The 69,119-nt window shown below is 43.2% G+C and overlaps 7 protein-coding genes and 2 long non-coding RNA genes across 11 annotated transcripts; 5 read left to right on the forward strand and 4 right to left on the reverse strand.

Moving 5' to 3' along the window:
* Positions 1-894: 894 nt before the first annotated feature.
* LOC120414879 (uncharacterized) lies at positions 895-6,324 on the forward strand. The gene has a single exon (XM_039576201.1). The coding sequence runs from the start codon at positions 895-897 to the stop codon at positions 6,322-6,324; it is 5,430 nt and encodes a 1,809-aa protein (XP_039432135.1).
* A 925-nt stretch (positions 6,325-7,249) lies between these two features.
* On the reverse strand, positions 7,250-9,044 carry LOC128092676 (uncharacterized; the record flags this gene model as incomplete). The annotated part of the gene is made up of 1 exon (XM_052707016.1): positions 7,250-9,044. A coding segment is annotated over one exon (1,611 nt), but the record flags the coding sequence as incomplete, so codon positions are not given.
* A 5,421-nt stretch (positions 9,045-14,465) lies between these two features.
* On the forward strand, positions 14,466-15,022 carry LOC120414915 (uncharacterized). Its single transcript, XR_005605145.2, has 3 exons — positions 14,466-14,585; positions 14,647-14,705; positions 14,766-15,022. It is a non-coding gene; the product is annotated as an uncharacterized LOC120414915 (long non-coding RNA).
* A 1,288-nt stretch (positions 15,023-16,310) lies between these two features.
* LOC128092718 (uncharacterized) lies at positions 16,311-16,939 on the reverse strand. Its single transcript, XR_008211951.1, has 3 exons — positions 16,750-16,939; positions 16,620-16,689; positions 16,311-16,560 (listed from the first exon to the last, which is right to left on the reverse strand). It is a non-coding gene; the product is annotated as an uncharacterized LOC128092718 (long non-coding RNA).
* A 3,032-nt stretch (positions 16,940-19,971) lies between these two features.
* LOC120414903 (ATP-dependent RNA helicase DDX24) lies at positions 19,972-29,029 on the forward strand. The gene is made up of 4 exons (XM_039576232.2): positions 19,972-20,219; positions 20,277-20,729; positions 20,787-22,441; positions 28,843-29,029. Exons 1-4 carry the CDS (start codon positions 20,010-20,012, stop codon positions 28,976-28,978), a joined length of 2,454 nt encoding a protein of 817 aa, XP_039432166.1. The 5' UTR covers positions 19,972-20,009; the 3' UTR covers positions 28,979-29,029.
* On the reverse strand, positions 28,982-30,523 carry LOC120414904 (sister chromatid cohesion protein DCC1). The gene is made up of 3 exons (XM_039576233.2): positions 30,421-30,523; positions 29,229-30,365; positions 28,982-29,171 (listed from the first exon to the last, which is right to left on the reverse strand). The coding sequence occupies exons 1-3, from the start codon at positions 30,435-30,437 to the stop codon at positions 29,072-29,074; spliced, it is 1,254 nt and encodes a 417-aa protein (XP_039432167.1). The 5' UTR covers positions 30,438-30,523; the 3' UTR covers positions 28,982-29,071.
* A 217-nt stretch (positions 30,524-30,740) lies between these two features.
* LOC120414893 (DNA polymerase interacting tetratricopeptide repeat-containing, protein of 47 kDa) lies at positions 30,741-32,747 on the forward strand. The gene is made up of 4 exons (XM_039576215.2): positions 30,741-30,877; positions 31,194-32,134; positions 32,189-32,353; positions 32,542-32,747. Exons 2-4 carry the CDS (start codon positions 31,230-31,232, stop codon positions 32,648-32,650), a joined length of 1,179 nt encoding a protein of 392 aa, XP_039432149.1. The 5' UTR covers positions 30,741-30,877; positions 31,194-31,229; the 3' UTR covers positions 32,651-32,747.
* Positions 32,748-39,814: 7,067 nt separating this feature from the next.
* LOC120414905 (uncharacterized) lies at positions 39,815-44,831 on the reverse strand. 2 transcript variants are annotated; one of them, XM_039576235.2, is made up of 5 exons: positions 44,233-44,831; positions 43,728-43,813; positions 42,485-43,556; positions 40,737-42,427; positions 39,815-39,996 (listed from the first exon to the last, which is right to left on the reverse strand). In XM_039576235.2, the coding sequence occupies exons 2-5, from the start codon at positions 43,766-43,768 to the stop codon at positions 39,963-39,965; spliced, it is 2,838 nt and encodes a 945-aa protein (XP_039432169.1). In that variant the 5' UTR covers positions 43,769-43,813; positions 44,233-44,831; the 3' UTR covers positions 39,815-39,962. The 2 variants fall into 2 exon arrangements, with proteins under 2 accessions (XP_039432169.1, XP_052564435.1); XM_052708475.1 differs by lacking the exon at positions 43,728-43,813.
* Positions 44,832-53,541: 8,710 nt separating this feature from the next.
* Positions 53,542-65,598, forward strand: LOC120414878 (uncharacterized). 2 transcript variants are annotated; one of them, XM_052708474.1, is made up of 11 exons: positions 53,542-53,676; positions 53,733-54,038; positions 54,099-54,341; positions 54,398-54,442; positions 54,797-55,075; positions 55,133-55,315; positions 55,373-55,555; positions 56,256-58,835; positions 58,893-59,174; positions 59,829-60,087; positions 65,269-65,598. In XM_052708474.1, exons 1-10 carry the CDS (start codon positions 53,625-53,627, stop codon positions 60,080-60,082), a joined length of 4,407 nt encoding a protein of 1,468 aa, XP_052564434.1. In that variant the 5' UTR covers positions 53,542-53,624; the 3' UTR covers positions 60,083-60,087; positions 65,269-65,598. The 2 variants fall into 2 exon arrangements, with proteins under 2 accessions (XP_052564434.1, XP_039432134.1); XM_039576200.2 differs by lacking the exon at positions 65,269-65,598 and having other exon boundaries at positions 59,829-60,622.
* Positions 65,599-69,119: the final 3,521 nt, after the last annotated feature.

The raw sequence follows: 69,119 nt of genomic DNA on the forward strand, positions 1-69,119 counted from the left end.
CGGAACACTTTTGTGGTAATTTGTCAATAGAATGTAAAATGCAACTTTTCTGCCGACCCCGTTATTTTTAGGGCCTTTTTTTGGACATTCTCTTGCTATTTCACTAGTAAAAGTAATACTTTTTAAACAAAAACTTCTGTTGGAGACCTACTGCTGAAGATTGAATTTGTTACCCTAGATATAAGATTTGTTGGACTGTTCTAATGTAATCATGAATTGTTGCGTTCTCTCAATCAATCTCTTATCGCTCTCTGCGATCTTTTGCATTTCCGCCGACGATCGTCAGCACGATCGATCGGGTAGCCGATAGGGAGCTGCGGCTCATCAGTTCAGTTCGTATTCGACAACGTCACAGAGAATACATCGAGGAGGAACCTCTGCCAACTTTACTTTTGCTTTTTCTTTAAATAAATGGCCCAAGACTAAGCCGTAGTTTTCTTCGAAAGTTCGCTTTTTGATTTTGGCAAGTTCCCCACACCGAAACAAACCCCACGGAGAAGACGTCCTGCCGAGTAGCTGCCCAGTTTGCGTACATTTTTTGGTGCCGAAACCCGGGACTGCCTGGTCATCACCATCGTCGGCCGGCCTGAGGAGAACATCGTGGGAATCTTGGACTCCGGCAACAATCGTCGTCTGTCGGAGAGTAGCTGATTTCGTCCTACGAGGGATCTTCGGTCGGAACAATCTGCCCACGGCAGTCTTCTCGACCTGGACATTTGTACGAGGCAAGGACACTTGGACTGTGCACGTGGAAACCGCGTGGACGAGGAAGCAGGTCTAGCCAAGCGAGCAAAGGTAACCTCACAGCAGCAGATAAGGTGAGTTACAAGTGAACCACAATTGCGACAAATAAAGTGTGAATTCACGGGGTTTGAGGATTTCGCGCTCATCACTATGTCGAAGCAACTGAAGCAGCATTTGATTCGTCGGAACAACATTTTGGGTTCCCTAAAGTTGATTCACCATTACGACGATAATTTTGTGTTCGATAGGGATTTCCCCCAACTCAAATTTCGCCTCGAGAAACTGGATCATCTTTGGGATGAATTCAACGAGGTGCAAGCTGAAATTGAGTTTAGCCAACCCTTGACCGACGAGCCTGACGCTGTTAGGACTCAATTTGAAAACGACTACTTTGAGCTGAAGGGAGCTCTTTCGTCGAAATTGGAAATCGCCACCCAGAACACTCACGCGCCTCCCTCCCCCATTGCTCCACCTGCATTTCATTCCTCCGTCCGGCTCCCCGAATTGAAAATCCCTGATTTCCACGGGGATTATGATGAGTGGTTGAACTTTCACGATCTGTTCAACTCACTTATTCATTCGAACCACCATTTGTCGTCGGTGCAGAAGTTTCAATATTTGAAATCTGTGCTAAAAGGGGATGCTGCGCGGCGCATCCAGAATTTGGATGTGAACACGGCTAACTACACGCTCGCGTGGAACATTGTGAAGAAAAAGTACGATGATAAGAATCTGCTCCTGAAACAGCACTACATGGCGCTGTTATCTATTCCTTCTGTTCACAAAGAGTCGTCGACAGCGCTCTCGGAACTCGCTGACGAATTTGAGAAGCGCGTTGGCGTGCTTAACAAGCTTGAAGAGTCCAAAGATCACTGGAACTCGTTCCTCGTCACCCTTCTCAGCATCAAGCTTGATCCTGGAACTAAGACGGCGTGGGAGCACAGCTTGGAGGACGACCAGAAATCTACTTACCCTGATCTGATTGCATACATCCTCAAGCGCTCTCGCACGTTACAATCTCTAAAGCTCTCCCAAACTTCGCAACACGGCACAAAACCCGAACCCAAGGTCGAACACAAATCCACTCGCTCGAAGACCTCAGCGTACCACTCTACCAACACTAGTGATACGCTATCCCAGTGCAAGCTGTGCAAGCAAGAGCACATGCTGCACCAGTGCGATGAATTTAAGAAGCTTTCGCCACAAAACCGCTTCGACGTTGCCAAAAAGCACGGTCTCTGCTTGAACTGCTTAAAGGCAAACCATATGATGAAAGCATGCACTGCGGGTTCGTGCCGAACGTGTAACAAACGCCACCACACCCTGTTACACCTGAACACAGCTACCGCCGACAAACCAACGGCCTCAGCTGTACAAGTTGCCCACTGTCAACAATCCTCACGATTGGCTTCGGTCGTCGAGTCTCCGTCGTCGGTTACGTACACTGCCGAGCAGTGTCACGTGGTCCCTCGGGAAATGGGATCGGCCCCGTCGCCGTCGGTTGGGCAATGTCTTTCGCGTTCGTTCGTTCCGTCGTCGGTCTCGCACGCAGTACCGTCAGGGTCTCACAACTCGCAAGTGACTCAAAGCCAAGCAGTCACTCAAACCCACTCGTTCGTCTCGAAGGCTGGTCAAGCTGTCGTCTTTATGCTGACCGCCTACGTCAGGGTGATGTGTGCAGATGGCACACACATCCATGCTCGAGCTCTGTTGGATTGCGCCTCTGAAGCAAATTTCGTAACCGAATCTCTCGCGCAGGCTCTGCGGTCTAAACGCAAACCCGCAAACGTCGATGTGTACGGTATCAGTCAAACTGTCAAGAAAGTGAAGCACCAAACCACAATCACTGTTTCGTCTCGTGTGGGCCCGTACACTACAAGCATGGACTTTCTGATTCTGCCCTCCCTAACCAGAATCCTTCCCACTACCAACGTGGATGTTTCGAAGTGGGTCATTCCTCGCCACCTCCCACTTGCCGATCCAAAATTCAACATCGCTCATGACGTCGACATGATCATTGGCGTCAAGCACTTTTTCGCCATCCTGCAGGGTGAACAACTATCGATTGGATCTGGCCTACCAACACTACGCAACACTGTCTTTGGATACGTCGTCGCTGGCGACACGGATGCACCTGCACAACAATCCGTAACTTGCAACGTTACTGCTGTCGAACGGCTGGAAGCTGCAGTTCGCAAGTTCTGGGAGGTGGAGAGCTTTGAGACAGGGAAGGCCCTGTCCCTCGAGGAACGGTATTGCGAGAATCATTTTGTAAAGACCCACACTAGAGCCCCTGACGGTCGGTACGTGGTTCGTCTGCCAATTCGTGAGGAGTTGCGATCTAGTTTGGGAGAGTCGATTGCGGTCGCTCAACGCAGATTCTTTAGTACTGAGAGGAAGTTCACGTCGAACCCGGAGCTGAACAAGGAGTACTCAAAGTTCATGGCGGAGTACGAACAGCTCGGGCATATGGAAGAGGTCACCCCAGATCTCAGCAAGCCTCACTTCTACCTTCCTCACCACGCGATCCAGCGACCAGAGAGCACAACAACAAAAACCAGAGTGGTCTTTGATGCTTCGTGTAGATCGTCAAACAACATCTCGCTGAACGATCTATGCTACATTGGACCTACGGTGCAACCACCACTCTTGGACACCATTCTGCGATTTCGTCTGCCAAAGTACGTCGTCACTGCCGACGCGGAGAAAATGTACAGGCAGGTACTCGTCCATCCAGACGATCGGCCGTTGCAGCAGATTCTATGGCGATCTACCCCGAACGAGGACCTGAAGACGTATCAGTTGAACACTGTTACCTACGGTACCGCCCCCGCGCCGTACCTCGCAACCCGCGTCCTGAACCAGCTGGCCGACGACGAGGCAGAAAACTACCCCCTCGCTGCTCCTCAAGTCAACCGATCGTTTTACGTGGACGACTACCTATCGGGTGACAACGACGAGAACTGCTTGATGGAAACTAATCGTCAACTCATCGGACTTCTTGGATCTGGCGGTTTCACCATGCGCAAGTGGTGCAGCAACAGTTCTCGCGTTCTGTCTCACATTCCCGAGGAACTCCGAGATCCCCGAACCGAGTTGGAGCTCAGCGAATCCGGATCGATCAAGACGCTCGGCCTTCTGTGGCAGCCGGTGCCTGACCACCTCAGCTGCAAGGTTCCCGAATACAACTCGACGGAGCCAATCACGAAGGCACTCATTCTCTCGGAATTGTCGCAGTTGTTCGACCCAACTGGTATGGTAGGACCAGTCATTGTTCGAGCAAAAATGTTTCTCCAATCGCTGTGGGAAAAGAACTTCGGGTGGACCCAAGAGCTGCCAGAGGAGTATCAAGACTGGTGGAAGCAGTACAGAATCGAAATTCGCGTCCTCAGCATGCTCAAAATCCCTCGCCGAGTTCTAATCGATCACTCAGTGGTCATCGAGCTACATTGTTTCTCGGACGCGTCCGACAAGGCGTACGGCGCGTGTGTCTACGTGAAGTCAACCAACTCGTACGGCAGGTCGAAGGTCAACCTGCTCATTTCGAAATCTCGCGTCTGCCCTAGGCGCAGATTAACGATCCCCCGTCTCGAGCTGTGCGCAGCTCTGCTGGGGGCCCAACTGACCGCAGCTGTCCTGGAAGCCACCAACCTGAGCTGTCCAGTGGTCTATTGGTCCGATTCTGCGATCGTCTTGCATTGGATTGCGTCGTGCTCATCAACCTGGAAGGTGTTCGTCTCGAACCGGATCGCAGAAATCCAACGCCTCACGCAGGGCATGCCCTGGCGTCACATCCCAACCCACCTGAATCCAGCAGATCTGATTTCTCGGGGACTTCTTCCTTCAGAGCTGGTCGGATGTGTATTGTGGGAGCACGGACCAGAGGTCATCGAGCTGCCCTCTTCGCATTGGCCCCAAAACTGCATTGAACTCTCACCATTACACATGCAGGCTCGTGACGACGAAGTACGCCAAACTGTGTCGGTGCTCACAACAAGCTCTCTCGAAGATCGCATCCAAATCGAAGATCATTCCGCACTCTTGCCCCTGCTCCGCTCAGTCTCTTGGATTCGAAGATTCACGGACAACTGTCGCAGCCGTCCCGAAGAACGACGAAATGGTTTTCTAAAGTTTCGAGAAATTGACGACACACTCAAGCTGCTCATCACACTGACGCAGCGCACCCACTTCGCTCAGGAGATCAAGCATCTTCTCAAAAACCCTGGCCCAGTCCGTAAAGACTTCGATTTCAAATCCCAAATCAAGACCTTGAATCCCTTCATCGACCCGAAGGGTCTGCTCAGAGTGCACGGCCGGTTGGAAAACAGCAGCTTACCGTTCGACACCAAGTACCCCATAATTTTGCCCGCCAAAGCACATCTGACACATCTGATCGCCAAAAACACCCACTGGGATACTCTACACTCGGGTCCACAACTGCTGCTATCGATGCTACGTCAGCGCTACTGGCCGGTCAGGGGGCGAGATGTTGCGAGGAGAGTCGTCAACGAGTGTCTGGACTGCTTCCACTGCAAGCCAAGAAGCATTGACCAGATGATGGGGCCTTTGCCAGCAGCTCGTCTCGTTCCGTCGCGCGCGTTCGCGAGCAGTGGTGTCGACTACTGCGGGCCGTTCGCCGTAAGGCCACCGAATCGTCGCGGCGCGTCCGTCAAAGTATTCGTCGCGATCGTCGTCTGTATGTGGTCGAAAGCGGTACACATCGACATGGTGTACGACCTCACGTCCGCGTCGTTCATAAACGTCCTAAAGCGCCTCGTTGGACGTCGCGGCCGCGTGACCGACCTCTACTGCGATAACGCCCGAACGTTCGTCGGGGCTAATCGCCACCTGGAGGAACTGCGCCGAGCATTCGATGCGATGCACTCGTCGGATGCAGTCGCCGCTCACTGCGCAGAGAAGGGGATCACCTTCCACTTCAACCCTGCCCGGTCGCCGCACCACGGAGGGCTGTGGGAGGCCGCTGTTAAAAGCTTCAAACATCACCTCTACCGCGTGATGAAGGATACGCTGCTCACCATTGACGATTTCAACACCCTGATCGTCCAAATCGAAGGCGTCCTTAATTCCCGACCCCTTACTCCTCTTTCCTCCGATCCCACTGACGTGGTTGCCCTCACTCCTGGGCACTTCCTCGTCGGAGAACCGCTGTTCTCCATCCCTGAGCCCGATCTGTGCGACATTTCTATTAATCGGCTCAACTCTTTCCAGAAGATGCAACAAAAGCTCCAGCATTTCTGGAGAGCATGGTCGCGCGACTACATCGGCCACCTCCAAAACCGCAAGAAATGGCCCGTGGTCCGCCCAAACATCGAAGTCGGCACGATGGTTCTCCTAAAGCAGGACAACGCTCCTCCAATGCGCTGGAAGCTGGGCCGGATCGAGGCGGTGTTCCCCGGCAAAGATGGGCTCGTTCGTGTGGTGGATGTCCGCACGGCGCACGGCACGTATCGGCGTGCAATCACGGAGGTCTGTCCGCTGCCCATCGAGCAATCCAGCGAGGAACCATCCGAGCAGCCATCCGACCTACCAACCGACGCAGCTGTCCAACCATCCCACTGAGCCTGGAGGCGCTTGGTGGTTTCTTGAAAGTGCCTTTCAACGGGGCCGGCATGTTGGAGACCTACTGCTGAAGATTGAATTTGTTACCCTAGATATAAGATTTTTTGGACTGTTCTAATGTAATCATGAATTGTTGCGTTCTCTCAATCAATCTCTTATCGCTCTCTGCGATCTTTTGCATTTCCGCCGACGATCGTCAGCACGATCGATCGGGTAGCCGATAGGGAGCTGCGGCTCATCAGTTCAGTTCGTATTCGACAACGTCACAGAGAATACATCGAGGAGGAACCTCTGCCAACTTTACTTTTGCTTTTTCTTTAAATAAATGGCCCAAGACTAAGCCGTAGTTTTCTTCGAAAGTTCGCTTTTTGATTTTGGCAAGTTCCCCACACCGAAACAAACCCCACGGAGAAGACGTCCTGCCGAGTAGCTGCCCAGTTTGCGTACAACTTCATTTCCAGGCTGTTTTATCCAGAGCCCCAAAACACTGTCTCCAAATTGCCTGTTCCATAATTGTGGGATGTTATTGTGTCTCCCACAATTGTGGAACACTTGAATTTAACTGATATTTTCACAAAAAAGTTATCAGACCATTCATAAAACATTACTAAGCTTGAGTTTTATTGGTTTCAGAGTGCAAAGTCCTTTTTTTTGAAAATAATATGTACTCCTGGAGAGAAAAAAAAGTTTGTTTACATCGTAAGAAAAAAGTGTTCCGAATTTGTGGATTTCAAGGATCAATGTTTTTCTTTGAAAACTTGATATAAAACGTAAAAATGTACAGGCGGTCTATACACCAATCCAAAGATCGCAAGAAAAGCTTTCACATGAAGGTAAAAGCAAATCATTATGGATCAATCGGACCGCGAGTTAAGTTTTTCGGTATATTTTAGGGTTTTTAAAAAAGGTGTGTTAACTCTTCCACGATACAATCTAGACTAATTTATTCCAAAGTAAAATAATGTGTTTGAGGTCCTCGCGTTGTCCGTTCTGCTGATTGTGCACCTCGCCGGATGTACATCGTCGCTCGTTGCTGGGTGGCTCCAATTACACGATCAGCAGTCCTCAGCTCGTTGCTTGGTGGCTCGAAGTTACACGATCAGCAATCCTCAGTTGGCTCGATCGTTAACTACTCCCGCCTTAGTACTTTTGCTCCGAAAAAGTACCTCGTGTAGCCGCTGGGTCGTCGAATTCGGTTGTTCGGTCCTTGTTGGTATCGTCGATGTCGTAGGCTCACCGTCGTGTGTATGGTGTGCCGGGTGTCTTCTCCTGTAGAGTAGAAAACTGAGGAAAAGCAGGGCGATGATTATGTATGGGGAGATAGCTACTCCTCCAAGCAATGACCAATTCGGCCAGGTCATTGAGTCCGTCTTCAGTTGTAGAGATTCAATCTCTCTTCGCCTCTCAAGATTCAATTCCAGTAGGTGTCTCATGCTGAGATTGACTACTGTGTCATGGAACGTTATCTTGACTCCATCCAGTGGGATTCTCAATCGTTCACCAGATAGAATCTGTGGTTTATTGAGGTATGTCTCGTGATTGATGATCACACCACAATTTTTGAACGTTATGAGAAATGACCCTGATATTTTTCTTTCCGGGTCTCCACAATCTGTGGCGAACGACACGTTGACGCCGGAGTTGATAAGTATGTGTTTGTCGTCAATTCTGACTATCTTTTCCATGGATGGATTTCCGGTCAAGTTGCATCTCGCTGGGCGTCCCCTAAGTAGTTCTGGGATACATGAAGAGTAATCGACAGTGCTTTCCTCGGGGTCGAAGACAACTGGATCTAATGAGCGGACCTTACGTATTTCATCTGAGTGGTAGAGATAGAATTCTTGCTCCAGGTGCAAGACTTGGTGGTTCTGGATCGGGAAGATACGTAATTTCTTGTAGGGGCGGGGGTCAAGTTTCGGCAGCTTTATCAGGAGGGCCAGATTTCCGTGATGAGTTGCTAGGGTTGGCGTGGCGTATGTCAGGGTTTCCGCAATCGTGTGGGTTAACAAATTTTCTTTGTGTACAATTTCGAGTATACAATCAATTTCGGTTTGGCTCAATATTTTTTCATTTAAAATTTTGACTTTTGCCAAAGTTATACTGTCAATTATCTGTTCTAATTTATCGGATAAAAATTTTAGATTCATGAATATATTAATTGAAAACAAATCTGAATTTCTGAAATTTACTAAGTTTATGGCTTCTTTCGTTTTCTCTAAAGCTTCTTTAATTTGTAAGTGGAGGTCTCTATTTATTTTAATTTGAATATTGTTATTGGTTATCAAAGAATTAATTGACGAATTTATCATTCTTAAATCGTCAGCGTCTGGGTTTCCTGCTATCGTTTTCCAAAAAGTGCCTATCCTATCCCAGCGCTTTTGTCTATTGTTGAGCAATATATGTAAGAATTTATCAATTTGATTAAATTTCTCCTGTACCAAAGTGGTGAATTGATTCTGATCTAATAGCGAAAATTTTGTTTTAAGCTCCTCCGTAAATAGTTGATAAGATGTGATATTATATAAGTGGAGTAGATAGTGTCGTCCCGTCCTAAGTCTTCCTATGCCGTAGTCAATGGCCAAAATGGGTTGTCCGTCGAGTCGTTGTAAGGTCACATCTTGTTGTGTCGGAGTACACAGTCTGAAATTAGTGTCAATTTTTGGTCTAAATTTTTCGAATTTTAATGTCGTTTTTATGGACTTTACGTCCGTCGTCGGTCGTTATAGTACTTTTGTTAACATTATTAACTTTTACTTTTTTGAACCTTGGCTTATTTTTGTTACGATTCCGGGCGTTCTCATAGACAGATTGGTTTTCGTCTATGGCAACTTCCTTCTTCGTTTTATTATGAAATTTTAGATCAGCCTTTTGCTTTTTTGTTAAATTTTCAAGAACTTTAAGAAGAATTTCCGGAGATTTATCCGAAGGTGTAATTATTTCAAATGGTGTGAATTTGGTGCAGGAATGAATTGACGAATTGTATTTGTGTGTTATTAGAGGAATAATCTCGTGGAGCGTTTTATCCGGGTTTTCTCTTTCCGTGATCCTGAAGATCTCGAGAAGAGTCGAATGGAGTCTTTCGACTGTTCCATTCATCTCACTACGACCTGTAGCGGTTATGTATGTTTCGATTTGATGGTGCTGATAAAAGTTTATCAGATCACCGGACATGAACGATTTTTCCCCGTCCATGACAAGGATTTTAGGTGTTTTGTGTTTTAGCAGGACTTGTTTTACAGCCGGGACTACGTCGACAGCGGCTCTAGAGGCTATGTGGATGATTTGAGCTAATTTTGAAAATTTATCGATGTATGTTAGAAAATGGTCGTGCTCAAGAAACCAAATATCTATGTGGGCTATCTCGAACGGTTCTGTCGGAATTGGGGTTTTCTGTAGTGGATATTTAATTGGATTTCTGTCATATTTGCTTTCGTTGCAAATGTGACAGTTCACAATAAAATCTCTAATTTTCTGTTTAGTTTTAGGAAAATAAAATTCCCGAAATATTTGCTGATAATTTTCCTCTAGCCCTCTGTGAGCACGTTGATGTGTTCTGCGGATTATAATCCACTGCTCGTCTTCCTCAGGGACATCTTGCAGGATTTTTTGTGTAAAGCGGATTTTTAACGTTTTTTCTTGACCAAAATGTGCTTTATAAACTTCTTGTATTCTACCCATAATTTCTTCCCCAGTTAATAATCCGTTTACCTTGCCGATGTGGAAATGATTTTTTAGTACCTGTAAAAGAGATTGATTGGTTATGTTATTGATAAAGACTTCTACTCTGGTGAATCCTGGGAACGGGTTGGTAACAGTAACTTTATCTGGACCTTTCTTCAGGAGAACTTGATGACGAAAAACATTTATAGGGGCTTCGGTGGATTTAATGTAAAAATCATCGCTTGTGTCAGCGGAATGCTGTGTTCCGGTCATTGAATAAACATTTCTGCTGAGAGCATCGGCAACGACATTCGACCTACCTGGTTTATAGAAAATTTCATGACTGTGCTCATCTAGGTAGGCTTTCCAGTTTTTTAGTTTTGCATTCGTATTTTTTGGTGATAAAGCAAATGTTAATGGTTGATGATCGGTGTAAATTTTAACATGAGTACCGTACAAATAATTTCTAAAAGTTTGGAGAGCCCAGAATATTGCAAGCATCTCTTTCTCTGGTACCGAGTAGTTTTCTTCTGCTCTCGACAATGTTCTGGAAGCAAAATGTATTGGTCTGTCTTTACCCATTTCGCCTTGGGATAGGACAGCTCCGATTGCATAATTGGATGCATCGGTGGTCAGATTAAATGATTTGTTGTAGTCTGGGTATATGAGGATATCCGATGAGGTAAGAATGCGTTTCATTTTTTCAAATGTTTCTCGTTCTGTATTTGTGAAATTAATTTTTTTAACGGAGTTAGGACTCTTCTCTCCCCTCAAGAGATTTGTAAGAGGTTTTGCAATTTTTGCAAAATCTTTTACAAATCTACGATAATAGCCCATCATTCCGAGGAACGATCTCAGTTCTTTAATACTTTTAGGTTCATTAAAACGTTGGATGGCTTCAATTTTCTTTACATTAGGTTTTAGTCCCTCTGATGAAATTATGTAGCCTAAAAATTCGACCTGTGAATGTAAAAACTCGGACTTATCGAGTTGGATTTTTAAATTGGCATTATTTAATGCTTTTAAAACAGTTTCTAAATTGTTCAAGGCGTTATCGAATGTGTCACCAAAAACAATCACATCATCAATGTATACGTAACAAATTTTTCCAATGTGAGGTCTAAGGACGTCGTCAATTGCTCTTTGAAAAATTGCCGGAGCATTTTTCAACCCAAACGGCATTCTGACGTATTCAAATTTGCCATTATTAATAGAAAAAGCAGTTTTTTCAATGTCACTTTCTTTCATCTTGATTTGATGAAATCCCGAGGCTAAGTCAAGGGTTGTAAAATATTTTTGACCTTTGAGTTGGTCTAAGACATAATTTATCTCGGGCATTGGATAGCGGTCGGCTACAGTTTTTTCATTAATTTTGCGGTAGTCAACTACCATGCGAAACTTTTTTTCACCTGATGCGTCCGATTTTTTCGGTACGATCCACACAGGGGATGTCCATGCGGATCTGGATGGCCTTATGATTCCGTCATTCAGTAATTTTTCCATTTGTTTATTCACCTCTTGGGTGTATGCAGCAGGATAAGGGTATACTCGTTGGTGAACTGGGATGTCGTCAGTAGTATTGATACTACACTCGACTTTAGTTGTGCATGTTAGAGTCTTATCAGGCTCATGAAATGCTTCTTGATTGTTTCGCAAAACTTCTTCAAGTTTATCCTTTTCATTTACTGAAAGGTGTGAAATTCTGAACTTCGAATCTGTATTACGATCATTACACAATGTTGTAGGTTTCAAAAGTGGTGAATATTCGCTAAGTGGAATACTCAAATTTCTATTATTTTGAGTTAATGTCAAGGTCTTATCATTCAAATCAATCACGGCTTTAAGGGCCTTCAAAATTCCGGTTCCAATAATTCCATAAAAGAAATCATGGAATTTGTGCAATAAAAATTGTGCTTTGAAATTTAATTTCGGTTGGAAAAAATTTATATCTATTGCTGATGAGGCATTGAAGTCACCGTTTGCGCTTGATATTTTGTCAGAAGCAAAATCATACGGTCTTGCTCCACTGTAAGACCAAGCTAGTTTGGGATTAATTAAATTTATATTGGCACCTGTATCAACGAGAAATGGGAATTCGCCAATATTTGTTTTTAATTTTATGTATGGTAGAGTTGGTTTTACCAACTCGGGTTCCATTCTAAAAAATTTAGTTCGGCGTTTTCCTGGCCAACGGCATTTTCATTTTCTTCAGTTTGTTGAAACTCCTCTTCAATTTGGGCTAAGCCAGGTTGCTCAAATTGGTCTTGGTAGTAATATTCAGGAGAATAGTATTGTTCTTCTTCGGTGTTGTAGCTACATTCACCCTGTTCGACGGGATGAGCTTGTCTTTTGAACGGGGGGTTAGCGCCTTGGTATGAATTTAGCGGTCTTTTGAAGGGAGGCCGGTTCATGTAATCAACTTTCCTGGAGCGTAGACTTTGATCAATGTCCATGGGTTCGGGTGGTGGCAATTTCCTTGGTAATTGATTGCCAAAATTTTGAGGTTGCATGTTTTGTTGGAAGTTGTGTTGAGGTTGGAAGTTTTGCTGAGGTTGGAAGTTTTGCTGAGGTTGGAAATTTTGTTGAACATGGAATGGATTAGTTGTTCTTGTGAAGGGGTTTGAATGATGTCTGGGAACCGATTGGTTTAAAAATGGATTTGGTTGAAATTTTTGAACCGATTGATTGAAAAATGGATTGGTATTAATTTTCCTAGGAGGAACTGGAGGAACAAAATTTTTCATTTGAACTGGATTTCGGAGTTTGCTTGCTCCTTGATCTCGGGTTATAAAATTGTAATAATCTAAGCAAAGATTATATGCTTCTCTTAGGGTTTGTGGTTTGTTGGAAAGAACGAAAAGGCCGGTTTCAAGTTCGAGTCCTCTAACGAAGGCATCGCGAGCCCTTCGTTTATACTGATCAATATGAATCGGTGCACTATGGCATAGTTCTGGGTCAGTTTGAATCTGGGAAATACAGGTTGTTAGAAGTTCCTGCACTCGATTGTAAAATTGAATGAGAGCTTCGTTTTGCCCTCTTTTAATTGAGAACAATTCGTAGTCAAGAGTTAGGATATCACGTTTATCACGATATTCAAATAATAATGCAGCTTTGATTTCTTCCCAATCGTATAAAATATTGTGCTGACTGAGAATATCAGACGCTTTTCCCTGAATGCGGCGTCGGATAGCTCTTTGCAAAATTTGCAGCTGGTGACACGTTGCACCTTCTTCACGATAATCATCAATTACAAGTTGGACATCCGCAATAAAAGTTGGTAAATCTTGCGGTTTTCCGTCAAAGGGGTTAATATCTTTGATGCAATCCGGGATTTTGCCCCTTTCCAGGAAATCCTGAGTGGACATGGCTGGTAATTCCGGTAATTGATGGTCTTGATTTTCCATTTTTATCACTTCTCTCACTGTTTTACTGATTCAGCACTTATTCGCACTGTATTTTTTTTTTGATATTGGCTTTTGTTTGAAGCTGTTTTTTTTCACTGATTTTATAGCACTTATTCACTGACTTAACTAATTGTGAGTCTAGATAATCGAGGTTGGTTACTTACAGTACAACCAGTAGGTTGAGGATCATCAATCTGCAGCGCCTCTGGGTTGGTCCCGTTTTCATCTGGTAGAAGTTACTTGGGTCCCTCGACGCAAATTGTGGCCTCTTCGATGCAGCAAAGATCTCGAGCACACCGTGGCAGATGGATGGGTTTTTCGTATCTCGGGGCAGGCTCGTTTAACCTGTTTTTTGATTGGTTTTTCTTCAATCACTTTTCACGAATTGTCCACGATCACTACTTATACAATTTCCTACAACGCACTACTGGTCCCTATTCGGGCGCCAGTTAAGTTTTTCGGTATATTTTAGGGTTTTTAAAAAAGGTGTGTTAACTCTTCCACGATACAATCTAGACTAATTTATTCCAAAGTAAAATAATGTGTTTGAGGTCCTCGCGTTGTCCGTTCTGCTGATTGTGCACCTCGCCGGATGTACATCGTCGCTCGTTGCTGGGTGGCTCCAATTACACGATCAGCAGTCCTCAGCTCGTTGCTTGGTGGCTCGAAGTTACACGATCAGCAATCCTCAGTTGGCTCGATCGTTAACTCGCGCACTGGACTCACAATCCAGAGGTCGCCGGTTCGAATCCCGCGGCGGGCGCTCTAAAATTCTTTGTGTAAATATGGGTGTTCGGCGCCGTCGCTCCGTGCCATACTTTCATACACTTAGGAGCCCAGGGCGGCGAAGTCCTTGTAGATAAAAAGGAAGACACTAGTGGTTGGTACTAGCAATGGTGGCCGACAGCTATAAAGTCAACTTCGTTTTTTTTTTATGTTCAATTATCGATTTTATATGATTTGTTGAACGTTGGCCGATCTGTAAACTGTTCCGAATATGAGGGATGACTGTAGAGTTAAATTTTCTGTTAAGCTGAAGTGATGTTTTCGATGACAGCTGGGATACACACGCAAAATCCAGATAACACAGTTCTGTGTAAAAAAATACACAGATTTTTGAAGATCCGTTCTTCCAAATCTGTGTAAAAAACAGTTGTCAGTTTTTAGCAGGCGGCATTGGAGGTATTTGAAAACTTTGTGAGTTTAATTTCTTTTTTAATACTTATTTGCTTTATTCATCATTAGTATACTTTTTCAGACTTTGGCCAACTTCCAAACTTCTCCAGTACCCGATGACACGATTGTTTGTGGAACCTGGTAAGAGTTTATCTAGAAGATCTGAAAACCTAACCTAACTTTGTTTTTTTCGTTTGTTAGTGGTCCGGCAAGGTTCTCTTGGAACGATATTCTCCATTGGTACAGGTTCCGGAAGCCGGCTTGGTGTGGCACTTTACGACGTCATCCCAGTTTAATGGTTTTCATGTTGTTTGCCGTCGACATCGGGAGAACCCCAAAATTACGATGATTGCTAGGTGGAAGAACCGGCAGTGCAAAAACCACATAAAAATATCAAATATAGCCAACAATTACTTTAAGCATATTTATTAGATTAATAAACGTAAATTAATCTTGTTTTCTTTCCAAAATCGATTTAAAATCGTGCTATTGGTTCTCTAACAAACAAAAAAAAATCTGGGGAAAATATTACCCAGATCTGTGTAAAATTTTACACAGATTGTTGGTTGGAAATTTACACAGATTTGACAGACAACGCCTGAACACAGATCTGTGTACAAGGCTTTTACACAGATTCTGTGTATTCCAGGTTTTGGGCGATCTGTGTCAAATTTTACACAGATCTGTGTTACACAGATCTGTGTAAAAAAATTACACAGATTGTAGAACATGTTCTGGCTGTCAAAACTGTGTAGTTTTATAACACAGATCTGTGTAAAAAGTTACACAGATTTCCGATCAGCTTTCCTTTCAAATCTGGGTAAAAAAGGAAAAGCTAAGATGGCGTCGCTCTTGCAGCAAACTTTTGTAAGTTTTTCCTCGTGATCAAAATATTGGAAAATTATTAAAATACTTCAATGTTTTTAGACTTATCAACAAACTGATCATCATATGCACCGTAAACCCATGGGGAGCAGTGCTCGTATTTGGATTCAAGGTAATGTATCTCATAAATATTTGGTTGGTAATCCTAACCTAACTCAATTTTTGTTCAAGTTGTCTCACACACACTGAATTCCTCCGACGTGGTGCTTTTGCGGAACCTCGAAAGTCCAGAGCCCCGGAACTCGAGCCCGCGCTAACCATTTTCCCAGTTCCGGTTCCGAGCGGAGAGTTCCATAGACAGCACTAGTAAACGGACACTGTCAGCTTTTCCGGGCCGGGGTAGTACGCTGAGTGGTCAAATATTTAGTTTATGCTGTCTTATGTATAAAACCCAAAACAAAGATTAATAAATGATATTATATTTTTTAATTGTATTTATTGGCCTGAAAAATCAAAATTAGATTCTGATTTTTTTTTTTAAATTTTTACCCGGATTCTGTGCAAAATTTTACCCAGAATCTGTGTAAATTTTTACACAGATTTGACAGACAACGGTTGTACACAGTTCTGTGTACAAAGCTTTTACACAGATTCTGTGTATTCCAGGTTTTGAGCGATCTGTGTTAAATTTTACACAGATCTGTGTTATTTGGATTTTCGGTGCAGATCGCTCAAAACCTGGAATACACAGAATCTGTGTAAAAGCTTTGTACACAGAACTGTGTACAACCGTTGTCTGTCAAATCTGTGTAAAAATTTACACAGATTCTGGGTAAAATTTTGCACAGAATCCGGGTAAAAATTTAAAAAAAAATCAGAATCTAATTTTGATTTTTCAGGCCAATAAATACAATTAAAAAATATAATATCATTTATTAATCTTTGTTTTGGGTTTTATACATAAGACAACATAAACTAAATATTTGACCACTCAGCGTACTACCCCGGCCCGGAAAAGCTGACAGTGTCCGTTTACTAGTGCTGTCTATGGAACTCTCCGCTCGGAACCGGAACTGGGAAAATGGTTAGCGCGGGCTCGAGTTCCGGGGCTCTGGACTTTCGAGGTTCCGCAAAAGCACCACGTCGGAGGAATTCAGTGTGTGTGAGACAACTTGAACAAAAATTGAGTTAGGTTAGGATTACCAACCAAATATTTATGAGATACATTACCTTGAATCCAAATACGAGCACTGCTCCCCATGGGTTTACGGTGCATATGATGATCAGTTTGTTGATAAGTCTAAAAACATTGAAGTATTTTAATAATTTTCCAATATTTTGATCACGAGGAAAAACTTACAAAAGTTTGCTGCAAGAGCGACGCCATCTTAGCTTTTCCTTTTTTACCCAGATTTGAAAGGAAAGCTGATCGGAAATCTGTGTAACTTTTTACACAGATCTGTGTTATAAAACTACACAGTTTTGACATCCAGAACATGTTCTACAATCTGTGTAATTTTTTTACACAGATCTGTGTTATCTGGAATTTGCGTGTGTGTTAAATTTTACACAGATCTGTGTTATTTGGATTTTCGGTGTGTTGCGCCACAGGCTGATGTACACGCTTACGACAAACCACTCCATTTTTGTACGGCGCAACAGATTTTTTTCGCGCTACAGAAGAGCAGAGACGCATCGAGCTCTACAGGCTCAATAAAAACTCCTTACCTGCTCTGTACGGTAGAACAGAGCTAAGCTCTGTATGCAGCGAACAGAGCCAGCTCTGTATGGGGAAAAATAATATTGATTTGCATATATCTCAAAAACGATAAGTTTTAGAAAGTTGACATGTTCTAGAAAGTTGCTGGTACCAAAAGGTTCTATATTATTGTCTCAGACGTCATTACAATTTGATTGATTTTAGTTGTGCAAAACAAGAAAAAACTATTTATTTTCTAAGATACAAGGTATAGAATATTTTTGTTTTCGACAAAGTTGCTCAGCTACCAAAAATGAACAACTCTCTCGAAGACACCAAAGCTCTATCTTCAATAGATACCGAAATAAAAAATAAAAACTATTTTTATAATAAATACTGCTTGCGACAAACACAAAGCGACCGCGTCGTAGGCACAGGTAATATGAGGCATGTTTGGTAGAAATCGTCTGAAGTGAAAACTAGTATAGCAGAGTGTTCATAGAGAGTTTTTATGTTAAATGCTCTCGTCTGGATGGTTGAAAGAAATTTCAGATAAAATTATACAAATTTATAAAATTATATTCTTTTTATTGTACTGGTAAGTAATTATGATTAGAAACAATAAAATTATTTTACAGCTATTTTTATGTTTGTCTTGACAAAACAAATGTTTAACAAAATTACAAGTTTCGTACAACAAATTAAGATAAAAAAAACAATTTCAAATACGCAAGTTAAAAAAATTAAAACTAAATCTTCTAACAATTATTTTAATTTTATAAAAAGAAAATCAGTTAACATATGTTTAACCTTATAAAGATTTCAGGAAACTTTGCCGTTTTATTTAATTCAACAGAAAATAAACTATAATATTCAAGCAAGATAACCATTAGAAAGTTTTAAGCTCTAAATATTTCTCAAGCAAGGAAATCAGTGAAGAGTTTTAAGCTCTAAATGCTCTCTATGGAAATTTACCATTTTATTACCTGTATTTTAAATATTTATTTTTTCAAACAGTGAACGCAGTGAAGAGTTTTCAGCTCTAAATGCTCTCTATGGAAATTTTCCATTTTATTACCTGTATTCTAAATAAAATTTATTATTTTTCAAACATAGGAAAGCTGTGAAGAGTTTTAAGCTCTAAATGCTCTCTATGGAAATTTAGCAAAAACATAATCGACAATCAAATATATTAATGATTTATTTTGTCCAACTTAAATTTAATTACATAATTCAACTCAATTGATTTTGAGATCTTGTAGCGGGTAAAATTAAATTTCATTCAACGAACATAGCAAACTTAAATTTATTTTCCAAATAATTGCAACAGAAAAAACTTTTTCGAGTGCTTCAATTACACGAGTCTGTCAAGCTATTTCCATAGAGAGCATTTAGAGCTAAAATCTCTTCACTGCGTTCCTTTGTTTGGAAAATAAAAAAAATATTTAGAATACAGGTAATAAAATGGAAAATTTCCATAGAGAGCATTTAGAGCTGAAAACTCTTCACTGCGTTCACTGTTTGAAAAAATAAATATTTAAAATACAGGTAATAAAATGGTAAATTTCCATAGAGAGCATTTAGAGCTTAAAACTCTTCACTGATTTCCTTGCTTGAGAAATAAAGAAAAAATGGTTTTTGCTATTTAATTTCAATTTCTTATTTTGTTTAAAAAAGGTGACAAAATTTAAAAAAAAAATCATAGAGCTTATTTAGAGCTTCAAACTTTCTAATGGTTATCTTGCTTGAATATTATAGTTTATTTTCTGTTGAAATAAATAAAATGGCAAAGTTTCCTGAAATCTTTCTAAGGTTAAACATATGTTAACTGATTTTCTTTTTATAAAATTAAAATAATTGTTAGAAGATTTAGTTTTAATTTTTCACTTGCGTATTTGAAATTGTTTTTTTTATCTTAATTTGTTGTACGAAACTTGTAATTTTGTTAAACATTTGTTTTGTCAAGACAAACATAAAAATAGCTGTAAAATAATTTTATTGTTTCTAATCATAATTACTTACCAGTACAATAAAAAGAATATAATTTTATAAATTTGTATAATTTTATCTGAAATTTCTTTCAACCATCCAGACGAGAGCATTTAACATAAAAACTCTCTATGAACACTCTGCTATACTAGTTTTCACTTCAGACGATTTCTACCAAACATGCCTCATATTACCTGTGCCTACGACGCGGTTGCTTTGTGTTTGTCGCAAGCAGTATTTATTATAAAAATAGTTTTTATTTTTTATTTCGGTATCTATTGAAGATAGAGCTTTGGTGTCTTCGAGAGAGTTGTTCATTTTTGGTAGCTGAGCAACTTTGTCGAAAACAAAAATATTCTATACCTTGTATCTTAGAAAATAAATAGTTTTTTCTTGTTTTGCACAACTAAAATCAATCAAATTGTAATGACGTCTGAGACAATAATATAGAACCTTTTGGTACCAGCAACTTTCTAGAACATGTCAACTTTCTAAAACTTATCGTTTTTGAGATATATGCAAATCAATATTATTTTTCCCCATACAGAGCTGGCTCTGTTCGCTGCATACAGAGCTTAGCTCTGTTCTACCATACAGAGCAGGTAAGGAGTTTTTATTGAGCCTGTAGAGCTCGATGCGTCTCTGCAGAAGAGATGCGCACTTCGGTTTGGTGGTGAGCGCATAATAATTTGGTTGAAAATTTGTGATTTTGATGAGCGTGTAGTTGTAAGGACTGTTTCACTTTTTACAGACTTTCCAACAGAATCTGGCAACTCTGCCAGACCTCCTACTGGTATAAAAAATGACAGCGCTTTGTTTTGAGCTCAGCACAGTTCAAACGTAAACACGTGCAGTTTTAAAATCGACTTGGTGGAACCAACTTTACACGAAAAGCACGTTTATTGAATAAAATTAGACTTTCCAGCTTCAAAATGGTCCAAAAAGCGGCCAAATTCCGGGGCAAGTACCGCAAGGTAGCCCCTGCGCCAAAAGGACCGAAAACGCTGCCGGAGGCCTCGTGGAAGAACGTTAAACTCAGTGGACCGGTGATCTCGGACGATGGAGCGGATCTGGCCGGCTTTATCGGGTTGGAGGTGCTGGAGTGCTACGACCGGTCGCTGGTGCAGAAGGAGAAGAAGAAGGTGGGTTGGGTTTCGTTGGGTTTAGTTTCAAAGCTTAAAAATTAATTATTTTTGTAGAAATTGAAGAAGGACCCAATCCTGGAGGATGCCGAAGAATCCATGGAAGAACCAAAACTCAAACGGAACATTTCCGAGGTGTCCGAGGACAGTGACGAAGAAGAGGAGGAGCGTCCAAAGAAGCAGAAAAAGGTAGCTAAAAAGGCCAAGCCACAGCCACCTTCAGACGACTCCGAATCGGATGACTTCTCCGATGACGATTCCGGAATTGATGCCAAACCCGTTCCAAAGACGAAGAAGGGAAAGGCCAAAGTTGAGGTTCGCGTTGAAGATTCCGAAGAGTCGGAGGAGGAGTGCACCGCGGGAAGGTTTGTCCGGCTGATGAAACCGGAAGTGGAGGAGGATGACGGCCAGAAAAAGAAGAAGAGAAAACGAAAGAGTAAAAGTAAGCAGTGCAACGGTCAAGTAGAAACCAGTCAAGAAGGTGGGACCTACTCCAGTGCAGATTATTTTGTAAGGTTGCTTAAATTTAAATTAGAATTTTACTTTAATCGAATTTAAACTTTTCAGAAATGGACCGAACTGGGCGTCTCGGAGCCGATCGTGCGAGCCCTCGCCGACAAGGGCTTCCGGCAGCCTACAGAAATCCAGACGCTTTCCCTCCCGGCGGCCATTCTCGGCAAGCGAGATCTGCTCGGCGCAGCCGAAACCGGAAGTGGTAAAACGTTGGCGTTTGGAATTCCACTGCTGGAGGGAATTATGAAGTTGAAGGCGAACGGTGGTATGAAGACCGTTAAGAAATCGGATGCTGAGGAAAGCCGCGAAGGTCACGAGTTGACGCCGGAGCCGGATGAGCTGGAGTTTTACCCTTCGCCGGACGGGGACGATTCGATTCTTGCGGCGCAGGATCTTGAGCGGGACAAAAAGAAGGATTTGAACAAGCCACTTTACGCGTTGATTTTGACTCCTACTCGTGAGTTGGCGGTGCAGATCAATGACCACTTGAAGGCCGTTACCAAGTACACGGACATCCAGATTGCGACGGTGTTTGGCGGGTTGGCGGTGGTCAAGCAGGAGCGCATGCTGAAACGGTGTCCGGAGATTGTAATTGCTACGCCCGGGCGGTTGTGGGAACTGATGCAGGCCGGGAATCACCACCTGGCCAAGATGGACCAGATTCGGTTCCTGGTCATCGACGAAACCGATCGGATGTTGGAAAAGGGTCACTTTGACGAACTGAAGCAGCTGCTAGAGATGCTGAACCAGAACGAGGAGGCCACCAAGTTGCGCAGGAATTACATCTTCTCCGCAACGCTCACGCTGGACCACGATCTGCCGGAGCATTTGAAGGCCAAGTCCAAGAAGAACAAGAAGCTCAAAATCACGAAGGAAACGACCGGCCAGCGGCTCAACAACCTGGTCCAAACCATCGGAATGACCGACCCCAAGGTCGTGGACATCACCCAGCAGCACGGAACCGCCCAAACCCTAACCGAGTCGCGCATTCTCTGCAAAGCCGAACACAAGGACTACTATCTGTACTACTTCCTGCTCCGTCACCCAGGTCGAACCCTCGTCTTCTGCAACTCGATAGACTGCGTCAAACGGCTCGTGTCCCTGTTCACCTACCTCAACTGCGACCCGCTCAGTCTCTTCGGCAGCATGCAACAGCGCCAACGACTCAAGAACCTCGAACGCTTCACGCAAAACCCAGCCGCCCTCCTCATCGCCACCGACGTCGCCGCCCGCGGTCTCGACATCCCCAACGTAGACCACGTCATCCACTACCAAGTCCCCAAAACAACCGAAAATTACGTGCACCGTTCCGGCCGCACAGCTCGCGCCACCCGCGAAGGCATCGCCATCCTCCTGACCGGTGCCGACGAGGTCAAAGACTATGTCAAGCTCAACCAAGCGCTTGGACGCAAGGAGGACCTCCCAATGTACCCGACCTCCGACCGGATGATGAAGCAGGTTCGCGAGCGTGTCAACCTGGCGCGTGAAATCGAAAAGACGGAACTGCGCCAGCGCCGGAGCAACGAAAGTCGCAGCTGGGAGGACAAGGTGGCGAAGGAGTTTGAGGCGAGTGATTCCGAGCTGGACAGCGAGCAGGAGGAGATGAAGCAGCTGGAGAAGAGCAGGGAGAAGCGCGCGATGAAGGGAAGGAGGTTGGAGTTGAGCCGGCTGTTGGCGGCGCCGATCGTGATGGACCGGGTGGAGATGAAGTGAGTATAGTTGGGGATTGTTTCGACAATGTCGTTTTTAACCCAGATTCAACAGAATTTGGCTTTTATCAGTCATAATTACTAGGATGTAATAAGGGAGCGGCCGTGGCTGACTGGTTACGGTGTTCGCTTTGTAAGCGAATGGTTCTGGGTTCGATTCCCATCTGCTCCCAACGAGAAAGTTTAGAACACAGAAATTTGAAATGATGAATATATGAACGAAAAATCAAAGAATTAGAAATACTGTTACAGAGAGCGAGTTGTGGCGCTATAACCACGGTAAATAGTGTCCAGGGCATTCGTGGAAATACAATGTCCCATCCCAGAGGGTCCCGGAGTACCAAACCTTCTTAGCATGGTGCTCCCAACGAATACAACCAAAAACATCTCGGAGCGTATAGTGGTGTGTCTCCACGCTTCTTCCTCCCCTGTCTATTCAGAATTGTGTTGTTGTTCGAACACTCAGTGCTCAAACTCAACCCAATTACGAGTCATCTCTGCGATACGGCTTTACGCAGTAGGCCTGGCCGGTTTAACGCTTGTGATGTTTCAATGCATTCTAATGCAATGGCGCACTACAAATGTTAATAAATGACAAAAAGAGTGCTAGGCGTCATCTGACCTAAGGCACTCTCCAGGATCCCTTCGAAAGATTGGCTGCGCTAGGGTCTGATTAGATTAGATTAGATTAGATCATAATTACTAGGATGTAATCAAAAATATCTTTTTTGTGTGCATTCAAGCGATTATTTCGGTGAGCATACTGAGCCGAGATCCCAAATATGAGCTTGTAACATACGTTCACCCTTCAATTTTAAATGAGCTCGTAAAAAGTTTTTTTTAAATAACGATTTTTTAGGCTATTTTTGCCACTAGTGCGTTTATTTTAATCATCGCGTGTAGGCCGAATCCCTGCGCTAATTTTAATATGTGTTACGTTGAACGTTATTCACTATATGATTATTATTTAAGTAATTTAAAAACTTGCTTCAATGGCAGACTAGTTCCAAAATCCGAAAATTAATAATACATTAACTGAAACTGTTAAAACTGATTGACTTTTCTGAAAGTGTTTCGATAGTAACACCAAACATTGTAAAAAAAACGCAAGAAATCATTTTCGAATGTTTGAAATTACATAGAATTCAAGCTTTTGGATTAATTTTCAAATTGACGGCTTATAGGTATATTTTTTTAAGTTTTTACTGTATCAAATTTATGAATAAATTGTCAAACTATTCGATGCCCGTTTTTTTAATTTATTTTTTTTTTCATTTTTGAATCTTGAGAACAAATTGTATCTTTTTTAAATATCGCAATTCAACAAAAAATATTTTTAAATTTTAGGATTTATAGGTTATGTTTTTTTCCCATTTTGAAATCCAACAAAAATCTCTTAATTTTCAGAATTCTCCTTTTTTTCTTGCATTTTTAATATTTTTTTTACAATTTCTGATACAAAAACTGAAATCTTTAATTCAAAAATACAAAAATTTTAAAATAAAAATAAAATTTAGGTTTAAAAAAAAATCTATAGTTCTTTAATCTAACAATTTTAGAAGAAATCTGAAAATTAACAGTTTATTATTCGATTAAAAAATTGGGAAAAAAAACAAAACCTATAAATCTTGAAATTTCAAAATTACTTTTGAAAATTGTAAATCCAGAGTTTTTTAAAAGGTCTTATAACCCAATAGGTTTCATATGTTCTATATTAAAAAAAAACTCTAGAAATTAGAGGTGGGCAAAAAAAGAGCGAGCCGCTCAAAGAGCCGGTTCACTGAAAAGAGCGAACGAACCATGGCTCACAAAAAAAGAACCGCGGTTCTTTTTTAAACTCCGGTCTTTTGAAAGAACCGTTCCTAGATTGAACGATTTTTAAACTTGTTATAAATATAATTTATTAAATCTCGAACAAATTGTAGCATAACATTTGTTATTGAGAATTGAAAATGCAATTCTAAATTGAAGTATAATTGCTTATAAAAATTAATCCCATAATAGCATTGCTGCCAAACACCACTTAAATGTTTTCAAACTAATTTTCAGTTTCCTAATTTTCTTTGAAATTCCAAAAGTAGGGGAAATATACCCATTTTAACCACTCTAAGCCGTTCGACCAATTCTCATCACTTTTGCCGTTTTCCGCTATTAAAACAACATTTTCAGATGTATCTAAAATGGTGAGTTGCTTGCTCACTTTTATTTGAGCTATTTATTACTTTGGAACAGTCAAACACAATTTATGCAAGCTGAAATTTATGATCAAAGTGCTGATAGGCCGATAATAGAAATAGGCTGAGAAAGGGTATAATTCCCCTAAATGATTTTCTAAACAAAATGAATAAACTTTTCATTATACAACTGATCGTACATTAAAGTTTTACCAGAATACAAATTTGAGCATTTAAAATTCCTTAACTTGATTAGATCAGAATGTAGAAAAGAGTTCGCAGAATATTTTCTCCAAATAAAATGTCAGCATTAGTTCAATTTTGGCAAAAATAAACGCAATTTTGAAACTGATAGCAACTTCTCCAAAACCCTAGATTTAAGTTTGGATGCCATTCAATTATTTGAACGTTTAGGTTCAAGTAGAAATCTTGACATAGAGACCGGACATCTTCTTGGTTTTAGATTTTTTTTTTTCAAATGATTTCCAATTTAAAATAACTTTAAAAATAACACCATTCGTAAAAATAACCTTTTTATAATTTTTTTTAAAAAAGAGCGAAAGAGCCGTTCAAAAGAGCGGCTCTTTTTAAATATTGAACGAAAAAGAGCGGCTCCTCAAAAAGAGCGGTTTTGCCCACCTCTACTAGAAATAAAAAAAACAATTTGCTTGAAGTTCTCAAAATTCAATTTAAATGTAAAAAAAAATATCTATGAATTTAATTTTTGTTAATATCCAAATTACTATTATTTTTGAATTTTAAATACATTTTCTGATTTTCAAACCTTCTTATTTCAAAATTAGGTATAAAACTTCCAGGCAGGGATGGAATAATCGCAAATAAATCAATTTCGCTAGCGAACTTTCTTCACCCGCGAAAGACAGAGGAGGCGAATCACACAAAAGAAAATCGCTCCCGAAATTCTTCAAGAAAATCAATCTGCTGATGATTTTTTGTGAATTTCTTTGTCAGCACCACTTAATAATATGTATTTCACTTTGTTTACACACATTGCTCATCTACAAAATGTGACAGGTCATTTTTCGACTTGTGACGTTACACCTGCTAGTGTAGTAGTGAATAAGATGTTCCGCCGAATAATCAAGATGATGATTTTTTTAGATATCTTTTACCGATATTTCGTGCGCGAGAGAGGAGAGCCATGCTCCCTTCGGATTTTTTCTCTTGATGAACGTCCAATGATTTTCTTTTGATGATGATTATTCCATCGCTGCTTCCAGGTTTATTTTTTTTAATTATTTAAAATTAGTTTTTTTTTATGCAAGTAATTGTTTGTATTTCAAACAAAAAAAAATGATTTCCATTTTTTTGATTTTCAAAATTTAATATTGAACTCTCCAATCAATTTTCGTTTCGTTGTGTTTTCGAGTTTTGAAATATATTTTTTAAATTTGCTTTTTTTATTTCTTGGGATCATTTTTTAGAAAAAAAAATTGAAAATCGTCATTATTTTCTTATTATTTTTAATATATTTTTTAACTCAAAAATTTGAAAACTTTTTCATTTCATAACTTGAATTCGTAGATATTTTTTTTCTCAATACATTTTTTCTATCAACAGTCTAATTTTTTATATTTGATTTTTTTCACATTTTCATAATTAAGAGTTTTCATGTTTAAAATTTCTGTACATTTTTACTTACTGTACTGTTTAAATTGTAGTTTGTTCTTTGATTTTTTGTGTGAATTTGTTAACTTTAAATTGTGTATATATTTTGCAAATACTTTTTTTTTGTTTTATCTTAATTTTTTGTCTTTCGACTCGAGATGAGTTCAACTGATTTTGTTTTCGTCTGAAAAATGTCGATCGATTAGGCAGGCCAAGGATTGATACCTAAGAGCATGCAATGGCACTGACCTTGCTCTTCGGTTGACGTCCACGTAAGGAACATCCTGGAAGGAGCGCAACTAACTACATCCGTAGTTCTGTTAGATCATCCGAATTATTTTGATCAGAACAGTATAGCTCTGGTTCCTTGCGAGTGTCCTTTTTTCTTACCTCCACGTTGGCTTGGTTTTCATGATGACCTAGCTGGTGGCCTGTGGAAACGGATCGTAAACCTTTGACCACCGCGGGTCAGAGTCGAGACGGCTAAAAGAAAGGGGCGCAACAATGTGGGAAAGGGAAGTAATTTGTGATTGTAGACGGTATTGTTTCGATTCGCAGTATGTTGAGTCAACTGCTGTGGATGTACCTGAAGCATCGCACAACGGGGTTTCTCTTCTTTTCATTCTCAGCTACCACCTATCTCCTATTTTTATTTTGCTCTACTGATTCTCACTTCTTCATTCATTCTTCTATATAAATCATTTGATTTTGATTTTACTAACTTTTGATTCTCTTATCTCTCAAAGCTTTTCCACTCTTTTTTACCAATTGATACTGCTATAACAAACTTTGTTTTTTCCTTAAAATATACTTTTCCTTAATGTACTAGTAATATCAAGTCTATTTATCATTCGGCTAATCTTTTTTGATTTTATTGCGTATTTATTTATTTGAATAATTCTTTATCTGTCCTTTAAATTATCATTACTATAATCTTAGCTTGTTTTGTATCTCTTTTTATTAACTATTGTCTAATTTTACATCTAATACATCTAGCTTCTAATTTTTATTCTTTAAAATACGATCATCATTCTCTTACAATTGATTCTTGATTTTTATAAAATAAATTCTATTTTACTGTCTATTGTTTTCAATCTTCACCCTTTTTTTCAAACAAGTAAGGTTTGAGCCCTTACTCAATTTATGGAATGGTTAAAGGATTAACACAAATATTACTATTGTATTTTTGGTAAACTTTTATAACATGCTTAGGACCAAAAATTGTAACAAAACACCGCGACAAAAGAAATAGCAACATATAAACACGACTTAACACTAGGAAAGATTTCAGGAGAAAACAATACACAGTAAAATAACAAATAGTTTTTGAATTCAAACTAAAAATTAAACAGTTTTTTGCTTTATTGAAAATTGATAGGCACACTATAAATGGTTAGGCGCTTATACTTACATCAAACCCTACGTAATGTACCACCCCCGGCCGAGTTAAAATGCGTAACCGGAAAAGAAGGTGTGCATGCCTGGCACGAACACTCAAAGCGTGTTCTAGCGTGTTGCTCGTACTGACTCAGAGCAAGGGTGAGATGTAGGTGTAAGGGCAGTGCGTGTTCGTCGGGAACCTGGTGCATAAGATCGGTCAAGGCCCGTTCTTACACTGAAAATTGCGAATTGCGAAAAATGTCGATCGATTAGGAATTGGAAATAACAATTAGAAACTGTCAACGCATTTGAATACGATTTGTTTGAAAATCGTTAAAATTTTATAAGGCCGATGCAAATATTTTTCAAAGTTTTTTTTCTCTCAGCTCTGGCCGGGAGCCCCCCCCTCGGTAATACAAGCTTTTTTTAGAATCAATGAGGAAAGGCTATAAAATCACTCGAAAAATAAACTTCTTTATTTGACCTCGTAGACCCACCTTCACGTATACCTATCGACTCAGAATCAAATTCTGAACAAATGTCTGTGCGTGTGTCTGGATGTGAGTCCGTGCACCGAAAAATATGCACACGATTATCTCCGGACTGGATGGACCGATTTGGACCGTTTTGGTCTCATTCGATTTGTCTTGGGGTCCCACAAGACCCTAGTTAATATTATGAAGTTTACAAAAGTACTTCAAAAGTTATGATAAAAAACGATTTGGCTAGAGTTTGAAATATTATAAAAAGGGTGGTTTTTGTAAGAAAACCCGTCATGCTATATATTGTTAGAAAGGTATTTGAAAGACCTTTCCAACGCGTTCAAAAGATTGAAGATCTGACAACCCCATCAAAAGTTATGAGCACTTAAGTGCTGATTATACACTTTTTTAGGCCGGATCTCAAATATTTCGATGAAAAAGTTGTCCGGATCTATCATGCGACTTATCGTTGGATAGGTGATCAAAAAAACCTTTTAAACGCCTCCAAGACATTGAAGATCTGACAACCCTATCAAAAGTTATAAATACTTTAGTGTTTTTAATAAACTTTTTTTGAGGCTGGATCTCAGATATTTTGATAAAAATATGCGAGGAAGGCACCAACCACATAAAGTCGGATTAAGTAACGTTTTTTAAATCAAATTCCTTCCCAGTCTATTAAAAAATATTATTCTTTCTTGATCAACAACAATTTGCATTATTTTTTTCTCAACAGATTCCCCACGTCCGCGATCGCGGTCAGCCTCCCCGCGGAGAAGGAAGGTTCCGCCATCAAGCTCGTTCGCCAGGTGGTCGAGGAAAACATCCAGCTCAAGAAGCAGCGCAACAAGAAGAAGAAAAAGTTTGAATGATTTTTCCGCAAATAGTTAAAAAATATGATTTATTTTGCTTATAATCTAAAAGGTTGTGATTTGAAGTAGAGCAAAAGAAACGGTCCTTTCTTCTTAGTGCTTGGACACGTAGATTCGCGTTCCGTTGACGACCAGCGAGCGCGTGTGCTTGGCCAGAATCGACGTCACGCCCAGCGTTGGCGTCGTGAAGCACCTGAAAAGGCAACGGGAATTGGTTAAGAGGTAAGTGCGTTGAATTTCATCAACTTACTCAATGTACGGTTCGATCTGCTCCAGATTCCACCGTTCCTTGGTCTTGAACAGGGTGACGAGTCGCACGAGCAGGTTGTTCGGTAAATCTGCCTCGTTGAGTCCGCGCACGCACGGCACGTTCCCTTCCCGGTCGATGATTCCGATTCCGCGCAGGTACTTTTCGTCGACGGTGAACCCATCCGGCAGGGTTTCCTGCCACGTGGTCAGGAAGTCATCAATGTGGAACTTGAGGCCTTGCTGGAGGATCTTTTCGGCGAAAAGGGCGCAAACGAGGTCCTCCCGGTAGCGGAACCGACCCGACTCGGTGGGTTCCGTGTACACGTCGAAGATTTTGTCCACCACATCGTACGGGACGATTCCTTCGAGGGCTTCCACGGTGGTAGCCTTGTCAATCTCGTCCAACCGCCAGGAATTCTCGCCGATAAGGGCCAACATCAGCGTCACAGCCCGGTACTCGTACTCGTTGTCCAGCATCCGAATCCGGTCCTCGATCTCAATCGCGCGATACTTTCGCAACCCTTCCTCGAACTCCTCCTTGCTGCACTGGACCGTATCCAGAAGCTGCTTGAACCGGAACAGCAACGATCGTTCAACCAGATGTTCGTTCTCTGGTCCGGAATACTTGGTCAACCGGAGCAAATCGATGATCTTCCTGTACTTGGGCTTAACCTGACGACACTCGAAGTAATCGTGGAATATCCGCACCACGTCCTTCCGCTCGATCGTATCGATACTGTCCACGGCCTCCTCGCCCATTTCCTCCGTGCTGCTGTCCAACGACGTGTTCACCCCACCCTTGGGACTCTTGATCGGTGACCTGCTCGTAGCCTGTGCCTGCTGCAACTTCGGAACCAGCAGCAAACTGTTGCTGATCTCCGCCTCCTTCACCTCGTACGTCCTGGACTCGGTACAAATGACGACCTTTTCGTTGAGCGCTCCCTTGAACGAGACCGACTTGCCCGCGCGGATCTGCTCCAGGATGTGGTCGTCCGCCTCGAGTAGTTTGAGGTTGCCCATGTTGGCGTGCGTGTCCCCGTCCGGGTAATAGATCGCTTGGGCCGTATTCGTAAGGTTGTTGAAGTCCAGCTTGGCGTGCCTGACGATCGCGTGGACGTCCTCGACGGAGCGCTGGTAGCTGCGGGTAGGGGTTTAGTTATTTTGTACAAGATATTTAGGCAAATGGTACTTACTCTTGACTGAATATCATTTTAATGATTGTTAGAACTCACAACTTCAAAAACTAGTGAAAAGTATTTTGGTGAGAAATTCAAAACACCAAACCGCTTCCGCAGAATCACGAATTGTTTACGAATTTTCGCGCTCGATAAAAGGTTCAGCTTCGTGCACACTGGTATAAAATCTGAAAAGTCTGCAGATCTCTACAAATGACTCTTACCAAAACTTTACACGCTGATGCTTGATTGGTTAATTTCATCGAATATTCCATCGAGCAAAATCAGACAGGAAGCCGCTACTGTAACATGTGACAGACCGAAACACGCTGTGCGCTGTTTTGGTTTGTTGTGGACTCTCACAACAGTTACCTTCGCAACGGTGGCCGATTTTCTAGTTTTCCCTGACTTGGGGATGAAAATTCGTGTTTAGTTAAGTTAAAAAAATAAATAAATTGTGCACAGAAACTTCGCGGTAAGTGGTTGCAAGAAAGTCAAAGTAGTTAGGGCGAAGACATACCGGAATGGCAATTATTTGGACAACTATTTTGTCTTGATACCAGAGTTCGATAGAATCTAAATCTTCTATTTGAAAAATTTGACAAGATTTTGAGTGGGTTTATTCTCGAATTCGGTATCATAAAAGTTCTGTTGAATGTTCCTCTATTTTAAATGCTTAACATATCTGTTTCAATGCAGTTTGAGAAGACCGCAAACATGTACCAAAACCTCGCGTGCAACACGCAACCCACTGCACAGCAATTAAATTTAATGACCTTTCTTCATTCAAGCCTTCGACTTTTACGAACCCCAAAAGCAACCCAACAATGAGTGAGGAAACGAGCAAAAAACCAATGACCGACGAGGAGCGTCTCCAGCTCGCCGCCAAGCTGGACAAGGAACTCGACCAGTTCATAAACTCGCGTGAAAAACGTAGCCACACCGATGGCTGGCCCGAGGACCGCTGGGAGGAGGAGATGGCCAAGCATCCGTTCTTCATGACCAAAGCCCCAGAGCCAGGGGAAGAGCTCAGCCCGCTGATGAAAGGTCTCCAGCAGCTCAAGTACGACCCCGAGGAAAACACCGCCCAAGAACTGGCCGAAGCGTACAAAGAGGACGGCAAATGGCACATGAAGAACAAGCAGTTCCGGCTGGCCGTCTGGAGCTACACGGAAGCGCTCAAGTTCAACGTGACCGAAGCGGAGTACAAATCCGTACTGTACAACAACCGCAGCGCGGCCCACTTCTTCATTAAAAACTACCGATCCTCACTGCTGGACGCCCAAAAAGCACTGGAACTCAAACCAGACTACGAAAAAGCCCGCTGGAGAGCCGCCCAGTGCGCGGATCACCTCAACCGGTACGACCTGTGCGTCGAACTTTGCGACCAAGTCCTCAAAGCCGAACCAACGAACGCGCAAGCGCTGGAGTTGCGCAAGAAGGTCATCGCGCGCAAGACACTCAAAGAGCGCGACGAACGCAAAGCGGAACAGGCCAAGCGCCGGAAGGTGGAGCAGTTTACGCGAACCGTTGAACAGCTCAAGGAGCGTGGGGTTAAATTTGAGGAAAAGGACGCGCTGACCAACGAGGCAAGGTTGAAGCCTCGGCTCGCGCCGCTGGAGGACTTTATCGTGACGGCGGACAGCAACGGCGTGCTGCACTGGCCAACGGTGTTTTGCTACCCGCAGTTTCTGAGTACCGATTTTCAGCAGCAGCTGTCCGAGGAGTTGACGTAGGTTCGCTCAATTTGTTGAGAATCAACTGTTTAACAGAGGTTTCGTTTCAGGATGGAGGAGGTGCTGCTCAACATGTTCGCCGAACCGATGGAACTCGACGAGGACGGCCAGTACGCGGCGCACACGGTGAACGTGTACTACGAGAACCGCATTTCGGCGGTCGTTCGCAAGGTGGACCTCAAGATGAAGATCAAGGATATATTGAAAGAGAAAACGTAAGATTGCTTAACATAGGACATTGATGACTTAGTTTCCGTCCTTTTCTTCTATGACACTAGTTTCCTATCCACCTATCAGTTTCATTATTTTCTTTGAGAGTTTAATTTCACCGAAAAATCCCGATAAGAGCCCGTAATTCCAGGACATTGATCTGTTAGATTTCAACTTTTGCTATCTTTTACAGATTTTACGTGTATGAAGGAACGCTTACATTCTACATCCTAGTCAAGGGATCGCCCTACGAGGCGCTCTACCTAGGGGAGACTCGGACGCCGCTCAAACTGAATAAGTAGCTTCGGTTATAAATACATAACGAACCATAGAGCATATAATCAAAGTTTAGCACTTGAATAGATGGTAACACCTATTTATTACTGCTTCCCAGACGTATTGAATGTTTCTATCTTTTACAATATCACCTCCGTTTATTAAGTTCCAGATCTCAAGAATTGCTCTAGCCTTATGTCGATAGTATCTCGAACGTGGAAACAAGTTCAGTCTTGTTGAAGTTGATTTTATTGGTGGACGCTTACAGTCGACGAGATTCCAAAGGATATTCCAAATCAATTCTGGCGACTTCAAAGCGAAGATAGGCTCTGACAACACAGAAAATGCATCGATGGGAAATATACTTCTGGAGAGGAAGGTGCTGAAGGATTCCTCAGTACACGAAGTCACAAGTGGAAAAGCTGTCTTATTGATCCAAGGAATATGCGCAGCGATTTTGGTTCAAGTACCTCTGGTACAGAGTATGCTACCGTATCCTGCACAGGATAACGTCCTTCTCCCAGAATCTGGCTTCGGATCTGCAAACCCATTATCATCGTCTTGTTAGCTTGGCAACGCTACCAGACAGTCGTCTTGGTTTACTTTTACAGCTTGAACAACCTCCGGGTCATGAGTTGTCTCCAGATATGTTGCCATCTAACACGGTTCTGTTCTGCTTCGATCGGATCGGACGTCGCACCCGTAATCTTCACGCAGCACCGTGCCCCGTCTATCGTTGATTTCACCAGTCTGATCAGCTTCCCAGGAAAGCCGTTATCGTACATGATCTTCCATAGCTCTTCGCGATCGATCGAGTCGTACGCGGCTTTAAAATCAAAAAGATTTGGTCCGTCGTCGATTTCCCCTCCACGAAACCGGCTTGGTACGTCCCAGCAAAATCTTTTGCTCGCTCCGAAAGACGACAGACAATGGTCTGAGAAAGCAATTTGTAGGCCGCGTTGAGAATAGTGATGGCTCGATAGTTCTCACATTCCAATTTGTCCCCCTTCTTGTAGATCTTGCATATTACTCCCTCTTTCCACTCCTCTGGTAGCTGTTCTGTGTCCAAGACCTTGACTATCAGCCGGTGCAAATAGGCCGCCAGCTTGCCCGGGCCACTTGATGAGTTCAGCTCCGATACCATCTTTTTCAGCCGCATTGTTGTTCTTTAGCTTCTTGATGGCATCCTTAACTTCCCTCATCGTGGGTGCTGGCTTGTCCCTGCCGTCCGTCAAGATTCCCCCGTCCTTATCCCGGCACATTTCTGCTCGCGGCATGAAGGCGTTCCGGAATGAAGCACCCGCAGTCGAGTAGTTTTTGACAGTTCGCTCCATAAGAAATTCATTGTAGAAAAAAGCAAAAAACTGCTCGAGTGGAAATGCTTCATTGACTGAGTTTTGCGAGAACTGAGAACTTGCGCGTTTCCTTGGAGCGATACAACGGTTCCATGTCGTGGCACTCCAACTCTTTCAAGCGGCGCTTCTTATCCCGGAAGAGATGGGTTCGCTGTCTTCGCAACTGTTTGTACGACTCCTTGTGCCCACGGGTGTTATGGAGCAGCGACCTGTCCCGCGCTTCTGTCTTCCCGTCCAAATCGCCTGACATTTCTCGTCGAACGAGCCGTTCCGTGGAACTCGGTCCACGTACCCGGTGCCGCAGCGTTGATGGCTGCTTTCACATGGTTCCAGGACTCCAGAGGGTCGATTATGTCCCGATTATGTTGTCTCTCCGTGTCGTTTGATTATCTCCATGTGTACTTGTGAAGAAGGCTGTGCTGAAATAAGGTACTACGTATGGTCATGTTTCGGGAGGTAGCGAAATCGAAGAGTCGGAGGTCGTTCTCGTTCGTCTGCTGGTGGGCGCTGAACCTCCCAATAACCGGTCTGAACTTTTCCTCTTGACCAGTTTGTGCGTTTTAAGTCTCCGATGACAATTTTGACGTCCTGTTTTGGACACTTTCTGTACTCGCGGTCAAGAAGCTCGTAGAAAGCTCCACTTTTTTTTGGTTATGCTAGACAGTCAGCAGTGGAATTTCTTTCAACAAATCAAAACACCACCCATCTTAATTTGCCATTGAACTCGATAGTTTGATTAGTAATTTTTAATATTTTTTTTCTTTATCAAACGGATTACATTCATTTTCCTCCTGTTCTTCTTCTCCTCCGCATCTTCTCTCCTCTAAGCAGTTTCAGTTGCCGTCGGGACGACACCACTGTCTCGCGCGAGTGTTTTTTATGCATTTTTCAAAAAATCATTTTGCTTCTTCTCCCATTGTCTCCATAAACTCTTGTATGTGTGTGGACAGGTGTGTTTATTTGCTGCAACGCATTTGTTTCGCGTTAAACAAATTATTTCTTTTTTTTTCGTAAACGAAAAACTTTTTAAATTAGAAGTCGACACGTTTGTTTTGCCTATCACTTTTGTTTTGCTTTGTAAATAAAACTTGCCTGCTTTTGTTCAGTTTCATTTCTTTCCTAGATTTTGTGTCTCTTTGTTTGTTCTAGAGAGGCGAGCGTTTTTCTTTGTTTCTTCTTGTTTAGTAGTAAAAAATGTGTTTTTCAGTACTTTTCATGGTTTCCATGCGCTTCCTGTCGCGCCGCACGTTTTTAAGCACGCGCGCGCGCCAAGATTCGACTCATCGCACTGAACAGTTTGCTTCAGTAACGACTTTTATTTTTTCATTCGCTAATTACAACAATGTTTTGTTTGTTTTTCAATAGTACAAATTTGATTACCCGATTTGCGTGTTGTGTTGACTTTGTGGGAAATTCGTTGCTTTTTTCCCACAATTCAGTTGCAGTGTTGTTTTCACAGTTTCGAGTTTTCTTGATTTCACCACACTTTTCTTCATTCTCCTAACGATATAACCTGTGTGTTGTTTTCCCTACAAGTTTTTGTTTCTCCTGTCACTTTCGTTTGGACTTGTTTGTGTGTGTTTCTGTATAAAATAGAGTTAATACTGCAGAAATTGAATTCTCTTGCTTCGACGACGACAAGTGACGAAAGTAACTTGGAATTCACCCATAGCTTTTTGCACCGAAAGAAAGTTTGTTGGACAACTTTTTTGTTTTATTGCAATATATTTGTGTTTGTAGTTTTTTGTTAAACGACGTTTCTTTTTTCTTATCCCGGCTTTAGTTGGTCGGTGTGAGCGATTTCGTTTTAATGATTCTAGCTTAAAAGGAACGGAAAAACTAAAGAAATTACCGCGCGGCGTGTGCGATTTGACGCTTTTTTCTTGTTTTGTCTAGGAACAATTTGACGAATTTTAATTTTTCATATTTTTTTCGTTTGTTTTAAACATAAATTTACTTAAAGTGTGTGCTTTCATTTTTCGCTTGTATCAATATGAATACTTTTGGCATACATTTTTGTTTTGCTTTGTGTTTGTCTCTCTCAATTAAATGTATTGGTTTTACTTCCCATTTCTAACTAGTAGATTTAAACAACAATAATCAGTCAGCCAGAGCATAAACAACTCCGTATCACACACGAATGTATTGTTCTCTAGTACTTATTAGCCTTGTAAATAACGAACGAATGAACAGAACAAAAAAAAATATAATAAAGTGGGGATTGTTTCGAGGTGAGAATACAACAAACGAAGGTTGTTGTGTATAATTAATACAACGAAAAAAATGAGTGTTTCTCCTTATTCTTGTGTGTTCTCTTTTTGTTTTACTTCTTCTTACAACAAAAGGTTGATGAGAGAGAAAAAGGAACGAGACGAGATTTGATACGATCACAGTTTCATTAAAGGCAATTTGGTTGGTTTTATGTTTTAATCTTATTTCTGCAACTGGCGTGTGTTTTTCGTTTTCGCCACGTGAAAAATACTGACGCAGCACGTGTTTGTGTGCCTTCCCCGAGGCTTCGAACAAATCTTCGAAACGCTTCTTAGGCCGGCAGCAAATCGCGCGCCCCTCGTGCTTTTTCACTTACAATCTAACCGGTTTTTTTTTATCCGCGCGCTTCTCTAAATTACGTTTCATTCTCTTGAATTTGCTTTAATGCATTGACTGTGGTCACATTCGAACGAAGCTGCTTGCTTCGTTTTTAGTCTCATCTCTTCGTTTTTCTGCTTCCGGTTTGTTTTGTAAAGGCGCGCGCGACAAAAAAAGAAAAGGAACCATTTTCCGGTGGTCGCCGCAGCAGGCCGCGACAATTTGGCTTGTTAGATTTCTTAGTAGCTTTGCTCTCGCTCTATCACAGGATGACGCGATAGTTGCGCGGTTTTTCATAAAAAAATACAAAAATAAAAAAAATCAACAGAGTTATGCTCTTTTGTTTCTCTTTTTGTTTCTTTCTCTTTCTTGGGACTAGATTGGTGTGAAGGAAATCCTCGTTTCGCTCGCGTGATTTTCTTGTTTAACTACTACGTTCCGAAAAGAATAAACTGACGACGGACTGTTGATTACTGTTTGTTTCATAATCATGCCTTACGTTCAAACATCGTTTGTTGTTGGGAGTTTTTGTTTTTTGCAATATCAAGTTTGTTTTCTTCTCAAATTGATGCTTAAATTAAAATTCGTCTTGCTACTATATCATTTAAGATCATCGCATTTTCGCTCGGTTTAATTGCGTGATTTTTTGCTGTTGTCGCCACATTTAAAGGTAGAACAGGTACTGAAGTGAGTCTGTTTTTATTCTTTTATTGTTTCTATGAGTTTCGCTTCGATGCTGGATATGCTTCATCGTTTTGTTGTGTGTTTTTAAAGGAATGTGACCCCCTCTAAAATCTTCACTACAAAGCATTCGCGCGTTTAGAGAGAAAAATTAAATGGGAACGACGACGACAACTTGTGGGTTCTGGAACTTAACACAAAAGCACTTTGTTTTCGCGATAAAACTTTGTGTTAGATCTTTCTAGAGAGTAAACTTAAACGCGACGGCGATCGCGACGACGACGAATAATAAATTGTATTATATCACAAATGTTTAGAAAATAAAACAAAAAAGTTTTCAAGTCTCTTGCCTTCATTGTGTGTTTGTATGTGTGGTTTGTTGTTTCATCGCTTTTCTTGCGTGTGTGTGTGTTTGCTCCTAATTTTTAGCAGCTCAATCATTCACACACTGCGTTTTTCATACTTGCATCTCGCTCTCTCGTTGTTTCTCGTTAGATTTGATTCAATTTCAGCATACCAAGCGCTCGCCACCTCTGTGAGTGTGTATTTGCTTCTTTACACTCCTTCTTCTTCTTAATTTTCTTCATAAATGTTACAATTGCGCGTTTGCTTCCCTTCTTCCTTGTTAACAACTCGCTTTTGGACTTGCTTTTGCAACGCTGCTTCTTTTTGTTTGTGGGCTTGAAGTTTCTGGTTTCTCAATTTTCTTTGAGGGGGCAAAGTTAACCGGTTTTTGCTTGATTCACTGTTGGAAGAGTGGCTACTCGAGTACCATTTTTTGAATTTCTAATTTGAGACTATCCAATTGCCCAAATAATTCATAAAAATCACATCAAAAATCGTTTTATTAAAAAAGAAAATATCAAAAACAACTATATATCTTGGTAGTGTCAACGCCTACCTAGAACCATACATTTGGCCACCAGAAAAAAGCGCTTCCCGAACACGGACGTGAACTTCAGATACCTAGAATGCATGAAATTTGCCACCGAAAAGGCGTTTCCCAAACACGGACGTGAACATCAAGTACCAAGAATGCATACAATTATCCATATTCTTAACACGGACGTGAATTTCAAGTACCTAGAGCGCATACAATTGTCTACCGAAGTGACGTTTCCCTAACACGGACGTGAACATAAAGTACCTAGAATGCATAAAATTGGTCTTCAAAAAAGCGCTTCTCTAACACGGATGTGAACTTCAAGTATCAAGAATGCATAAAATTTGCCACCGAAAAGCGCTTCCCTAACACGGACGTGAATTTCAAGTACCTAAAATGCATGAAATTGACTACCGAAGTAACGTTTACCTAACACGGATGTGAACTTCAAGTATCAAGAATGCATAAAATTTGCCACCGAATAGCGCTTCCCTAACACGGACGTTAATTTCAAGTACCTAGAGTGCACACATTTGTCTACCAAAAAAGAGCTTCCCTAACACGGATGTGAACTTCAAGTACCTAGAATGCATAAAATTGGCCACCGTAAAAGCGCTTTCCTAACACGGATGTGAACTTCAAGTACCTAGAATGCATAAAATTGGCCACCAAAAAAGCGCTTCCCAAACACGGACGTGAACTTCAAGTACCAAGAATGCATAAAATTGGCCACCGTAAAAGCGCTTTCCTAACACGGACGTGAACTTCAAGTACCAAGAATGCATGAAATTGACTACCGAAGTAACGTTTACCTAACACGGATGTGAACTTCAAGTATCAAGAATGCATAAAATTTGCCACCGAAAAGCGCTTCCCTAACACGGACGTGAATTTCAAGTACCTAGAATGCATAAAATTGGCCACCGTAAAAGCGCTTTCCTAACACGGATGTGAACTTCAAGTATCAAGAATGCATAAAATTTGCCACCGAAAAGCGCTTCCCTAACACGGACGTGAATTTCAAGTACCTAGAGTGCACACATTTGTCTACCAAAAAAGAGCTTCCCTAAAACGGATGTGAACTTCAAGTACCTAGAATGCATAGAATTGGCCACAAAAACAACACTTCCTTAGCAACCGTTCCTCAATCTAGTGCAAAAAAAAATTGCTGGTTTTGAGCAGCCACCCAAGCAAACCTTAGCAAACTTACCGGTTTCGCTTCCCTCTTTTGTTAGATTCCACCGTAACAAACTCGTTTCAAGTTTTGTTTTTCTCATGTGTTTCCTTCTTTTTATTTTTAATGCAAAAAATCTACTACATTCGAGTTGTTTGTTTGTTGTTGTTGGTTTCGCTCGCGTTCTCGCGAAGTTTTTTTCACAGTAACAAAATAATTGTTCAACCAAAAGCGAAGAAAAAAAAAATAAACAAAATAGTGTGTTCTTGTGAGTTTTTGTGAATCTTACAATGATTACTTCCACGATCGACACATGTGTTTCTCCCTTCCTCCTGCTTCTTCTGGTTCGGCGCACAGGCCGACACAAAACGGGTTGCTTTCGAGGTGGTGGGGCCGTCGCGCTAATCGCGTTCGCTATCACAGACACGTTAAAAAGAAACTACCTCAGAGAACAATAGTTTTGGAAGCTGTTTGATCGAAAAATTCTAAAGTTAGCGTTTTTTGTTTGTTTAAACTAGGATATAAATCGAACTGCCAGAGCTCGTGGCTCAAACAGGAAAAAAATTGGGGGGGTTTGTGTTTCATTCTCTCTCTCCATCCAATCAAACACAGAAAACAAAAAGAGTGGTTGTTTCGTCCTGTCCGGCTGTCGGACCTTAGTACCCTGCACCACCCGTTGTTGCGTCGACGCTGCACACGAGGAACCGGGAAACGGAGAAGAAAATAACAAAAAATTGTAGAAACGAAGTTTCGCTTGGTTGAGTGAGTGTGTGTTTTGTTTTTTTTGGTGAAATAGAGGAAACAAACGCGAAAAATTCCCTAATGAATATGTTTGGAAAATGCATAGCGTTTCTGCTTAGGATTTTTTTTCATGAATTTTCTCTCGTTCAATAAATATTTATGTGTATGTGTGTGTTTTGTGTGTGTGTGTAGCACTAACCCTAGAATATATATGTAATTTTATGCAATATTCTCATATACTTGTGAGTGTGTAAGGTTGCGTGTAATTTTGTAACTCTTTCAATTACGCTTAAATTCTAACAAACATGCTTATTTTGTGTGTTGTGTTGCTTGATTTAGTGTTACGTTAGCCAAAGAGACCAATAAACGCTTTCAACGTTACGTTACGTTATTCGAACTTCACAATTTCTAACTTGTATCGCGCGGGTGGGTTGGGAAAGTACTTCGGTAATGGAATTACACACACACATTTCTAATATAACTAGAGTAAGGTGAAAAAGGAAGGTAAAAATTAAAAAAAAAAAGCCACACACACACTTGTTGCTTAACCGCTAGTCGGAAGATGCCTTCAAGCTTTTTGGAAGGTCACTTCGTAAAGTGTGTAAAAAAAAGAAAAATAGACGAATCGCGTAACCACGCACATAGCCCTCTGTGTGAGTGTGTGTGTGAGAATGTGGGTTTAAACTTACTGCTGAACCGGTGGCACGACCTGCGGGGTTTGGGTTTGCGGGGGTGGTGGAGGGGCGGCTGCGGCCGGGTACGAGTAGTACGCTGCCGCGGCAGGGATTTGGTACGACGAGGCGAACGTGCCCATCGCGCCCTGCACTCCGGCCAGCGGATCGAACCCGGTGGCGAATCCGGCCGCCGGAATGGTCTGGCCTCCGCCAACGGCCGCAGCAGCAGCGGCAGCCGCCGCCGCAAGCTGAGCCGGGTAGGCCGCGGCCGTACCTGCTGCAGCGTAGCTATTGTTGTACTGCTGCTGCTTGGGTTGGTAGGGGGGACGTCCACCGGCTGATTTGGGGTCGGCGCCGTACTGGTTGTTCGGCTGGTACCGACCTCCGGGGCCACCCGGCTGCGTTTGCTGCAGACCACCTTGGCCCTGGTGCGGCTTACCCTGGTAGAAGCGTGTGCCCTGGTGACCGTTGAAGGCCTGCGGGGCACCGCCCACCATCTGGTTGGAGAAGTCCTCGTACTGGTTCTGGTACATGTTCTTCGGCTGGTAACGCATCTGCTGGTGCGGTTCGTACAGCTGCTGTTGCTGTCCACCGGATTGCGGATTCTGGGCTTGGTACGGCTGCTGCTGTTGGTAGCCTCCGGCGCCGTTCTTGTTCCAGCTGTCAGCTCCGCGGTAGCCACCTCCGGCGCCTCCAAACTTGTTCGGTCCGTTCGGGCCACTGCCGAACCGGTTTCCTCCCATGCCTCCGGGCGGTCCTCCGAAGCGGTTCTCGAACGGCTTCTTCTGGAAGCCACCACCTCCTCGCGGTCCACCGAATCCACCCTGGTCCATGCGACCGTATCCACCCGAGGTCAACGCACCACGCACGTTGTACCGGCTGCGACCTCCCTTTCCTCCGGGCATCGACTTGGCCATGCTGATCAGCTCCGGCGTGGGCTGCTGTCCGGCCTCTTCCAGCACCGACAACAGCTCGCGCGCCTGACGACCGTTTCCGGGCGTGAAGAACGTGTACGCCGTTCCGAACGACGAGCAACGCCCCGTGCGGCCAATACGATGGATGTAATCCTCCGACGAGTTCGGGTAGTCAAAGTTGATCACGTACTTGACATCCTCCACGTCCAAACCACGCGCCGCAACGTCGGTCGCCACCAGAATGGTGCTCTTGCCGTGCCGGAAGTCCTGTAGCACGTAGTCACGCTCCGACTGCGACTTGTCACCGTGGATCGACGTCGCGCCGTACCCATCCCGCACGATGTTCTTCAGCAGATCCTCGACCTTCTTCTTCGTCTCGACAAAGATGATGATCTTGTTGTTGACGTCGCTCGCGATCTCCTTCAGCAGCGACAGCAGCTTGCCCTCCTTCTCGTTCTCCTCGCAAATGTCCACGATCTGGTGGATGTTGTGGTTCGCCGAAAGGTTCAGCGAGCCCACGTTGATCTGGATGTAGTCGTGCAAAAAGTCCTCCGCCAACGCCTGCACCTCCTTCGGCCACGTCGCACTCCACATCAGCACCTGCCGATCCGGCCGGATCTGCTCGATGATCTTGCGAATCTGCGGCTCGAAGCCCATGTCCAGCATCCGGTCGGCCTCGTCGAGCACCAGGTACGTGCAGCGGCGCAGGTTCGTGATGCCACGCTCCAGGAAATCGATCAACCGCCCGGGCGTCGCAATCACCACCTCAACACCGCGCTCCAAGTCGCGAACCTAGGAGAAACAAATGTGTCAACGTTGGCAATTTTAGTGACTTTGGGGGAAACTCACCTGCGGTCCCTTCAGCGCGCCGCCAAAGATGCACGTGTAGCGGATGTTCGGCTTCGAGTGCGTGCCAAAGTCACGCACCACGGTCTGAATCTGCTGGGCGAGCTCGCGGGTTGGGGCCAGCACCAGCACGATCGGACCATCGCCGCGCTGCAGTGGCTTCTGGTGTGCGATGTGCACGATTGCGGGAAGCATGTACGCCAGGGTTTTACCCGAGCCGGTTTGGGCGATGCCGACCATGTCGCGGCCGGACAGCGCAATGGGCCAGCCCTGGGCCTGGATGGCGGTCGGCGAGGGGAAGCCCTGCTTGTTGATTTCGTTAATGACGAACTCGGGGAAGTTGCCCTCGTCGAAGGTCTGCGTGGGGTGGGGCACGGTGTTGCCCATGACGGTGACCTGCATGTTCTCGCGGAACAGCTGAACCTCGTCGACGGAACGGGCCATCACGCTCGGGTGGGGCACGTAAAAGTCCTTCTCGAACGGTTCCAGGTTCTCCCACATGGGCTTCGTCAGCGTCTGGCCGGGGAACTTGGCCTTCAGCGACTGCACCTTGGCGCGGTCCTCCTTCGTCAGGTTGTTGTAGTCCGGCTTGGGGCCGTAACTGTTACGCATGCCGCCTCCGTACGAGTTCGGCATCGGGTTGTACTTCTTCGGACCGCCAAACGAATCCATCGGCTTATCGAAGCGCGGATTGCCGTTGCCCGGGAACGAAGGTCCTCCGTACAGCTTCGGTCCACCAAAGTCCTTCTTCGGGATCATTCCACCGCCCATGCCAACGCCGCCCGGTCCGCCAAAGTTGTTGCTGCGGAACTTGTTGAATCCGCCGCCACCCGGCGCCCCTCCGGCGTTCGCTCCGTTCGGCCCGTTGCCGTACATCGGCTTGGGTCCTCCGAATCCGTTCGGGTTGAAGGGCGGAATCGACGGGGGGCCACCGCCGGGCTTGTTCATGTAGTGCGGCTTGCCTCCGGGGCCACCGGCACCGCCCGCTCCGCCATTGTAAAAGTCTGGCTTGTCAGTGCGGGGCCGGTATCCGCCGGGGTGGGGCTGGCCGTTGCCTTGGAATTGCATCACGATTCTGCGGGGAGGGAGTTGAGATTAGTTCGGAAGAGAAATTCAAAGCAAGGATCGATGGGGTTAAATGCACCAACGAAGCAAATTAGTAAGGTGAGGCAAAATGCACACGCAACGAGAGTTGTTTCATGTTTGGTTAGTAGATTTTTGAGTTCCAATCTGTTTCTTGTCTTACCCCGATGCTGCGGCGGTGCATACTGCCTCGTTGTCATACATTTTCTCGTTCTTTTTTTAGTGTGGTGCGTTTGACCCCGAGTAAATCTGCGAAAAGAAGAGGGGGAGAAATTAACAAAACGTTTTTGAAAGTTTTCTAAATTTTCCTTGAAATTATTAAGATCCAATTATAAGATAACAATCTTTCATGTTAGAAAATGCTATTAACACAACGTAAAAAAATTAAAATTTTCATTCGAAACGTTTTTATTAAACTTGACATTGATTATGTTTACTAAACATTATTTCAACAAGAAAGATTAATCAATCAAGTATTCCTTGAAATTTCTATCAAAAATTACAACTTCACAGCCTGCTTCGTTAATCCGACATTCCGAGAACCACACCAAAATGTCGTCGCTGCGGCAAAAAAATCGATCGAACCCGGCGCCACCCCAGACAAGACAAGAAAAAAAAAGCAAAAAAAGAAAATCCAACCCTCCAACTTCCAACTAAAATATTCTTACCTTCTCTAGCTTTCTCCTCCTGAGCTGGAAAATCGACCCTTGTGTGTGTGTGTGCTCTTTTTTAAGGTGTTGCCGCTCTCTCGCAAAATCGCTGCGTTCCAAGTTGAAGTTTAGTTGCTTGTGCTAACTCTATTTCTGCACTTTATTAGTTCCTCTTTACAGCTGCGCAAGCTGTATCTCTCCCTCTCTCTCGTTCCAACTTCCAACGTTGAAAAGTGCAGCGAAAATCCGACTCGAGTTCGTCGCCTAGCGCTCCGCTTTGGGGCCCCAACACACGGAAGGAAAAAAAAGATGGCCGTCGGTGAGGTGAAAATTTTACCTTTCAACTTCTCGCTTGCTCGACCGATTCCCCAAACTTTCACGGATTTCACTTCGCGGAGCGGTCACACGTTTGAAATTCAACGAAAATTTCAAAACTTTCACGGTTTTCTCACGGCTAAGGGCTTTTTTTCCACTTCGAACAGGGGACGGGTTGTCGCGTTTAAAGTATGTGTGTGTGTGAGTGTGCAGAGCAAAATCAAATACGGGAGCACACGACGAACAGCGCGCGGCACACACCTTGTCTGGTCGAGGAGAGAAAGCCGAGAGACAAGCAACTTTGGACTCGAGGCAGAAGATGGCTGTTTGTCCGCCGTCCGCTGGATGGTTAGGGCGGGGTGACACTGTCACAGATCTGTCAGCTGTTCGGCGCAGCTGTCAGTGGGGCAGTTTATACCAGTGTGAGTGGGGCTGAAGTGTGTGATGGCAGATTAGTTTTCTTTGCAGACTTTTGTTCATAAATATATTGAATTAATATTATGAAAAGGTCCAAAAATCACCAATTGGGTACTAAAGCCCTATGTCAATTTTTATGTACAACGGTAAAAAACACGATTAAAAACCATTTCTGATCACTTTCTTTTCATTTTAGTGCAAAAATGTTTTTTGACAAGCCAACATTTTTTCGATGGATCAACTAATGTCCCCTTGGAACGAGCTGTCAAGTAGGAGCTTTTCTGTCAAGAAGGACCGCGAGGTTAATTTTTCAAAATTGATTTAAAAATCCATTTTAAACTCTTTGTGGTCGAACAAAGGGTCATTGTACTCAGAAAAATAAGCTTTATCGCTGTAAACAATAATATCAGCAATCTAAGCTTCATTTTAGGACCCAATTTACGACTTTTGCAATACATTTAAAAAAAGAAAACAATTCAAATAGAAAGAAAATATTAATCCACAGACACATCCACATCTGTGAATAATCCTTGGTCCATCCTCGTCCAGCCATGACAAAAAATATTTCTGGAGTTTTTTTTTTTTTTGAAAAGGTCTGATAAACCAAATTTCCAGTTTCTGCTTTTTGGGTGTTTTTATACCCCTGACTCAAGGCGGTTTCAAAAACACCCAAAAAGCAAAAACTGGAAATTTGGTTTATTGGACCTTTTCAAAAAAACTCCAGATTTGAAAAGCTGACAAAAACATCTGTAAAATTTTCTTTTTTAGACATTGCTGATCCGGCCTTTGATTCTATATTGAGATATAGAAAGAGTAACATGGTGTTTAACTTCAATTCAAATTCTGTGAAGTTTTCCATGACAACTATGAAAGTTTCACCACAGAGTAAGACAGAATTCCCACTGCCTCTTGATTTTTGGTTCAACTTGGTGGTACATCGCAGGTACATCGCACGCCTGCTACCAGCAAACCTTATGGAGCCAAAAAATGAAATGACATTTCTTCGGACTGGTCACTCTGGGTTACTCTGTGGTTTCACTCTATGTTACCGGCAAACATCTCTATTTTTAATTTTTTGAAAATGAGTATTTCTAAATGCTACCAATTCGGCCTGGAACGGCCCTTTGGTATTGTTTTGCCAGATTTTTCTTTTTCAAAAGGTTGAGCAAACTTCACCCGAGTTTTAGGCCGAATAGGACACTTAGAAATACTTTTAATCGAGAAATTAAAAGTGCAACATGGAGTTAAACTTTCTGTCAAGCTTTTGTGAAGTTTTCCATAACAGCTGTAAAAGTTTCACTCCATGTTACCGGCTCACATCTCTATTTTTAATTTCTCGATTCTTTGCAAGGCTATCGAGAAATTAAAAAGAGAGATGTTTGCCGGTAACATAGATTGAAAGTTTCACAGGTGTCAGCCATTGGCATTGTTTTGCTAGAAATATATTCAGACTTACGTTTCAAAAGGGCTTAAGTCAAATTATCGATTGAAAATTGACAATGCAGTCGATGCCAGCTTGGTCAGAGAATTCAAAATCATCTTAAACACCGAGTTAAACGCAAAAAATATTAAAATTTCGTTTATTGACCCTTTTTAAAAATAACTCCAGAATTGGGTCATAAAATTATGCATAAATTGAGTCCGAAAATTATGAATAAATTTGTAATATTATTGTTAACAATGAAAAAGCTTATTTTTTTAGAGAAGAATGGCTATTTGTATGACCGCAAAGAATTTAAAATAGATATTTAAACTTGTATTTAAATCAATTTGAAAAAAAAAATACTTCGCGGCCCTTCTTGTCAGAAAAGGTCCTACTTTACAGCTTGTTCCAAAGGATTGATCCGAGGATTGATCCATAAAAAAAAATGTTGTCTTATCAATTTATTTTTTTTTGCATGAAAATATAAAGAAAAAGTGATCAGAAATGGTTTTTAATCAGGTTTTTTTTACCGTTGTATGTACATACAAACAAAGAGTATTTCTAGATTACTTTTTCAAAACAACCAATGCGCCATGGGTTTCTTATGGTGTACAAAACGTAAAACGCTTGTGTGTGTGTGTGTGCAACCAACCAAACGGGACCACGCGGCCGCTTCTTACAAATTGAGTTGTTTCCATGTATTTTTTTAGATCTATATTCTATACATGCAAATAACTCACATAGGCATTTGGAAGGTGTTAGCTCTGCCGAGCTTCGGTGACCCATTTCTACGCTGGCTAGCCGAGCGCGAGGTACTTCAGCTTTATCGACAAGCCCCGCCCTGAAGAACGTTTGCACCAATCGGGTTCAAACGTTACACTAAAACCCCCGTTTACGCGCAGGCGTTACGCTTTTTGTTTGGTTGATTTCTCGAAAACAGTGTAATGCTTTTACATTCTTTTGAAAGCAATTTGTAGATCTGCACAAGACGTATAAATCGCTTCAAAAAGTTTGCAAAAATATTGCGTCGTTCCAGAGAAATTGACGAAATACAAAGCGTAACGCCTGAGCGTAAACCGGGGTTTTAGTGTATTTAGAACTTCCGAACCCTTGTCAAATGGACAAGGACCCAGCGCGTATATAGTTGGTAGTAACAGTATTCCTAATTCCAATTATAGTTCACCAAGTCGCGATGGCCTAGTGGTTAGCATTTTTGCTTACCAATCCAAAGGACGGGGGATCGAACCCCGACTCGAGCGACTTTGATTTTTCGTTCATGTTTCAGAGTTTCAACAGAGAGAAGGGAAATGAGAGGGTACACTGGCGATTTATTTTTGACCCCGTAACGCGGTACACAGGTACACAGCCCTTCAGCATAATCTCAGCAATCAGGCGTGACAAATTTTTGTTCAATGGAAACTTTAGGCGTTACATTTTTTTGGTGACATTTTCTACTGTCAAATCGCATTTTTTGTCAATCAGGGGAAATTATACAACCCAAACTTATTCAGCTCTATTTCTAGTTTAACCTTGCCGGTGTTTGCGGCGCTTCAATATAATTGGATATTCCTAATGCTGCTTTATTACTGAAATTATCTTTTGGAAGTTGTCGGCACCGAGATACCCCTTCGTAGCCCAGTCCACACAAGGGAAAAGGCCGGTAGACTGTATGAGAATTGGAAGCAAAACTCTTCCGGATGGTTAGATCGACAGATAATCAATTCTTAGGGCCATGCGTAGATTCAGTGCAAAATGGAGTTCTTAAGAGTTTCAAGCTGATTTCGGCTCCAATGGTGCCTTTTAACCAACATTTTCGTCATTGTTTTCCTTTTTCGAGTATCTTTTTGAATAATTTACATTGGGGGTAGGCGTGGCTGAATGGTTACGCTGTTCGCTTTATTAGCGAAAGGTTCTGGGTTCGATGCACATCTGCTCCTATCGAGAAATTATGGAAAGAAGAAATTCTGAACACTTGAATATGAACGAAAAAATCATTAGCTCGCGGCGGGGTTCGATCCCCCGTCCTTTGGGTCAGCAGACAAAAATGCTAACCACCAGACCATCGAGGCTTAGTTGTCTAAAAGGATTAAGAATGCTGTTCGGGCCGGCACGTTGGCCCCACGGAAAACGGCGGAATACTCACGGGTGGACTGTAACTGATTGTTCGAACTGGCCGTGGGTGTGGTAGAGAAGAAAACGCACTCGGATTTAGCACTACAAACTAGCTTTATTAAGTCTAATTAAAAACTACGTGTTCTCGCTACCGAGGGTGAAAAGAGACTGTACCCGCAAAATGGCGGTTTTTTCGCTCGTCCTCTTCGTCGTCGTCTTTCGTCGTCGTCGTTGTTCGTCGCGCCGTTGTGCGGCTGTAGCGTTGCGCAGGGTTGTCCTTGATCGCAGGAAGCTGTTGCGGCAGGCGATCAGGGTTGCTATCTTGTGGTGAAAAATCGTAGTAGTCGTGGTTGTGAAGTGTTGCCAGTCCAACTGACACTTCGTAGATCCAACATACTCCCCCCGGGCTGGGAAGAAGTTCCAGCCACACCTGCCTTGCTGGATTACGCAGAAATTGCCACTCCAACGTTGACCGGAAATCGCGTTTGTAGATTATCGTCGACGCCACCATGTCCAGCAACGACCCAACCAAGGTGAGTTTTTCGAAGATCCGGTTGATTGCCATCTAATTCAATCTGTCCGTTTTTCAGCAACCGAAAGAACATGGTTACTCCCAGGATCATGTCGATAGAGTCTGGCTTGTGGAACGTTGGATCAGCAAGCTGGGTGCCAACGGGAATTGGCCACTCTGTGATGTCGACCGGCGAGGGTGGCACCGTTCCGGTCACCTTCGGAATAATCAAGCACTCCACGTTTGCATTGAAGCTGCTGATTCGGGAATGGAGTTTCACAGAGACCAACTGTTTCGAAACAGTCTTTGATGCTCCGATGCCGCAAATGGGAACGCTTACGGCCGTAGTTTGCAGTTTGAGACGATCTGCCATGGCTTCAGAAATAAAATTTACCTGTGATCCGCTGTCCATGAGTATGCGACACGGCACAGGTTGGTTCTCGTTGTCGCTCAGGTTGACCAACGCTGTGGGCAGTATAGCGTTGAACGCCCGTGGGTTTTCACAGGATGCTGGTGAGGACTGAGGTTGCGTTTGACCGTTAATTCGAGAGACTCGTGGTTGCCGGTGTAGCAATGTGTTGTGCCTTCGTTGACATTTGCGGCACGAGTGTTGGGATCCACACTCCTTCCAGTGATGTCCACTCCTCAGGCAATTTTGGCACAGGTTCCTCTCTCTGACCGCTGCCATGCGCTGGTACACCGGAAGGCCATTGAAGACAGTGCACTTGAAGGTGAGGTGATGTTCGTTACAGAAATCGCACCGGAATTTCGGATGCGACATGACGGCTGTGTTGGCGATATGGTAAGGCTGCTCGGATACGGAAGTCAGATGACTTGATCGTTCTCGTTGTTTTGGTTCTGCCAGCTTGGTAGTTTCCCATCGCTCAAGCACGGAGACGCGGCTTTTCAGGAACTTGATGGCCTCGTCGTATTTGGGGAGTTCTCCACGCTTGATGGTCGCCTCCCAGAGTTTATATGTATCTTCGTCCAGCGCGTGTGCCAGGATGTAGACGGCGATCTGTTCCGACACTCCGGTAAACTCCTGGCCCAGGAATTTGAGGTTTTCGACGTGACCGTGGAAGTTCTGCACTAGGGACCTCAACTCCTCGTGGCTCTCTTTGACCAGCTTCTGGACTCGTAGCAAACCACCGATGTGCAGATCGATCATCCGTCGCTTGTCCCCGTACTGCTCCTCCAAAATCTCCCAGGCATGAGCGTAATTGCCGTCCTGGATCGTTTTTTCGTCAATCGCACCCTGAGCGCTTCCAATCAAGGCCTTCTCAAGGTGATAGAGCTTGATTCTGGGAAGTTCGTTTGACCGGTCCACAACGTCCTTGAACATGATCTTGAATCTGTCCCAAGACTCATACTTGCCGTCGAACGTTGGGATGATTTTGGGCAGAGGCTGGTTGATGACCACCGGTTGAGGGCCAGCTGGCGCGAGGGCGCTGGACGTTCCTGCTGCGACGGCGGGTTTGAGGTCATCGGTCCACTGCTCAAGGGTCATGATGAGCTCATCGTACATGGCTTCGAACTCTCGCTGCTTGGCATCATGCTGACCTCGAGACTTTGCATCCGCCAGGAGGATGATCCGCTGATGGACGCTGTCGAACTCACTGTTAACCAACTCAAGCTTCTTCTGGTTTCCTCTTATCGTCGCGGCTGTGCGCCCTCCTCTGGGCACACTGGTGATCGCTTCTTTCATCCGGGTGATCCTGTCCACCTTCTGCTCTCTGATGTGGACCAGGCCATCCAGCTCTTCTTGGCGGATGTCTTCCTCCGTCTTCTTCAACGGAGTACGTGGGATTTTTGGCGGCATTTTGAACACTGTTCACTGTTTGTTTCTTTTAGGTTAGGTTCTCTTCTTCTTCTTTGCTCTTTGGACACTCGCGACCGGGATTGGGCCGGTTTGCCTCCGTCGTGATTGTTTGCGAATGTTCCGGAAACGCACTTTTGCACTCGCGGCTACGTGTCTCTCACCGGAGCGACTTTTCGCGGGAACTGTCCGCTTGTTCTCTGAGGCACGTTTACCTCGCACTTTTCACCGGGCTTCTTTACCACATCCACGCCGGATGTCCAAATTCGGGTCGATTGGACCAATGTTCGGGCCGGCACGTTGGCCCCACGGAAAACGGCGGAATACTCACGGGTGGACTGTAACTGATTGTTCGAACTGGCCGTGGGTGTGGTAGAGAAGAAAACGCACTCGGATTTAGCACTACAAACTAGCTTTATTAAGTCTAATTAAAAACTACGTGTTCTCGCTACCGAGGGTGAAAAGAGACTGTACCCGCAAAATGGCGGTTTTTTCGCTCGTCCTCTTCGTCGTCGTCTTTCGTCGTCGTCGTTGTTCGTCGCGCCGTTGTGCGGCTGTAGCGTTGCGCAGGGTTGTCCTTGATCGCAGGAAGCTGTTGCGGCAGGCGATCAGGGTTGCTATCTTGTGGTGAAAAATCGTAGTAGTCGTGGTTGTGAAGTGTTGCCAGTCCAACTGACACTTCGTAGATCCAACAAATGCTATAAGAATCCAAGAAACTTGATTGGAATCTGTGTGAACCAAAGAACAGGAAAATGCAATATTGAATGCAAGTTGAATTTAAGGACACTTACTGGTTGCATAATTGTTAGGCGAATATTGAACTTTCAACACGACCAGAATTCACCACAAAAAGCTTGGTGAACCGAATTGGAAAGCTTTCAAAATGAATCCAAGAACATACGAAGAATTAAAGACTATAAATAGAATTGACCAGCCGCATCACTTACCACGGTGAATCCTGGCTTCACACCCATCTTACTAACAGCCTCAAACCTCACGTGATACTTTGTCGAAGACGCAGCTGATTTAGCGGTCTTCACCACTCAAGTATCGGACTAAAATTCCCATCCACTTCCCCGTGTCTTACCACTGGTCGTGGCCGGCGCTGTGATTGGCTAGCATGATAGGGTCATTTGAAAGTTGCGAAGTGGTGATGATTGGTTCCTACTCTTCATCTGTGGTCCACGGAGCAATTCTTGGAGGTCCTGGTCAATAACAGAGTAGCAACTACGGGTAGACACCAATGCTAATGCAATGCTATCTTTTTGAATAATTTACATTTTATATAAAAGAACTGTTCTTCGAGTAAGCAGCAGCGGTAGTCGTTCATTACCAGGGATTTCAATGTCGATTTCCGCCGTCCCGAAACAATTTTTTGGACTTGCCGACCTTCAACCATTTCATTGAACCAGCGGTGAGACCAGCGGAAATTACGGACTGGATTGGCAGGCCGAGTTGAAAGTTTGATTGTTGGCTTGTGCCACTGTCTTGCAGTTGATTTCGCAGGACATTAGAGGACATATATCTACACTTTCAGAATAATAAAATAATTACATTAATACATTCCACGTTTTTATTCAACCTGAATTTGGCACAAAAAATGTGTTTTAAGTTTTGTACATTTTTGTTTATTCATTTTTTCAAGAAACTTTCAGTTCTTTGCGAACCAAAGAATCTCGACGTCGTTCATGCCAATGGACTTGTGCCGGAACCACCCGTGGTCCCAGTTGTGCGAGCCATATTGGCGATCAGCCCTCCCCGGAGTCTCCAGATAGGTTTGACTCAGTCCACCGGTTAATCTTGATCCATCAAACTGCTAAACAGATCTGCAGAATATTGATGGCGCAAATAAAGTCCGAAGCCGTTGGCTGCCGGACGCCGTTGCTTTTGTCCATGTAGATCGTGGGGACGCAATGTTGCCTAAAATATAATAATTCATTTAATAAAAGACCGCAATGCGCCCAAGTTTAAAACTCAACCTCGGAAGCAACATAATCACCAATTTGTTGTTTGCCCACCTCCAACGGAATTTTCGAGTTCGAGCTCAAAACCGTTTCTGAAAAAATAGTAAAAAATTACTTCTTCCGGCAATATAAAATTAAGCTTCTTCTTACCGATCGTCACTTACTTTATTTCCGGGTCAATCTGGTTCAACTGGTAACTTTAGTTTCTCCTGATCCGGATATTTATTGTCCACCCGTTCTTACAACGGATGGCAACCTGGCAACGACTTTTGGTTTTTGTTTTCAAGCTGTCACTCCAAAATTTTCAGAAGAAATAGGAGACTGCTGTGATGGAAAAAAATCATAACACCTGTTTAATAACGCCTCAAAACAGTAACGCCTCGTCGAAGGCGTTATGGTTGTACCTTTGATTGGTACCATGAATTTGGGGGAAATTTGTTCCAAGTCCGCGCTCTATTTTCAATACTCTTTGGTTTCAAGATTTAATTTCCTATACTTTCTCGTTGGGAGCAGATGGGAATCGAACCCAGGACCATTCACTTACAAAGCGAACATCGTAACCAGTCAGCCACGGCCGCTCCCATGGTGTACAAAACGTAAAACGCTTCGCGTAAAAAGAGAATTCTTTGTATGACTTTCAAAAATGTCTGCAAAAAGTCTGCGACAAAAAGTTGTCCTGCCCTTACCCTATTTTGGGTAATGTTCCAAAATTAACCTTGTTTCACCATATTTTTTTCACCGTGCTGAGTTTTGACAACACTTGACTTGTTTTTCATTGCTGTTTTGAAAGATTTAAAGAAAAAGTATCTTTTTTCTAACTTTTCAAGACGTTAACAGTTTAATTCAATAAAAATGAATAGAGTTAAGAGAAGAGACAAACAGCCGAGCACGTCGGATGTAGCTGGTTAGCCGCACCGATTTCCACTTCGCCAATCATTTCAAGATTCTTCTCCCCCGCAGAAAATCCCGACTCCGGCTACGCCGTCTACGTCGGCAACCTGGCCAAGTCCACCACGAAGGAGGCGCTGTGGGAGTTCTTCGGCTCCGGCCGAGGTCCGGTGCTGGACTTTTGCTTCCGGCTGGAGGACTGCACCTACTGTCCCACGAAGGTAGCGCTCATCAGGTTTGCGAACCTTGAGGACCAGCAGTGGGCGTTGATGCTCAACCAGACCCTGTTGGATGGAAACCGGCTGCTGGTGACCGAAGTCAACTCGGACGCCGTCTTCACCCCGAAGAACACGGCGATGGTGATGAACTTGAGTGATGGTGAGTATAAAATGTTAAATTGTTATGAATATTTCTTTGATATTTTCTTGATTTACTTAGAAATCACCGAGGAGGACCTGTACAAACGGTTCCGGACGATTGGCGCCATCGAGGCGGTCCTCAAGCCGGCCCACAACTACGGGTACGTCGGGTTTGTGCACGCGGAAAGCCTCGAGGGGGCGATGAATCTGCACAACCAGTTTCTGAGGGGCTTCAAGATGAACATTCAGCCGATCCGGAGGAACGTCTCGATGCTGCTCGAGAGGTCGCCCGAGTTTGGGAGTATTCGGGAGAAGTGCGGGGGTAGGCGTTGATTGGATTGAGAGCATTGAGTTGTCTCTAATGTTGGTTCTTTTCAGCCCTTGGACTCAAGTATCGCCCGGAAGCGGAATCGGAAACCAGACGTAAGTATACCGGATTACCTTTCGCTCATTTGCTCGTGTTACTCAATGTTCCTGGATATATAAAAAAATTCGACGGTTTTGTTCGAACGCGAATCAGTTCAATACGGAGCAGATTGTATGGGAAAAGTCAAGTAATATAAAATTTTGATCACAGGAGGCTGAATAAGTAAACAAGCTAAAAACGTCAAGAAACGAAATAAAAGACAAGACGAAGTTTGTCGGGTTAGGCTTGTTTAAAATGTTCCTGGAAGCTGCTTCAACGAACCTGGTCCATTTACTTCAAACCCGGAATCGCAACCGGATTCCTTTTCGCTCATTTAATAACATCCCGCTTCCAACGAAATCTTATTCCAGTCCTCGTCACCAACATCCCGCGCCAAACGCCCGAAGAGGACGCGCTGGCTTATTTCGAGCGATTTGGCAAGATCCTCGACTGGGTGATGGAAAAGTCTGCCATCTCGGTGATGACCAACAGCGCCGGTGTCACCTATCTGGACCCGAAAACGGCCCGCAAGGTGTTCCTGGCCGGTCCGCACTACTTCCAGGGCGGCTGCCTGGACGTGTTCCATCCGCAGCTGACGTACGGCGAGGTGTCCTCGAAGCTGGCCGTGCTGCTGCAGGGGACCAACACTTGTGAGTCATAGTTTTGGTCTGGTGCAAGGTACGGTATTAATTAGGACGGTTTTCCAGTTATCACCAACGACGAGATCTTCGAAGCGATGAGCGAGTGCGGCCCGGTCAGCTACATCCACCGTGTTGACGCCGTTCGGCACTGCACGATCGTGCGGTTCCGCTCGACGGACGCCGTGATTCAGGCGCTCAAGGTGAAGCAGATTGCCGGGGAGAACGTGCTCTTGACGAATTACACCGAGAGTAGGTTGAAGGAACATGATTTCGAATGGTCAGACTAAGAAATTGACTCTTCTTCAGGGAATTACAACTCGGACGTGCCACCGTACCCGGAGATGTTCCCGAAAACTAGTACCCGGTTGGAAAAGGAGGAAACGCTGAGCTACCTGATGGAGCAGGAGCAGCGTGCCGAGCAGACCCGGCTGGTGACGGTTCCGGACGAGTCGTACCGCAGTCCCAGTGAGGAGTACTACCGGAATGAAGGTATAACAGTTGTGGTACATGTCAAAAGTTAACTCTTTACAGTTTAGAGTATCAGATCCTGGAAATCCTGTCTACTTCGGTTTACGGAAGACCCGCTGGGTTCTGCAGTTGCAGCATAGTTATCACTGGTGGATGCCGTTACAGCGCATAGATGTGAACTGTCATTTTAAAGTGTTGTTATTTGTTTCGCTCGTCTGTGCCTCACCGTTGGACCACTAAGAGTTCGGTCACGGCTCGATTCTTCGATTCGTTTTAGCCGAGAGAGTCGAATTCGACTTCGAAATTTGACTCTCTCGACTTTATAGAGCTATGCAGAAGGTTCAGAAGAAAGATCGTGAATGTGTGAGGATTGTAGCAGGCCATGAGTAGCTGTCAAAAGTTAGATCACGCTAAACACTAGACTTAAACGAAGACAGTTCCTAGTTACAAAATGTCTCCCACCGTAACTAGGTTACGTCTTTAGGGAGGTCTCGTATCTCCGTAAACGCGAGTCCAAGAGCTTGTTTGATCTGGAATTCCAGCAGTTTCCCGTATCTTACTGCAAAAGCCTGGGCTGCGGAGTCGGGTAGCTATTTCAGGGACTACGACTACGACTTCCTATGATTCAGCGACTCCGACTCTAAAAGCGCTCGTCTCCACAGCCCTGGCAAATGCTTCCTCTGTCTCGTTCTGAATCCCGCTTTCTCCATCTTCACCCCAGTGCGAATCCTAAACTATCCGAAGGGCACCACGATGGTCCAGTTCCGGGAGTACTTCCGCAAGCACGGCAACGTGATCAACCTGCGCGAACTGCACAAGGGGCGCCGCTTCGCCGAAGCGTTCGTCAGCTTTGACACGCTGCTGGAGGCTCGCCGTGCCTGCACGATGAACCAACGCTTCATGAACACCCGGCGCGTGCTGATCCACCTGGCCAGCGAGCGGGTGCTGCTCGATCCGGAGCGGTGCGTGCGCGTTACGGGACCACTGGTGGACGTGTACGACGAGGACATTTACGACACGTACTGCGAGCTGGGCACGGTCCAGTTTGTGCTGCGGGAGTCGGACGATGCGGCCGTTGTGGGACTGGACCAGGCCAAGTGGCTGCCGGCGGCGCTGACCGTGACGGCGGTCGGGAAGTGTGCGGTGCAGACGAGCAGGATCCGGGAGCGGGAGCAAGACTTTGAGGAAGATCCGGAAAGGGAACCCGCGAGGGAGGAGGAATCGTATCAGATCGACTTGACGGAGGAGGACGATTGCTACGGGTATTCTAACTTTGATGACGATGCGGAACCTGCCGGTGGGATGACCTCACAAGGATACTTTGCGCAGGACTCGATGGGATCCTTCGACTCAACGAACGCGAATGATGTTCCTGCTTTGAGTGAGGTTAGAAATTCCTGGCAAACGATGGGCCTGAGAAAGCACGCGCTGGAGGAACCAATCGATGATGATCCGGAAATGGAACGGCTGCGAAATCAGCTGGCATCGAGAAGGAAGCTTGATACCAGCGAGGATGCTGAACTGCTGGGCTCCAGAAGACCAAAGGTGCAAAGGGTGGTGGAGCCTGCGCAAGACTCGCAAGATTACGACAGCTCGACGACGTTCGGTGAGCTTCTGGGAAAGAGACGAGAACGGGGACAACGAGCGCCGGTACCGCCTATGATGTCGCAAGGAAACGCTGCAATCGACGTGTACGGAGATATTGGAGGAATGTCATCGGGACCACCGATGGCGAGTCAATGGGGACCGCCTGTGCAGCAGCAAGGTCCCTCAGGCTGGAATGCGGGTCCACCGATGGGACCGAGAGGTCCAATGGGTCCGGGACCGGGAGGTCAAATGGGACCGGGAGGTTCAATGGGACCAGGACGTCCAATGGGTGGTCCTTCGGGCGGACCCATGGGCCCTAACGGACCTCCATCAAATCCGGATCAACCTCAGATTACTCCTCTGATGAGAAGCCTAATGCAGAAGATTGAAACCGAAATGAGCTACACGCAAGCGTTCAGCACAATGCCGATGATCGAGCAGTACCGACTGGTCAACGGGATCATAAACCAGCATCTACAGTTCCAACAGTTCACAAACATGCCAATGGATACCAAGATCGGATATTTGTGCAGTGGTTCCAACGGATTCCCTGCTTCCTATGCATTCGGATTGTTCACCTATCCTCAACAGCAGCAGCTGTTAGCGCTGATTCATGCAGACTTCGTCAAGAATAACCCTCAACCTTTGGGGCCCGGACCCATGGGATCCGCGGGTCCCATGAACAATTCAGGCCCCAACATAACCCCAGCCATGCGAAAGTTGATGCAGAAAATTGAAGCTGAGATGAGCGACACTCAAGCGTTCTGCACAATGCCGATGATGGAACAGCTCAAGCTTGTGGACGGCATCATCAAGCAGCACAGAACGTTCAAAAAGTTTACAAGTCTATCGGTAGACGACAAGATCAAGCACCTGATCAGTGGCGCCAACGGGTTCGGCTGCGCGTACTCGTTCACGCTGTTCACCTATCCTCAACAGCACATGCTCTTATCCCTTATCCACGCGGACTACATCAAAAACTTCCCAGACGCATTAAAACCGGAAATTCCGCGTACCGTGCACACGATCGTTCCCGTTGAAGTACCGCCAGCGCCCGTCGTTACTCCGCGACATCAACCCGCTTTTCAGCAGAAGAAGAAAAAATCACAAGAGTTCAAAATGTCTCCCGCCACAAACAGCTTGATCCAAAAGCTTGGATCGCAACTCAAGAACTCGGCCTTTCCCACTCTCGAAACCAAAGAGAAAGTTCGACTCGTGGACGATCTCATGTACAACCAAAAACTGCCCAGGTTTGTGAAGCTCAGTCTGTTCGGAAAGATCAAGTTTTTACTCTCCGTCAAAGCGGAAAAGTGGTTCCGGTCCAAGGAAACGTTCAAGCTGTTTACCACCACTCAACAGGAGTTGATACTCTCGATCATCCACGCGGACTACATCAAGAACAACGTCGTCCAACCGTATCTCTCGAAAAACCCCGCCGTTCAGGAAGATCAAACCGACTACAGCACGGTTCAGCGATCGCGATCGCCCTCCCCGATGACCCTGCCGGATCACCTCAACCGTGCGCCCGCAGCTCGCTCCCCATCGCCAGATCCGTTCGCTTCCACAAGTCGATCGACGGGCAAGTCGCCAACGTGGGACGATGGGCAGGGGCGGAGCAGAAGTCGGTCCGCGAACAGCGAACGCTTCTCGATCAGTCCCGAACCGTTGCCGAACCAGCGGCGCCAAGTGGACGCGGAGTTTGACGACAACACAGGTAGGAACCCTCGTGCCATTCAAGCTGCGACGCTACTGACTCTCACAATTTTCCCAGTCCTCGTCAGCAACTTGTCGTACTTCACTACCGACGATGAGTTGACCGAACTGTTTGGCCGCTTTGGCCAGATCGTTGCGATCAAGTCGGTCAACGGTGTCAACATGACGCGCATCAAGCGGAAGCGGGCTCACATCACGTTCGAAACGGTGGAACAGGCCAGGCGAGCCATCGGTACGATGCACCTGAAGCGGTATCGCAACGTTCTGCTGACCGTGCAGCAGTCCAACATGGTGGTCTGGCCACGGCCGGGCTACGCGGTCAAGGTGTTTGTGCACGAAGGTGAGCGCACTTGCACACTTGTGCAAAATAAGTCACTTTTAGGTTATTTTTATCGGATTGTTTTGTAAACATTAAAATATTTAGTTAAAGGTGTTTATTATTAGATATACTTATTGAAACATTCAATATTTATGTTTGATCAATCTAAAGCAAAATAGATAGAGCCACACCACAGCGTAGTTTACTGTCGCAAATTTGTTTGCGGAAAACTCGCAATCAAAGCAAAATGTATACAGGCTGACGTTTCTGCAAACAAACAAAGCAGTCAAACTGTCAAAAGTGCGAGTTAGTTTGTTTGTCATAATCTAATACCTTCTTAAGGATCATCACTCAATGAGCCCAAACGAATGCACCATCCAGCCACGAAATATTCTAGCAGAGATAATTCTGTCAGAATTCTCCTAGAACGGTGGAACATTTCTGCTAGAATGCTGTAAGAATATCCAGCTCTGTAAGAACTCTGCTAGAACGTCGTGACTGAGATTTGATAACCATGTTTATGACTGACAGTTAGCTACACTGTGATGTGGGGCTAATAATTTAATCCTAAAATGTTGTGGAATAGGTCAGTTATTCAGTAAACAAACCCAATCCCAATGACAGAACCCTAGAAATGGTCCTTTGGATAATTTAAACTTTCCCCATAAACACCAGGCCACAGCGAGCTCGCCATCTACGACACGTTCAAGATGTGCGGCACCATCACCAACATCTGGACGCGCTTCGACAAGAAGCACAAGGATATACCGTTTTACCTGGTGGACTTTCTGCACCAGGACGCGCTGCCGGCAGCGCTGGAATTGTTCAAGCTGAACATTGGCTGGCCGTGCCAGGTGTTTCCGGTTGAGGAAAAGAACCTTGGCCAGCAAGGCCCTAGCGGTTGGAGTGGCGCCGGCCGCGGGAAGTAGAGATGGTAAGTTTTGAGTATTGAAAGACTTTTGCTGAAGTTTTATCGATGTTTAAATGCGTATGTAACACTTGAATTAAAAAAAAGGTTTATTTAGGGAACTCAAATAGCACGATTATGTTGTTTTTGCAAGTAGTTTAAGTTTTGACTCATAATCTTAAGGGGATATTCCATTGCGGGAAACTTTGCTTGCATTCTTGTCGCAGTTTTGACAGATTTGTGTTCGCAAAAAACAAACTCGGACACTTCAAATAAGTTTGACATTGTTAAGTTTCTCGCAATGGAATACCACCGTGAGCAGCAAAGGCAGTTATATTATTATATAAGCACGACATATGAACCTTTGGGCAGCAAATGACCGCAAAGGTTAAAAATGCCAGAAATAAATAATTAACAACAACAACAACCCTTCGAAATTCAGGAGTCAGGATACGAAATCTTGCAATAGGACCCAGTCACGAAATATTCTAGCAGAACTGGTTCTGCCAGAACCCCGCCAGAATGGTGGAACATTTCTGCTAGAATGCTTTAAGTATATATATAATTCCATATGTATATCCCAGTCACGACGTTCTAGCAGGATTCTAACACAGTTCTTACAGAGCTGGATATTCTTACAGCGTTCTAGCAGAAATGTTCCACCGTTCTACCAGGATTCTGACAGAACCAGCTCTGCTAGAATATTTCGTGATTGGGATCCAGCTCTGTGAGAATTCTGATAGAACGTCGTGACTGGGAAAAGAGAGGTCTTGATCATGACAGAATTGCAAACGTCAAAACAAGTATTTGAGACAACTTTGAAGCAGCCAAAAGTGATGATGATGTCTCGGTAATGCCTGAGAAAAGTTTTGGAATGGTTCTTGGTAGCCTATGTGGGTTGCCTATCCAATGAACTGGTTCATTGTAGTGAAATGAAAAAAAAGTGATGTTGAATAGAAACATACTCCTCAATGTGGAGTATTTTGGAGAGATGGTACTTGAAAAATGTTCCACGTTGATAATCACGATCAAAAAGTGTAAAATTAGTTCTAGTAATATAAACCTTTGCAAAAAGGTACCACAGTAAATACAAGAGAAATAAAAAAAATAGATGTTTTAGGTTAGTTTCAGATCCACAAAGATAATGGAATAGGTTACTCAACTCATTGAGTATGAAAGATACCTAACTATTCGAAAATATTTGTCTTAGTTTCATTAGTGTAGTCCAAATTTGTAGTAGGTATCGAAAGGTATTTGCTAACTGAACTAAAGTGAAGCTCAACATGGGTAATGTAAGCTCAGTTGGCGATACACTATACAGACACTAGCCGAGTGTAATGCTCACAAAAGCTAGGTTCACGTCGAAATGGAAAATAATAGCGATAGGAAGCGTAAGACTCACTATGTCTGATGGTGTATTCTAAGTAATTAAAAGACCGAGTGCAAAATCCTGCTGGTATGACGCTACGCAGAAAAACTATTCTATTCTATCACTAAAATAGTTAATAAGTGGATTTATGGTGTTTGTCAATGATTAAAGGTAAAATCATATATAATAATCAAAATATAAGATATTAAAATAAAAAAATAGTTTTACAAATTTTACTATTCCGATTAGTTATGGGAAGGTTTTGGAATGTAATTGGTTTCGTTCCTTACATGGAAGTCTGGTGCTGGTCTACCAATAGTGAAACATCTTTTGCCGTTCGATGTACCATCTAAAATGTTGGTAAGTAAAATATATTAAGATAACAGTGTTAAATTTATCATTAATTAGAAATGTTTTATTTTACTTGTTGAATAGATTGGCTTATTAAATTTAATACCTTTATATTTTGTTGGTAACTTTGCCTCAAAATTCCTTTCAAAATATTAGTTTTATTCATATTCCTTTAGAAAGATTATGTTAACTTAACCACCTCAAAAGTTATTAGATTATTAGGGCGTTTCATGGTGCTGCCATCTAGTTTTATTAAGTACAAAAGTTAAAATATGCTAAGTTATTGGCTAAAAATAGACGGCGTCCTATATCGCCCAGCAAAATGAAGTCGATTGGTTTTGTTGGTATAAATATGACTACGCTATCCTTCTATTGCTTTATTTATCCAAGTTTTTAACCCTTACAGTCCGAACGTCTGATGCGAGATACCGAAAAAACCAAATAAGTTCGTTCAGCCCTCAAAAGAACCGGACAAATTGCTGATTCTGTGAATTTACCGAAATTGGTCCATCGGAACCATTTTACTGATGTTCCGGGTTGATAGCAGGGTGGCCAAATGGCACCAGGACGTACTGAGGATGTCAAATTTGAATTCCTGAGCCAAAATCAGTGTCGTTTGACATGTCGGAAGCCATATTAGACTTGATGTATAATTCGACATCCGTTCTTGCACAGCTAAAAAAATAGTAATCCAGCTGCGTGTAAAAGGCCTGGGTGTAAAATAAATATTGCATTATTTTATGCAATTTTATGTGATTTTACACCCTGAAATACGTAACCCATTAGTATGGGAAACCTACTTGACCGAAATGTCAAGCTCATATATGCGTTTATTCTAACAGCTTTTCATCGGTCTGATGGCCGAGTGGGCTAAGGCGCCAGTCCTTACTGTTGGTGCTGGGTTTGAATCCCGTCGGTTGCAATTTTTTTTGTGTTTGCAAAAATTGTACATGCAGTGTGTAATATTAAGTGTTTATTTTGATGAAGGTGATGTGCATGCGTTTGCATGCGATTTTACCATCGGATTTTTTGCTGTGTGTGTAGTCGGTTCCGGAAGGGTGGCCAATTCATATCAGTAGGTTTGGGATCAAAGTAATATGCCTGATATGTCCAGAACAGGCAAATTGGGATGGTTTTTCTGAAGAATTTATGACAATAACCATGATTTGCAGATTGGGTTGCATACCCGGACAAAAACCTACCCCACTAGGTTCCGGAATATCTCCGTGGCCAAGTGACCGATTCCGGATTTCTCTGTAGATTCTGAAAATAGAGATCCACCGGTTCTTTTGAGGAGTGAACGAACTTATTTGGTCAAAAGAATCCAATGATACAGCATTTTTAAGGTTTTTTCTGTATCTCGCATCAGACGTCCGGATGGGCACATGAGTTATACTCTTTTAAAAACATGAAATTTGATATGTCGCAGGAGTGATTTCAGGAATTGTCAAATATGATCTTTGGATGTGGCCACCGGAGCACCTGGGAACCGGTCAAGGAGGCAAAAATACGTCTAGAGGATACTCTCCATCCAAAATCAAGAAGTTTGATACGTCCGGATGTGGCCACAGGTGATCGGTAGAACCGGTTCTGATGGGTCCTATGGTATTTAATATTATTCTATGATTGTTTTGCATGACTATTAATGTAAGAAGAAAGCGTATCAGTTCACAATTGGATAAATTAGACACTAATTCCACAAATCCGGATCTTCCGGTGGCCTGTACTCCGCACAGTACGAATTTCACCGGATTATTGTTCCTGTTGCAAAAACGAAGCTTTTGGTGTATAACAATCGATGGTTTGCGCGAAACCATGTTGCGGTAATTTTTTGGGCCCTTTTTCCCACTGTGCGGTGGTGTAGTGGTAAGTGTGATTGCCCAACATCCCAGTTGGCATGGGTTCGATTCCAGGCCCCGGTGCCATTTTTAGAGACGAGATTCGTCTGATCGAGCCTTCCGTCGCATGGGTAAGTAAATGTTGGTCCCGGCCTTTACCTAGAGGTTAGGTTGTTAGCTCAGTACAGGTGTAGGAGTCGTCGCGTCTTCCGACTCACAATCCAAAGGTCGTCAGTTCGAATCTCGCGGTGAATGGGAGCTTAGGTGTGAAAAGGGTGAAAAGAGGTTTGGATTACCTCACCGTGCTCAAGCCTTCGGACTCCTAGTTTCGAGTAGGAATCTTGTAGTAGAGCATGCTAAGGCAATGATGTAGAGCGAACAATTTGATAACAGATAAGGATTTGGTTTTAGATCAGAAGAGTGAGGTATACTGTTAAAATATAATTAAATAACCTTTTTGAACTAGAGTTTATTTAAATACAAAGTGCAGTCAATTTTAGTGAAAAATAAAGCAGTAAAACATCAAATGAATAGAGAAAGTGAGAGAGTGTTATTTTCACAAAAAAATTGTATTTGTTTGATTCGTTCATGAAAATCAAGATATTGAAGGTAATTTCTAGATTAAAGTTTCAAAAGGTCCTATCTGCATAGGAAACCCATGACTCATAGGTTGTTTTGAAAATTTACTCTAGATTTCTGTGTGACAAGAGCACAATTTTTGGAGGTAAAATGATGTGCCATTCGGTGTATTTTACAATTCAGTAATTAAAGTAATGAGATTTATTTATTTTGCCGAAATTTAAAAAAGAAACATTTATTTTTTTATTTAAACAGCTCACCATGGTGGAACTCAACTCATTTGGAAACTTAACACAACTCTTTGATTTGATTCAAGAAAGTACAGTCATCCCTCATATTCGGAACAGTTTACAGATCGGCCAATGTTCAACAAATCATGGAAAATCGATAATTGAACATAATGATTTGCTTTTACCTTCATGTGAAAGCTTTTCTTGCGATCTTTCGATTGATTTATAGACCGGCTTTTGAAGAAAAACATTGACCCTTGAAATCCACAAATTCGGAACACTTTTTTCTTACAATGTAAACAAACTTTTTTTTCTCTCCAGGCGTACTTATTTTTTACAAAATAATGACTTCACACTCTGAAACCAATAAAAATCATGCTTAGTAATGTTTCATGAATGGTTTATAACCTTTTTTGTGAAAATATCAGTTAAATTCAGGCGTTCCACAGTTGTGGGAGGAACAATAACATCCCACAATCATGGAACCGGCAATTTGGAGGCAGACTTTTGCTGCTCTGGATAAAAAAGTCTTGAAATGCAGGTTTTCGTTTAAAAAGTACTACTTTTACTAGTGAAATAGCAAGGGAATGACCAAATAAGGGTCCTAAAAACAGTAGGGTCGACAGAAAAGTTGCATTTTGCATCCTATTGACAAATTACCACAAAAGTGTTCCGAATATGTGGGATGACTGTACTTGTTAAAAAAACTCTAAAACGAGTTGTTTGTTAAGTTACAGGGAAGATGAATATTTTGTTTAAAAAAAAGTTGATTTGCGATAAAATGTGCAAAAAATAGTAGCAGTAACGAAAAACTTATACAAAGTGTTTGGTTTCTTTTCAGGAAAAATGCTGCTTAGATGTACTGGCCGAGTGTAATTAACTCATCTCAGGTAAGAAAATGTTTTTAACAGGTGATGGGTTCGATTCCTGTCTGGCTCGGCAACGTCAGATCCCTTAAAAGAGTAAATCTGCTCACTGGAAATACTGACCGGTAGGGGATGGGTTTCGACTAGCGGCGTGCTGGGTTTCCAATCCAAAGGTCGTGAGTTCGATTCTCGTACCGGGATGATGATGGTTAAAAAAAAAACAGGTAAGTTTTCTGAAGAGAAGTCTTCCATTCTACACTACCGAACTACATTGAAATATATTTTTTAATTTAAACCAAAATTTTATCAATTTACAAAAAAGAAAGCATTTCACTTTTGATTTTATGATACAAAATCTTGTACATAATAATTTAATATCACACTTCCTTTTTATTCATTTTAAGAAAATGGTAACATTTTCCTAAATCCTTCTGAAATTACTCGATCCAATCATGTCTGCCGTCCGGTCTGTCTAATAACCCCACCGCTCCCCTGCCCCTGTCCAGCAGTTTGTTATTTATGGCCGAAAAAGTGTCTCCTGTTGTCGGTCGGAGGATTCGTTCCTCGCAGTCGTGTTGTTTTCCAGCCAGTGGTGGGTATATTGCAAGAAAGTATAGCGACCGCCGGGTCCACCGCGTGGTCTTTGAATTTACACACACTGTTCGGGTAATTTAGCTTAAATATGTTCCAGCTCTGTCACTTCTGTCACGTGTCTGCGGGACGCGGGAATCGACCACAAACTAATTAAACGAATGTTTGCCGGTTCCCGATTATTTATGGACTTCATAGTTTTGGACTGCTTAAATTTTGATTTGAAGACTTGGGAAGAAATTTAGTAATGCTTTCATGTGGTCCATGTTTGAAATTATTAAATATTATCTCTTTTGAGGTACGAATCTAGCTACTTTGAACTGATTTTTACAGTTATGTTGGGGACACTGTCTTCGAAGAAAGATCGATCGGTTTTCCGGTGTCGGTCTAGCGCGAAACGCTAACGAAGAAGTAGTCGACGCGTAAAGCTTGCGTGATCACTTCCAGACTTATTTTGTCGTTGTTGTCTGGATTTGACGGTGCACGCACTAGGGGTGGCGAGCTAGTTTCAGTACTGCTGGCAAGAATGGCTTATGTTCATTTCAAGAAGGTGTTCGCAAACATATTGATTTAATACTTTAATTTTTTTACGAAATATTTTCAATTAGATTTATCAATTTTATTTTATTTCTGTTGTATATTTTTTAGGACAAACTTTTATTTTCCCCGTTCTTCTATAGGACAAATAAGCAATTACTGAATCACTGCAGAAACGCATGCCGGTGACTAGTAGGTATAGATTACCGCTTCTCTTACTGCACTCCAGCTCAGACGACGTACTGCGGGTGGGTACAAATAAAGCAATCAATACAAGAAGCATTGAAACTAATTACCCGATACATGCTGACTTGCAGACACTGCCGGCAGCTCTAGACCAGGCAAGATGGGGAATATCCGGGGGTTCGTCGCTACCCACGCGAATTGTGCCCCGTTGCAGTCTCCGTGGTCCAATTGAGGGTTCGGTTGATCTTGCACTAAGCGGCTTTGGGGCACGCGCCTTTTAGACTTAATCGTATTACGCTGTACATGTTTAGACAATGGCAGGCGTTTACGAGCTTGAAATGACTACAACGAAAAGGACTCTACATGCATTCTGTAACAAATTGGCTTGATTTATCGACGGTTAGTTGGATACACTTAATCATACTTAAATTGTTCTTAAGACACGTGAAATTGGAGTCATAACGTTAAGAATGTTAGTTCTCTGCGAGACTCTAATCAAATTGCGATTATATCGATTTCAAATAATTAAAAACCATCAGGAAAATTTACGATCATTTCTACAACTTCCCGGCCATAAATTTTCCAAACTGCAGCAAAGAGTTGCACACGCTGCTCTACGATCCATAACTCATAAACCTGTGCTCCTGCAGTGGTGGCGGCGATAATGGTTATTGGCCGATAAATTGCATGAAATTAGTAAACATTTCTCGATTAGGTTCGATAATATCGTCGATCGTTTTGGGTTCAGCAATAGCGTCTCTGGTATCGATCATCGAGGGCTGTTTAGTTGCTCCCCAATTGGAGGAGAGCATCAACGAGAGGTCTTGTTCGCAAGGTACCAACCACTCGTAATTGCAACACACTTCCAGGGGCGTGTCTTGAGATATTTGAATGAGCTTGTTTCGTTTTTTGCTTTAGTTATAGCGTGCGCTGTTTGTACCGTTCATTGAAATTAAATTATATCTTTATAGTTGGTCTATTATTAATTTCGTATCAATAAATTAAGAAATGGGTGCTTCATTGCATTTGATTAACGCGAAGACTTCCATCATTGCCATGATTTTTTGTTCAAAGTTATAAATTTTGCGTCCCTATCAATATTTTGACAAAATTCCTTCTACAAGTTGTTTAGAATAGTCCCTACACATGCTGATACTTTTTGGTAACGATTATCCCATTCTTTGCGAAGTTATGGTAGGCGTCATTAATCAATGATTGCCAACTAGGACGTCAATGACTGTACCACAAAATTATATAAATTTTGAAGCACAATTGATTTTGATCAAAAATTCCTTCAATGACTTCAAGAAGGCATCAACCTGCACATGCTGATTCATTTTAGTGCAGAAATTCGATAAATTTAATGAGATACAGAGCATTTTAGAGTGATGATCATTTTTCTTCGAAAATGATCAACGGCTACACCTTAACATAATGTTTGATTCTGATCAGCGATGGAAGAATCATCATCAAAAGAAAATCTTTGAACGTTCATCAAGAGAAAAAATCCGAAGGGAACAAGGCTCTCCTCTCTCGCGCACGAAAGATCGGTAAAAGGAATCGAAAAAAAATCATCATCTTGATTATTCGGCGGAACATCTTTTTAACTTCTGCACTTGCAAGTGTAACGTCACACGTTGGAAAAAGTCCTGCCACTTTTTGTAGATGGACAGTGTGTGTGAACAAAGCGAAATAAATAAATTTTAAGCGGTGTTGACAAGGAAATTAAAAAAAAAATCATCAACGGATTGATTTTCTTGGAGAAGTTCGGGAGCGATTTTTTTTGCGTGATTTTCCTCCTCTCTCTTTCGCAGTTGAAGAAAGATCGCAAGCGAAAATGATTTTTTTGCGATTATTTCATCCCTGATTCTGATCAATTTGACAATCACGCTGTCGTGCTATCTTGTCGCACCCGCCATTTCGACGTGCCGAGAAAAACGCGTTTTAATGTTTGACCTTGAGTAAACAAAAACTAGAGCACGCAATGTAAACAATAACAAACACGTTTTGTTTGGCTGACCATTCTGTGCATTGTCCCGGAGTTTGGTTGAAGTTGGTTGCTGCACGGCGCTCATGCACACTATCAAAACAAACGTTTGATAGTGTGTGTGAACTCCGTGTAAAAGGGGTGTCAAACTAAAAAGTGACCCCGTTCGTTTGACAGAAGTTGGTGTCAAACCATTGGGGTTTGAGTGTATTGCAGAAAAACACATACAAATGGGTTAAATTGGACAAAATGGGCACTTGCCGTCATTTGCGTGTCAACAATCGATTCTTCGTGATTTTATACATAAAATAGCATACCTTTAGAATACCACAACAATATAGGGACCATCTATAAACCACGATGGTACCATAAGTAATTGAAGAATAACACATAAAAATTGGGTAAAAGGGGCTAAATGGAAACTAGCCGTCATTTGCTTTCACCGAGAGTGTCACCAATCGCTTCCTCGTTATTTTTTACTTAAAATAAGATACAGTCCAGACTCGATTATTCGAAGGCCTCGGA

This window comes from Culex pipiens, chromosome 2, assembly GCF_016801865.2.
Source record: "Culex pipiens pallens isolate TS chromosome 2, TS_CPP_V2, whole genome shotgun sequence".
NCBI classification, from domain to species: domain Eukaryota; kingdom Metazoa; phylum Arthropoda; class Insecta; order Diptera; family Culicidae; genus Culex; species Culex pipiens.

What these genes read in the sequence shown, in the direction of transcription:
- LOC120414893 (XM_039576215.2), top strand. Translation starts at nt 31,230, where the DNA reads ATGAGTGAGGAAACGAGCAAAAAACCAATGACCGACGAGGAGCGTCTC. An exon ending in CAGCTGTCCGAGGAGTTGAC is followed by an intron (nt 32,135 to 32,188) that starts GTAGGTTCGCTC and finishes GTTTCGTTTCAG; the next exon opens with GATGGAGGAGGTGCTGCTCA. An exon ending in GATATATTGAAAGAGAAAAC is followed by an intron (nt 32,354 to 32,541) that starts GTAAGATTGCTT and finishes TATCTTTTACAG; the next exon opens with ATTTTACGTGTATGAAGGAA.
- LOC120414903 (XM_039576232.2), top strand. Translation starts at nt 20,010, where the DNA reads ATGGTCCAAAAAGCGGCCAAATTCCGGGGCAAGTACCGCAAGGTAGCC. An exon ending in TGCAGAAGGAGAAGAAGAAG is followed by an intron (nt 20,220 to 20,276) that starts GTGGGTTGGGTT and finishes TTATTTTTGTAG; the next exon opens with AAATTGAAGAAGGACCCAAT. An exon ending in ACTCCAGTGCAGATTATTTT is followed by an intron (nt 20,730 to 20,786) that starts GTAAGGTTGCTT and finishes TAAACTTTTCAG; the next exon opens with AAATGGACCGAACTGGGCGT.
- LOC120414879 (XM_039576201.1), top strand. Translation starts at nt 895, where the DNA reads ATGTCGAAGCAACTGAAGCAGCATTTGATTCGTCGGAACAACATTTTG.
- LOC120414905 (XM_039576235.2), bottom strand. Translation starts at nt 43,768, where the DNA reads ATGTATGACAACGAGGCAGTATGCACCGCCGCAGCATCGGG. An exon ending in TGCACCGCCGCAGCATCGGG is followed by an intron (nt 43,557 to 43,727) that starts GTAAGACAAGAA and finishes CCCTCCCCGCAG; the next exon opens with AATCGTGATGCAATTCCAAG. An exon ending in GTCGTGCCACCGGTTCAGCA is followed by an intron (nt 39,997 to 40,736) that starts GTAAGTTTAAAC and finishes CCTCGTGTGCAG; the next exon opens with CGTCGACGCAACAACGGGTG.
- LOC120414878 (XM_052708474.1), top strand. Translation starts at nt 53,625, where the DNA reads ATGAATAGAGTTAAGAGAAGAGACAAACAGCCGAGCACGTCGGATGTA. An exon ending in AGCGGAATCGGAAACCAGAC is followed by an intron (nt 54,443 to 54,796) that starts GTAAGTATACCG and finishes ATCTTATTCCAG; the next exon opens with TCCTCGTCACCAACATCCCG. An exon ending in CTTGACGAATTACACCGAGA is followed by an intron (nt 55,316 to 55,372) that starts GTAGGTTGAAGG and finishes ACTCTTCTTCAG; the next exon opens with GGAATTACAACTCGGACGTG.
- LOC120414904 (XM_039576233.2), bottom strand. An exon ending in CAGATCGAACCGTACATTGA is followed by an intron (nt 29,172 to 29,228) that starts GTAAGTTGATGA and finishes TTGCCTTTTCAG; the next exon opens with GTGCTTCACGACGCCAACGC.